The sequence below is a fragment of the Telmatherina bonti genome (genome assembly GCF_933228915.1).
Source record: "Telmatherina bonti genome assembly, chromosome: 14".
Lineage (NCBI taxonomy): Eukaryota > Metazoa > Chordata > Actinopteri > Atheriniformes > Telmatherinidae > Telmatherina > Telmatherina bonti.
In genome coordinates this window covers 24401295-24460970 of record NC_136612.1, presented here as the reverse complement: position 1 = coordinate 24460970, position 59676 = coordinate 24401295, and the positions used below count along the sequence as shown (strand labels likewise).

At 39.8% G+C, this 59676-nt stretch overlaps 4 protein-coding genes across 5 annotated transcripts; 2 read left to right on the top strand and 2 right to left on the bottom strand.

Moving 5' to 3' along the window:
- Nucleotides 1–9130: 9130 nt before the first annotated feature.
- Nucleotides 9131–12836, top strand: LOC306765602 (medium-chain acyl-CoA ligase ACSF2, mitochondrial-like; the record flags this gene model as incomplete). Its single annotated transcript, XM_079253083.1, has 16 exons — nt 9131–9249; nt 9466–9700; nt 9839–9967; nt 10254–10307; nt 10458–10576; nt 10668–10830; nt 10918–11013; nt 11084–11235; nt 11345–11433; nt 11509–11585; nt 11657–11764; nt 11841–11992; nt 12133–12274; nt 12416–12526; nt 12629–12697; nt 12786–12836. The coding sequence occupies 16 exons, from the start codon at nt 9131–9133 to the stop codon at nt 12834–12836; spliced, it is 1866 nt and encodes a 621-aa protein (XP_079109209.1).
- Nucleotides 12837–13123: 287 nt separating this feature from the next.
- Nucleotides 13124–21605, bottom strand: ndel1b (nudE neurodevelopment protein 1-like 1b). 2 transcript variants are annotated; one of them, XM_079252237.1, is made up of 8 exons: nt 21480–21605; nt 18325–18421; nt 16481–16634; nt 15686–15834; nt 15436–15572; nt 15078–15349; nt 14756–14894; nt 13124–14603 (listed from the first exon to the last, which is right to left on the bottom strand). In XM_079252237.1, exons 2-8 carry the CDS (start codon nt 18408–18410, stop codon nt 14572–14574), a joined length of 969 nt encoding a protein of 322 aa, XP_079108363.1. In that variant the 5' UTR covers nt 18411–18421; nt 21480–21605; the 3' UTR covers nt 13124–14571. The 2 variants fall into 2 exon arrangements, with proteins under 2 accessions (XP_079108363.1, XP_079108362.1); XM_079252236.1 differs by having other exon boundaries at nt 14756–14901; nt 15084–15349.
- A 641-nt stretch (nt 21606–22246) lies between these two features.
- LOC306765057 (RING finger protein 222) lies at nt 22247–22873 on the top strand (the record flags this gene model as incomplete). Its single annotated transcript, XM_079252400.1, has 1 exon — nt 22247–22873. One exon carries the CDS (start codon nt 22247–22249, stop codon nt 22871–22873), a length of 627 nt encoding a protein of 208 aa, XP_079108526.1.
- A 5620-nt stretch (nt 22874–28493) lies between these two features.
- On the bottom strand, nt 28494–55660 carry arhgap44a (Rho GTPase activating protein 44a). The gene is made up of 22 exons (XM_079253288.1): nt 55497–55660; nt 43715–43754; nt 43042–43161; nt 42871–42947; nt 42568–42679; nt 42379–42455; nt 42152–42266; nt 41912–41980; nt 41635–41716; nt 41184–41311; nt 40870–40981; nt 40296–40377; nt 40097–40177; nt 39485–39598; nt 39279–39370; nt 36887–37073; nt 35825–35842; nt 35527–35715; nt 33921–34433; nt 31619–31764; nt 31108–31509; nt 28494–29365 (listed from the first exon to the last, which is right to left on the bottom strand). The coding sequence occupies exons 1-22, from the start codon at nt 55547–55549 to the stop codon at nt 29211–29213; spliced, it is 2964 nt and encodes a 987-aa protein (XP_079109414.1). The 5' UTR covers nt 55550–55660; the 3' UTR covers nt 28494–29210.
- Nucleotides 55661–59676: the final 4016 nt, after the last annotated feature.

Genomic DNA, 59676 nt, shown 5'->3' with positions numbered 1-59676 from the left:
CAGATAAAATCTATTTGTATTATCTCTGTAGCCTAATTTATAGATGATTCTTAATAGTTATTTTTGTAACAAAAACAAAGTATTCAAAGACTCACAAATATGAACATTTTCAGGACAAATATTCCAAAATTTTACATCATGACAGAAACGAAATGATCTCTGAGATTTGTTTTCTCTTATTCTGAAAAGCTTTTGCATTTTTTACTTGCTTCTTCTGTGTTTTGTTTTATACATATTTATCTAAAATTCTACTAATTCATTAAAGCTGAGAAACCTATACATATATGAATCATGGTTTTGTTGCTTCACAATTTATTTGTTAATATTTTAATTACTTTCCCCTAAACTTCATCACAGTACTTTATATGGGGCATGACACACTGCAATATTAAAAACAGGCTCATCACACCTACAGACTGCTTTGACAAAAAATCCTTACATGAAATGCAGATTTTTCTACAAATCCTTACAAATTCTACAAATTTACTCCTGACGAGTAAATTTGGCTACATCTAAATTTAATCCACTATCAGACTGAAACTGTGTCACAGACTTTGTTTCAAAGTCTGACAAAACAATTAGCTTTTTGTTCAAGTGAACTCTGAGATCATTACTGGTGGCAAATAATGACCATTGCATCTTGAGCTTGTTAGGATGAAAAACTGTTTCTTTTACTCATTAGAGCATAACAGTTTGTTAAACAAAAATAATTTGGAAGCATCACTAAGAGTAAATTGTAGGTGAAAATACCTGTAAACTTATAAGCACCCACTTTGTTTTCTCTACGGCATGCACAACTAGCAGATAAGAAAAGTCAGTGTTGATGATATATCTGTAAAATTATTGCATTTTGAGGAGAAGCTATTTCAACTTTCTCTTCATTTATGATTACAGCTAAGTTTTTGTGGTGTATTTGTCTGCAATGTTGCAAGACTTTACTGCTTTATCCATGACCATCATCACAATAAGCATAATTATCTGGAAAGTGACAGAAGTAGAAGAAAAAAGACTGCCACAATGACAGAATGCGTTTAAACGTATATCATATTAAATTGAGCTTTTGGAATTTATTGCAAGTTGTGCAGTGGGTAAAATCTTTGTGCAAATAACACAATCAGCATTCTTCTGTGTCAATTAACAATCTCCAAATAGAATAGCTGAACTTTAAACTTTGCATTTAAATGGTTATTTAACAATCTTTAAAAAAAATCTGCACAACATGAATGACCTGAGTGTTGCTGCCCCTTGCAGGATTGGAAGCCTTCCTGCAATTTCTTTTTCCTGCAAATTGAATAATGTCTCCCTGTCAAGTCAGCAGCGATGAATTGAGTAACACATAGCATTAACCCACAGACCCGGCCATAATAACAGTGCAGTGACCGTGCAGAAAGCAGGCTTTTTGTTTTTAGTTTCTCTCACATCCCAGAGAGACTGCTCATAATTTCAGCTGTGGTGAAAAGTAGATTTATGCTGAAGTCAAAACAAAGCATGAACAAGACTGACACTGCACAATTAAAGGGCTGGATGATCATTCGTTCTGCAGACAAGTTGTCCAAGTACAGATAAATCACTTGAATCTGTCTAAATATCTGTGTGCAATATATCCTACTACAATAAGACGTTCACTTGAGTGCAACTAAGGTTTATCCTGGCTTTACATGAGAAATATACAAAGTAGAATGCTTCTGTCCTGCTGATGTAGGAAACTGAAAGACGCAGCCGCTGAGGGCTCCCAAAGTCAATACTGACTGAGCAAAGGAAAGAAACCATACCCTGCTTTCTGCTGAGACTGGTTCTTCTGAGTGTGTCCACAAGGGTTGGATGATTTTCATACCAAATTTAGAAAGAAAACATCTGAACAGATCAAATTAAGTTCATGATGTCTGAGAAAGACCAAGTAATAAAATAACAGCTGTTTGCCTCTGAGGGCTCTGTGAGGTAACTTATAATGTGCCTGGTTTAATGCATTTTCACAAAAAGCAAGACAGTGATCACCACCTGGTGGTGAGTTGGCTCAGGTGGTGGGGGAGGAGGCCGGTCAGATCTGGCAGACCCAAACGTGTTGTGAGGGTCTGCTGGGAACGTCTGGCTGAGTCCCCCGTCAGAGCGAGCTTCAACTCCCACCTTCAACAGAGCTTCAACCATGTCCCGAGTGAGGCGGGGGACATTGAGTCCGAATGGGCTGTGTTCCGTGCCTCTATTGCTGAGGCGGCCAGCTGGAGCTGTGGCCGTTGGTGCCTGTCGTGGCGGTAATCCCAGGACTCGTTGGTGGACACCAGCAGTGAGGGATGCCGTCAAGCTGAAGAAGGAGTCCTATCGGGCCTTCTTGGCCTGTGGGACTCTGGAGGCCGCTGATGGGTACCGGCAGGCTAAGCGGCGTGCGGCTTCGACTGTTGCCGAGGCAAAAACTCGGGCATGGGGGGAGTTCGGCGAGGCCATGGAGAAAGACTTCCGGACGGCTTCGAGGAGATTCTGGTCCACCATCCGGCGGCTCAGGAGGGGGAAGCAGTGCTCCATCGACACTGTGTACAGTGGAGGTGGGGAGCTGCTGACCTCAACTCGGGACGTAGTGGGTCGGTGGAAGGAATACTTCGAAGACCTCCTCAATCCTACCAACACGTCTTCCGATGAGGAGGCAGAGCTGGCCGACTCAGGGGTGGACTCTCCTATCTCTGGGGCTGAAGTCGCTGAGGTGGTCAAAAAGCTCCTTGGCGGCAAGGCCCCGGGGGTGGATGAGATCCGCCCGGAGTTCCTTAAGGCTCTGGATGCTGTGGGGCTGTCCTGGCTGACACGCCTCTGCAGCATCGCGTGGACATCAGGGGCAGTACCGCTGGATTGGCAGACTGGGGTGGTGGTCCCCCTTTTTAAGAAGGGGGACCGGAGGGTGTGTTCCAATTACAGGGGAATCACACTCCTCAGCCTCCCTGGTAAGGTCTATTCAGGGGTCCTGGAGAGGAGGGTCCGCCGGATAGTCGAATCTCGGATTGAGGAGCAGTGTGGTTTTCGTCCTGGTCGCGGAACAGTGGATCAGCTCTATACCCTCTTTGGGGTCCTGGAGGGGGGCATGGGGATTTGCCCAACCAGTCTACATGTGTTTTGTGGACCTGGAGAAGGCATTCGACCGTGTCCCCCGGGGGCTCCTGTGGGGGGTACTCCGGGAGTATGGGGTACCCATACCGATTCCTTTATCACCGATTCTGTTCATAACTTATATGGACAGAATTTCTAGGCGCAGTCGAGGTGTTGAGGGGATCCGACTTGGTGGCCTTAGGATTGGGTCCCTGCTTTTTGCGGACGACATGGTCCTGTTGGCTTCATCTGGTCGTGATCTCCAGCTCTCTCAATGTAGGAGCTCCGCAGGGCACTGTCCTGTCTCCTTTCCTGTTCACTCTGTACACCTCTGATTTCCAGTACAGCTCCGGGTCCTGCCACCTGCAGAAGTTCTCTGATGACTCTGCGGTGGTGGGGTGTATCGGGGATGGACAGGAGATGGAGTACAGGACACTGATTGCAGACTTTGTGAAGTGGTCCCAGGCTAACCATCTGCTCCTGAATGTGGACAAGACAAAGGAGCTGGTCATCGACTTCAGGAGAAAGAGGACACCAGTGGAGCCCATCACCATCCAGGGCTCAGAGGTGGAGATTGTGGACTGCTACAAATATCTCGGAGTCCATGTGAACAGCAGACTAGACTGGAGGGACAACTGTAATGCTGTTTACAAGAAGGGCATGAGCAGACTGTACTTCCTGAGGAAGCTCAGGTCTTTCAATGTGTGCAGTAAACTGCTGGAGATCTTTTACCAGTCTGTGGTCTCCAGTGCCCTGTACTTTGCTGTGGCCTGCTGGGGCAGCAGTACATCCAAAAGGGACATCTCTCGGATTGACAAACTGATCCGCAAAGCTGGACAGGTGGTTGGCTGTCAACTGGAGACATTTGTGACAGTGAGGGACAGGGGGACTCTGGACAAACTGCTCTCTATTATGGACAATCCTGCTCATCCACTCCACCGGACTGTAGAGGGGCAAAGGAGCTCCTTCTCCAATAGACTTTTACAGCTGCGCTGTCACAGTAAGCGCTACAAGAACACATTCTTACCTTTCTCTATACAGATGTACAATAACTCCCCACTTTGTGACAGATAACTAACATTCATTTCAAAGCCCCTGTGTAAACTGGCACTGCATTTAGTCACATGTTGTATATATTGTAAATTTCTAAATTTCCATATTCTATATTGCCAATTTTACTTTAGATAGTTTTATTTATCTTTTATCTTTGTAAAAGTGTACATATTCCAGATTGCTTTATGGATAGTACCTATTCTATTTTATTATTATTATTTACTTTTTTTTTTTCTTACCTACTATTGCTGGTCTATTTCTTCCTCTATTGCTGTTCTGAGCTACTGTGACAACAGAATTTCCCTTGTGGATGAATAAAGTCTGTCTAAGTCTAAGTCTAAGTCTAAGTTGCTTGAGCGATTCGCGGCCGAGTGTGAAGCGGCTGGGATGAGAATCAGCACCTCCAAAAACTGAGACCATGGTCCTCAGCCGGAATAGGGTGGATTGCCCTCTCCGGGTCGGGAGTGAGGTCCTGCCTCAAGTGGAGGAGTTTAAATATCTCGGGGTCTTGTTCACAAGTGAGGGAAGGATGGAGTGCGAGATCGACAGACGGATCGGTGCGGCGTCTGCAGTAATGCGGACTCTGAGCCGGTCTGTGGTGGTGAAGAAGGAGCTGAGCCAGAAGGCGAAGCTCTCGATTTACCAGTCGATCTACGTTCCTACCCTCACCTATGGTCATGAGCTGTGGGTCGTGACCGAAAGAACGAGATCTCGTATACAGGCGGCTGAAATGAGTTTCCTCCGCAGGGTGGCCGTGCTCTCCCTTAGAGATAGGGTGAGGAGCTCGGTCATCCGGGAGGGGCTCAGAGTAGAGCCGCTCCTCCTCCGCATCGAGAGGAACCAGTTGAGGTGGCTCGGGCATCTGGTCAGGATGCCTCCTGGACGCCTCCCTGGTGAAGTGTTCCAGGCACGTCCCTCTGGGAGGAGATCCCGGGGAAGACCCAGGACACGCTGGAGGGATTATATCCCTCGGCTGGCCTGGGAACGCCTCGGGATCCCCCTTGCAGAGTTGGCAAATGTGGCTGGGGAGAGGGAAGTCTGGGATTCCCTGCTTAGGCTGCTGCCCCCGCGACCCGACCCCGGATAAGCGGCAGAAGATGGATGGATGGATGGGCAAGACAGTGGCACCATGTTTTCAAAATTTACTTTAAGAAATAAAGAAGACTAAATTATATATTCTTAATAAACTTTTGAAAGGATGAAACAAGATTATTTACACATGATGATCAGGTTTTCCTCAGTGGAAGATGCATCACATACATGTGCATAGTTCAGAAATGGGTTTGTGTCGCCAGAAAGGATGCTTCCACTTGTCCAGTTTTGTTTCTGGTGAAAGTCACATTCAGATTTTTGATGGTTATCTGGTCTAAGGGAATCCAAGCTGAGAGATGAAGAACATGAGATCAAAATAAAAACAAATGGAGACATTTAAGTGTTAGGACCTCCAGGGATTCCAGTTACAGAGAGTTTGTATGTTTTTAATGTGGTGAGAAGCTGGAACTGAAAATCATGTCGTTCTCAGTCTGAATGCAGTTGATGTATAATGTGGGAAACAGAAGGCTAAATGCACCTTGTTTTACTTTATTATTAAAAGCAAACACAAAGTTATGTACTGGAGTTCACAAAAAAGCAAAAAATCTTCTAACAACATTATCAAACATAATACAAGCTCAAGTTCATGTTTGTTTCTTGTCAGATGGGGAATTCTGTGTTCTCATTTGCCAGTCAAGTATAATTTGCAGCATGACAGGCTAAGCATAGTGGAGATTTTAAGCCAACCTGTGAGAGATTATTTCTACTTCAGCATGAATCTATAGTTATTGCCATTAATATAAACTAATCATTTCTCCATAATTACAAGTAAAAAGCATTTTTTGTTTTTGTTTTGGAACATTTCTGTCAGTAGTATACTGAACATATACAAGGAAAATCTTTGTTTCCAAAAATGTGATATCTCACCTCTTTCTCGTACTGGGTGATTCGGGTTTCAGATGCTTCAGTGCAGACAGCAGCTCTTTTGTTCTGAAGAACACATACAAAGCGAATAAAAAAGGAAAAAAAATGCTACATGCAGTTTCTTCACATCACAAATATCAGCATCGCATATGTTTTTATTAAATAACATTTAGTTCTAAAACCAAATAGCCTTCTTTTTGCAATGAATTGCACCAAAGATTGTTTATTCAAATGGATCCACAGGCGTTATTAGTCTCATGTTTTAATGAACAAGTCTGGAAAAACAATGTTCATTTTTTGTATGATGAAAACCAAACAAAAAAAAAACCCTCATTGAAGTCTCCCATCTGTTAATTTACCAGTCAGGAATCAAGCTACTGATAAAATACATCAAGTGGTTTTTAGTAGTGCGCAAAAAACAAACAAATGGACTAAACAAGACATTTGAAAAAACAACTAGTGATGAGTGATTTATGATTCACTAGCTTCTTCTCAAACTTGTTCACGATGCCTGCTTTAGCCACGGCAGACATCTAATGGTGTTTCTAGCCAATTGCTGCAGGTTTCTCAGGCAAAAAAGCGAGTCTGTGAATGCACATTAATAACCGGAATTTCATGGGTTCATAATATGTGACTCAAATACATACATTTCAACCCCCACACTCAGATACACAGATGATGATCAAGTGCCTCGAGTGAAGCAATTAAGCATTATGCACCTCTTCCACATTTTTGCCCCCCCAAGTCCTTGTTCAGACATAGATTTTCCTTCCTCTAATAAAACGAGGACAGGCTCAGACAGAGACTTATGGACACACACGCCCAATTCCTAAAATCTGAACACCACCAAATTTGCACCAAAAAGATGTAAAAAAGGTAAAAGTTATAGGAGAAATTTTAAATGCATTCACAGCACAAGCATTGCAACAATGGATTCATTTTAAAGTGCAACCCAGTGTACCGTGCCTCTACTGTGAATTATACTACCAGTCAAAAGTTTCAACACGCTTTACCAATAAATCCAGTGGGGAAGTGTGTCCAAACTTTTGACTGGTACTGCACATATATTTTGAGAGCTTCTCTTGTACATGAATACACACTCAGATACATATTTATAAGTAAAACATTTCAAATATAGAGTATTTAAGACTAGAGATAAGTGCAACAAGGATTACAGACTTTTCAGAAATAGCATCACTTGTCATATTCAGATTGTTCAACATCATCCACCCTCTCTGCAAAAACCACCCAGTCAATGACCCTCAGTGTAACTCGTGCCCCAGCTATGATGTGTTAACTGAGAGGAACAGCAGTCTGACAGCTTATCAATAAACTCTTTATATGCAATACAGTCTGAACTTTCATTGATTAAACAAGTGGATAATGTAATTTACACAGTAGCAATATCACTTTGATTTACAATTGAAAGGCTGCAGTTGCTGAAAACAAAGACAAACTGGATATTTAACAGCAGTTCCAAGTTACACAAACTTCTCCTATTTTTTCCTTGAATAAAAAAGGTTTCGTTAAAAACAAACCAAACCTTTGATAAAGTTGAACACCTGAGGGTGATACTGTTGTAGTGACACGGGCTGACACCCGACGGGAAGCAGAGGTCAGAAAGATTGTTTGTCAATGTCTCCACCTAGTGGTGGAAGTCTGTATTGCTCTTTATCTTAGGCTGATACAATGTTTTTTTTCGACAAGGTTTTCTCGGATTTTCCAACAACAAACTACAACTGAAGACCGTTTTAGTAAAACTATGCCAGCACAAAATATTTTAGAAATAACATACATTTAATCGATCTTCAAAGAAAAAACATTAGTTTACAGACTTAAACTGTCCATATAAAGATGTAAATGAAGTTTTAGATTTGACAAAAAACGTTAAATAAAGTTAAATGTGAAATCATTTAGTGTTTGTAACTGTAAACACTAAAAGTGTATGGAGTGCTGAAACAAAACTAAGCTATTGCACTTAACGGAATTTCTGTACAATTGGACAATTAAATTAATAAGAAAATGTGTCCTTTCCTTCACCATTTTTCTACAATGTTAATAAAACCTTTGTTCTTTCCTTGAATTTGAAATGTTATGAAATACAGTGAAATAAAATTAAAATTACTTTATTTTTCAGAGAGTGAAATTGCAATGTTGTGGTTTAAAAAACAAACAAAACAAATGAAAAACAATTACTTAGAAGAAGATAGTACTTTGTTCCAGAGGGCAATGGCTGTTCACAGAATTATATCTTCTCTATGTTGTCTAGACAATGTGAAGAATCACCCATTATCTTCAGCAGCTTGTGCAACAGTCATTTTTGGACAATCAGCTCCAGCAGCCCTAGAGTTATTTCGAGCAAGGAACTAGCCTTCTTGATCACTTTTTTTTTTTTTTAAGTCCCTGGCTCTGATTTTGCTGCCCCAGCAAATGGCTTCATAACTGATTGCCTTTTCCAACACAGACTTATGCAACATCTTGGTGCAAACACTGAACAATCTTAGTTTCCTTAAAAAGTACCGCCTGCTTTGTGACATCTTGCTGGGGGCTTCAGTTAATTGGTCATGCATTACATTTTAATGAGTTATGAGTTGTTTCATTCACCTACCTTCGTGTCAGTTTCACAAACAAATCAAACATGTTTTAATAAATATCCTTTATTCTGTGTAATCCTACCAGATTTCTTTGGCTATTTATCTTAATCGTTCATATTCATTACGAACATTTCTTTACTTTTTTTTGAGACCAGACATACTCAAAAAATTATAATACAACTATATTGTTTCAAATGATATTGGAGTATGACTTTATTATATCTTATAACATATAATTTGTAAATATTCTTCTGTAAGATGCTAACATGTGATATGCCCAAACAGCAGATCTTATCTCTCAGACAGAGTGAGTGAAAGTTAAACATTAGACATGCTGTAATTAAATCCAACTAGAGTAAACCAGCTTTTTGTTGATAAGAACCACTATCTTTTACCTCTATATATTCTGACTGGACTGAGAACCAGTTCACAGAGTGGCTGTGTGAGACTCGGAAGCAATGTCAGCACTGGTTTCATCCTCACTGCTCCGGTCCTGCGGTCACAGTCTCAGATGTTTGGAGGGGATCAAACACTGCTGGACACAGAAGTCATGCAGCACAGTTCTGCTTCAGTGCCGGTAAGTTGATATCTTGAAACACCTTATGCATATATGTATATATTTTCATAAATATTCATGGTCTAAAAGTCAAGGCAAATTGATGACCATAACAGTGAAAGTGAATCATGTAAACTTTGATTTTATGGCTACCTGGAAAACAGAGTTTAAATGTTCTTTCAAACTTTAAGTTTGTGTAAAAAAAAAAAGAGAAAAGAACAGTTAATGAACATTCAGGTCAAGAGCTTTATTTGACTTACAAATTTTGTGTGTCAGGTCTATTCATGTGGAGAGTCCTCCTCTCATACCCACACTGACCACTAGCTATGTCCACGGCACCTCGTCTGTCTCACTGCTGTCCCTGACTGTCGGCCAGAGCCTGGACGCCACAGTCCAACGCTTTCCGGACCATGAAGCGGTGGTCTTTCTGCAGGATGGCATCCGGAAAACCTTTGCAGAGTTTCAGAAAGATGTGTGTGTGTCACATTTAATCCCTTCAGCTTTTGCTCCCATGAGACTTTGTGCATGTGTCAACCAACTGTAGCTTATTTCTGTACTTAAGTTTAATGAAACCAGAAAATGTTTTTCTTTTTTCACCCCCCTTTTTCAGGTTGACCAGGCAGCAGCAGGTTTGCTTGCTCTGGGCCTGAAGCAAGGGGATCGACTTGGAGTTTGGGGGCCAAATTTATATGAATGGATCCTCTTCCAGTTTGCTTCAGCCAAGGCTGGAATTGTACTGGTTAGCATTGAAGCTTTACTTTCCACATTACATTTCATAGAATGTAGCTCTGTGTTACCAAACACTATTATCAAGCGCGAGTGCGGACGTTGAACCTTTTCAGGTGCTCAAAAGAACTGTTGTGTAAATGCATTGTTATATTTTAACCACATAATCATTATCCTGTTGTTAATATTTTATATGGAGCGTGTTTTTGTTATGCTGCCACTGAATAATACAGAAATTGTCTAATGTTTCAAATACCACTAAAAATGAAGTGAAGTTTAAAATATTGCTATCATCACAGGTGCCACTGAACCCAGCCTATCAGACTGAGGAAGTGGAGTTTACTCTGCAGAAGGTCGTGGATCACATGATACTGTTTACTTTACCACACATGTTACACTTACAAAACACAGCAAGATGTAAAATGGATGTAAAGGCATGCCGTTCTGATACTAAGGTCAACCAAGCTTGACAGAATACAACTAAATAGATTTTGTGTGTCCAGGTCCAGTGTAAAGCAGTGGTGTGTCCATCCCACTTTAAAACCCAGAACTTTTGTGAGATGCTCAGGGAGCTCTGCCCAGGAATTGACACTATGCCAACAGGCATGCTCAAAAGCTCCAGGTTTATTTTACTTATATAACTTGAAAATGTAAAAATGTGTAACTATTTCAGTTCTGGCTTCAACGTAGTGAATTTGTCTTGGGCCTGTCAGGGTGCCAGACTTGCGTATGGTAATTGTGACGGACAGCAGACAGCCGGGGATGCTCCATGTGGAAGATGTGATGCAAGCAGGCGAGAGTCAGCACTTCAAACAGCTGATGGACCTGCAGAGAAAGCTGTCCTTCGATGATCCCATCAACATCCAGTTCACATCAGTAAACTGCAGTATATTGTAGCTTATCACATGTATTTATTCTTGATGTAACAAAACTTCACATGAATCCTTTGTTCATTTGTGTCAGGGGACCACTGGGAAACCGAAAGGAGCCACTCTTTCCCACCACAATATTGTAAATAATGCATACTTCCTGGGTTTGCGCATGGGTTATGCTTCGAGGGTAAGTTCATTTTTCTCGGTAGATTTAAAGAAAATGCAACCGTAAACGCTCATTTCTGTTTCCACTTCAGCCTCAGGTACGAGTGTGTGTGGCTGTGCCGTTGTATCACTGCTTTGGTTCGGTGGTTGGAGGAATGAACATGGCGGTTCATGGCATCACGCTTGTTTTCCCTTCTACAAGCTACAGCAGTTGTGCCAATTTGGAGGCCATTCAGAGTGAAAAGTAAAGCTCCAGACACCTGTATGCAGTCCACTTGTATAGTAGTGAAAACTTTTACTTTCACTAATTGTTATTCTTTTTTTTTTTTTTTTAAATATTTTATCTTATGAAGATGCAATTTTGTCTATGGCACCCCGACCATGTACGCTGACATGTTAGGTCAAGACTTGCACAAGTATGACTTGTCATCACTTGAAGCCGGTAAGAGATTTGAAGACAAGATTCATGAGTTTTGCAGAATTTGCTGTGATCTGTGCATTTGCTGCTGTGTTTAAGGCCTTATGGCAGGTTCTCCATGCCCCCCTGAGATAGTGAGGAGGCTAAAAACAGAGATGAAAATGCCAGAGATAACGGTGAGCAGATATGCTGCCTCTTCAAAAAGCTCTTTAGAAGATGTTGTTGGCAATCCTGTATGTTTCTACAGATTTGTTATGGAACCACTGAAAATAGTCCCGTTACATTTCTGGGGTTTCCACAAGACAACGAGGAGCTGAAGTTAAATTCTGTTGGGTGTATAATGGCTCACACTGAGGTAAGATTTTGTTTTTTCACAATGGTTTATCTCCGATAACACAGTAACATATTGTTTATATGACTCTTAACTACAGGCTAAGGTGGTGGACCCTGCCACTGGGGATATTGTTCCTTTGGGGGCTTCTGGTGAGCTCATGATCCGAGGCAGCTGTGTGATGCTCGGCTACTGGGAAGATCCTGAGAAAACCAGAGAGGTCATCTCCTTTGATCGCTGGTACAGAACTGGGTGAGATGGATTTTCTTTTCTTTTCATGCATCTACAAAGCTATGCTGTGTATCGAATTTAAAATAAAACAAATAGGTACAACAGATATCAGTGTTCTTTGTGGGAAAACACTTTTTATTCCATATTTATAATTAATGCAGAGACACCGCCAGTCTGAATGGTCTAGGATATTGCTTCATTGAAGGACGTATAAAGGACATGATCATCCGTGGAGGGGAAAACATTTACCCTGCTGAAATAGAACAGTTTCTTTACAAGCATCCCAAAGTACGGGAGGTGCAGGTGAGATCTGAAACCACTGGAGGGCGTCAAAGAATCAAACAGTCTTCATTTGCTGTTGCAACCAACACCACTCCACCATATTCCACCAATTCACTTTGGTGTAGAGTCTAACTCATAAGAGATCTGCTTTCCTGTTTTCAGGTGGTTGGAGTGAAAGATGAGAGGCTGGGTGAGCAGGTGTGTGCCTGCATCAAGCTCCGGGAGGACCAAACATCCACTGCAGAGGAGATAAAAGCCTTCTGCAAAGGGAAGGTCGGAGCACATGGATGAAATTACCAATGGCATAAAATATTTTAAGACGGCATGCAGGTGGGCAGTTTGTGCATTGATGTTCATTTTTTCTTTTTCCTCCAGATTTCTCATTTCAAGATCCCACACTATGTGATGTTTGTAGATAGCTACCCACTGACGGTCTCAGGGAAGGTAGGCAGCCGCTTTCATGTTTTTATGACAAAATCCTAAATGTTATGACTGTCTAAACTACAGTGGTTTTTTTCCTTTCACTCCCCAGATCAAGAAAAACATATTAAGGGAGGAAATGGAGAAGAAATTAAATCTTTAATTTTGTGCATTTTTCTGGACTTTGAAGGCACAAAAAACTGGAAAGGTGAAATTCTAAACTATGCAACTGTGACTTAGTTTTAATGTTCTTCCAAAAAGGCTGTTTCCTCAAAAAGTTGTGTTTTTACTCATGAAATAAAGTGCTAGAATACTCGATTGTAGATTGAAATACTTCACAAACAGTATCCTGTTTAATTACAATAACATGAACACTACATATTATTCTCAATCTTTATTTACTTTAACAATTCTGACAAACAATTCAATATCATAAATACAATGCAGAACCACTGTGTGATCATAAAACTCGCTATCTGAACACATGCCATACAGGAATTGAAATAAATAGGACTTTAATGCCAAATGTCAATATGTACATTGTGTTAAGCAAAAATCACCAACTATACAAATTATAATGTACAAACCGACTGTAGAACTGACTTCAGTAACAGGCTCTTGCGGTGCACAAAGTGAAGTCTCAAATACTAATAATGCATACTAACTTCTAGATTGCACTTTAAACTGCGAGGATGGTCAGACTGAAAATATGGAAAAAGAAATTGTGAATATAAGGTTAATGAATAACATCTTGATGGGAAAATGGATGAAGACAATTAAATTTAAGTAAAATGGATACAAAGCCGATATTAAACCTGTCTAAAATCAAATAGGATATTATGTGTTGCATTATACAAATACTTGCACCGTCCAACCCTGCCTGAAATTTTTAAAGCCAAATTCACATCCTCGAGTTAATAATCAACAGCTGATAATTCCCAACATATCACAGTGAGGTATCGTAGTGAGATAGCAACATTTATGCATCAACTATTAAAAAAAAAAAAAGGCGGCGGCAAAAGCGTTCTCTTGAAAATGCCAGTGGACAACCACAGGGCGATACACTCGACTGCAGCAAAAACCTGAGGAGCAGCTTGTTTAAGTGCAGAGGAGAAAACTAGCTGAGATTTCCAAGTTTACTTCAGCCAGTAACAAAAAAGAAAAAAACAAAAAATACTGAACTACAGCTACATGGCTTGGAACAATCAACATTCACTTCGGTCATTCTGACAAATATGGGGTCCACCCAAACTTCAACCACACATGCAAACAGGAAAAATTACATTTTAAAGCATACTGAGATAAATTATGTAAGATGAACATATCCCTTTTTAAATATCATACATTCTAAGTAGAAATTAGTTCAACTGTGCAATTTAAGAGGAAATACAAGAGGAAAGGAGGCTTAAAGGAAGCTTTGGCCTGTTGAGGCCCTTTTGTCAGGGGTAAATATTTCTGGATGAGTTGTAGAATTGCCACTGTAACTCAGTCAACTTTAAAGCTGAACGAAGAGATGCATTGTAAAGACAGTCATACAAGCAGAGTAAAAAAGCTTTAGGCACATGCAAGTATGTAGTAGGAACATATGCACACAAGGCTGTGCACGTACTCATATGCACCGAAAGCTGCAACCTGGAGGCAAGTCGATTGTTTTAGTCAAACCTTTCTTTCACGCATCAAACTCAGACATGCACACCTCCACACAGGCAAGAATACATCACTCTTCCTTCCTAGCACCCTTGCTCTCAAACACACACATACATATAAACACACACAAACAATAGCACAGGTGTCCTCTGCTGCTGCTTCAGCAGGGGGTTTGCATTGCTGTTGGATTCCTCAAACAATCAAAGGCAGCATGCCTGGTGGCGACACAGCTCTGGATGAGGCCATAGAAGTCAGAGTGCTGGGGTCCAATCCATTAACAGTGCTGCAGTCAACATACAAACATGCAAAATCAAATAAAATTATGATTTTTTTTCTCATATCTGAGCTAAAGAGTTACATTTTTCTGTTTCATATTAAACTTACACAAAGGAAGGTAAGCAAGAAGAGGAACATGTGGATTGCTGAAAGACTTACGTGTTGTCAAAGTAGGTGGTGTGTAGAGAGTGCGAGAACTTTGTGGCATTGCTGTTGATAAGTGGGCCCTTGTCTGTAGAATAATTTTTTCTTGCTGCCTGGTCTTTGGCGAAGTTCCTACAAGCGGCAAGTTTGGACTCTAAAGCCTAGAGACAAAAAAAAAGTCTAAATTTAGCTCCAACAGAAACATCTTCCTGTTGCTCTCACTGATGACACATCGGTTCTCTTACAACGATGCAGATTTAAAAAACACAAAAGCAAAACATCTTTTCCACAGCAAGAAAGGAAAAAAAAAAGAATAGTTTCTCAATTAAAAACAAACACTCACCCCAACTTTTCTCAGGAGGTCACCAACGATATTAAGAGCTGAGATTCTAGCAGAAGGGGTGAGGGTGGAGCCACCACAGCCATTGGTCAATGCTGGGGCTTTAGTGCTGACAAACGGGTGGTCTACAATCTTTCCTACAGGTGTTGCTGGGAGGGATAAAGAAGCCTGTACTGCAGAATCAATCTTATCTATATCTAAGGTGGGTGAACTGGGTGCCGACATCCTGTCTGTTGCCCGCTCCCGTACTGCCAACTCCTGTCTCAGATCTGAAGCAGAGTGAAACCCAATCATCCACCATCTCTCATGCAGATGAAAAACTGCTTCCAAAAGTGTCAATTAAATGTTTCTTTACCTCGCGCTTCATCTTTCAGCCTCTGCACAGACACGAGGAGAGACTCCTTCTCATCCAACTCGCTCTCCAAGAAGGCGTTTCTCTCTATCGCCTGGTTTAAACGGCCCTCAAAGTCTTCAAGAGACACTATTGTTGCCCTAAAAATAAACAAATATTTGTACAACTCATTTTAGAGGCAATGCAGCTGCTTAAAAATCAAAATACTGGACAAATGCATCGTTAATTAAGTTGTTAGTGAAGCCATTCTGACCTTTTTGCTCTCTCCAGGTCATCATTGGCTTGTTCAAGTTCTCGAACATATTTGTGTAGCTGCTCCTTGATACTGCGTGTCTGCCCTAGGTCATCTTCTAACATGGAAATCTGCTTGTAACTCTGGGCATACTGCTGTTCCAGCTTCTCCTAAGGTGGAAAGAGTGAAGGAGAGAGAGGGTGAAAATGGGGAACAATGACACAGCTCACGACGACATGCAGTTTGAAAAACACCATCATACACTATAACCACAAACAACAAGACAGGAAATGAGGGGAATCACAAGACAGTCAAGATAGTGTTCCACATTATTTCACTTTCAAAATGTCTCTTTGTTCCCTGTGGAGGACGAGCCGTTTTTTTCTATGAGACACTTTACAGAGTAATCATTGGCCCCTTTCTGTGGATCATTTACACAGTTCATGTTTAATAATTGGCGGGCCAAGCGTGCTCACATGCCATATGAGAGAAATCCCAACACCCACAGTAGATGGGAAATTCTTTCAATGTACACGCAACAAATGCAGTTTATGCTGGAAGTGATCAGGAACACAGGCCTCAAGCCTGTTGTGATTAAGAACCAGAATTATCCTTCCTATTTCCTTCCTCTTTATCCTGACATCCAATTAAGGTGTGCTGCTTGATTACCTAAGAGTATGCCTAGCCAAATCCTACCATAGAAAGAGACAGTGGACCTTGTGCCCAGGATCCAACAGAAATCAGATCATCTTTTGAGGACACACAAATGACTTTATTGTAGACCTAAACCATAAACTATAAAAGTCAACAGGTTACCTTTAGATTGGACACCTCGTTCTTCAGTCTCTCATTTTCAGTTTGAAAATCTCGGAGTCGGCTTTCAGCCTGGCTAAGCTGTGCTTCCAACTCAGCCTCTAGGTCCCGGCTCTCCTCCTGGAACTCCTGAAGCTCTTCCTGGGCTTCTTGGCAACTGGATGGTGCATATAGAGAAAGTAAAACATGAACAGTCACTGTTAAACATCAGACACCCTACATCCCATTCACCATGGAGCTTTGTGGAGCTGACCGTGGGATACGAGTTCTGGAAAAATACTAGGCTTTTGTTCAGGGATGTTAGCCAAGCTCCAGCATGTTCTCAAATGGCCAGAAAAAAACTCAGTCGGATATTTGCAGACTTTTAACCTTCGGTCCCGACTTTGCCAGACAGACAGTGAGTACGGCTCAGCCTTGTCGAGTTAAGCATTCTAAATATACAGCTGGGCGAAACAGCTGAACTGTGAAAGTACTTGGTTCAGAAGTAGCTGAGAAAAAAAGACGGCTGTCATGTGTCTTCAGCTGTGAAAGGTGTTAAAGGTCAGGAATAAAGAGTAAATGAGAGGGCAAAGAAACAGGATGAGGTTCAGGGGTTAAAACACAGGATGTGTGTACACATTGGTCAGGACTGACCATATGTACATAATGAAAAAACACAATCTGTGTATCAAGTATTCATTTTAGTAAGCATTTCTGGGTGGAAGTTGAAGGACAAATACCTTCAACAGATTTTTTTTCTCCATCCTGTGAAGATGACAGTGCTTAGTACTGGTGACCCTGGTCTAACATCAGCTGACTTGTACTGGGATAATGACCTCTCAGTAACTCTACAGGGCAGAGGAATCCGTGAATCAGTTGTTGTGCAGGGTTCCACACATACCAACGTCAGAGGCTGCCCGATCAGCATGCAGGGCTCTATAATTTCCCCATAACAATCAGCTTGTTTCAGCACCTTTTAAAAGTGACAATGACTCAGCATTTAAGAACAAAAAGTGTGGATTGACTTCAATAAGCAAATGCTTAAGTCCACTTCAAATATACTGCTTATAACCCTCCATCCGCTAAAAAATTAGATTCAAAATGCGATCAAATGAGAGGACAATGTTTTAAAAGATAATTAAAGTCTGTTTGCTACAAATGTAAAGGTTTTAAGTGTTAAAGTGTTCTTGAGAAAACACATGCTCCAAACATGTGTGCCAAGCTCCTTTGAACCATCAACTTCAAGTCAATTTTCCATGGAAAGATGTGTTTCCCATATGTACCCACAGGAGGAATTTCTCAGAAAACCACGAGCACTTTAACCCCTTATTTACAGCTTTATACTTTCTCTAAATGAACGATGGACTTCAGCTTCACAAATAGAAAAGGCAGACACAGCAAATTCAACAAAGACTTATGCAACACTGTTGCCAACCCCTAAATAGCCTGTGGCGTCTGTTAAAGAAGTAAAAAAAATTGGTCATTTCCTCATCAGTAAGTCAGCAGGTTTGTAAGTGCTGATTTCAGAGGCTGTGTTGTCGTTTGCCTTATATGGGCTAAACGCAGCCTGTCTGTGCTGAAACCTTTGACAGGGACAAAGCCATGATTTCTTTTCAAATGATGTTGACTTTTTATGTTAAGGGAAATTGTTGCTGTCTGACATCTAATCTTATTGCAAAACAAACAAAAAAACCCCCACAACACTGTTACATAACCCACTATACAATACCTATCATCTCTGGGTTGAAAACCCTAACAAAACATGGCAAAAGCCTCACTGACAAAACATATTAATTATCTTTACACAGGTTACACACAAGAACTGATCGCAAGCAGAAAATAAACTTCCACAGAGATATGATACTTACCTTTTCTTATATTTAAGGGCTTGTGACTTCCAGTAATCAACCTCCTCATCCTTGGACGAAAATTTAGGAATCATCTCTGTGTCCATGTCAGGGAAACCTGAAGATGAAACGGAAATTTTTTATCATTTTTACAGGCATTTCTTCATAGAGTCTCAGATAAGTAGGGGACTGCCATACAACAACACTTTCACTCATTGTATCCTGCTTCATGTAGATGCAGGCATAGTTCATTCTTGTCTTATCATGGACGAAGCAAACAATAAAATCACTTTTTATGCCAAAAATTATAAAAAGAAAAAAAAAAAGAAAAAAAAAGACAAAACAGCCAGCTTGGCCTGGTCATATTATGAACTCATGTCACCCTATGAATAGATTCATTAAATAAGCCCAGAGTTTATCTCAGTAATTATTTGTAAATTACCAAAAAATTCTAGTAATTCAGATTAGGCAGCAGAGTTTTTTTTATATGTTTGCAGAGACTGGCAAAATAGGGCTTTGTATTCTGACCTCCTTTCAGCTCAGCTTATGTGATGCCAATGTAACCAATTCAGATAACATAATTTATTCTAGGAGGTTACGGCTGTGGATAATGTCAAATACATCTAAGCTGTCAACTGTCAGGTTTTAATGAGCTGTTGCGAGTGCTTAATTCAGTGTCTTGTCAGAAGAAATCTCATTTAAAAAAAGTTCCTCTTTACTGAGATGCCATACTCGATAATATGTGTGAACTAACAAAGTTATATGCAGGAAATATTTTAAGACATCATAAAAGAGAAGTGGTGCTCTCTGTGTGTAGAGGATACAGCTGCTATTGCCAGGTCTTCTGCCGCAGACTGATGTTTTTAAAAACAAGCTCAAGCTCTTCCTTTTTAGCTTAGCTTATAGCTGAATTCTTATTTGATTTTGTTGTACTCTTATCTATTTTCTTCACACTAGTGGCTTTGCCTGCAGGTTTGTTGTCGTAGTGGCTGTGGGGGTCCTGCACTGTAGCCATGTGGCTGTGGTGTGGGCTCCAGCCAACACTGACTTTAGTGGTTGCTGTGGTGGTTCAACCACCTCTGCAACCACTGGTGAGCTAGCTTCTAGTTTGAAAGATACTGTTTTCTCTAAGCAAAGTAAAGCCATATTTTTTTTTTATTTTTATTTATTTATTTTTTAATTCTTCTGATACCTTTACACCTACATTCAATTAAGAGACAGCAACCAGGTATGGGAATTCATGTTTGTGCTGAATGGGGTATGGGTGGGTGAGGAGTTTACATGTGCTATGTTTGTGTGTGTGTGTGTGTGTGTGTGTGTGTGTGTGTATAAACCCTAACATTTCAATTTATAAGTAGCCTGGTCTACTGCATTTGAGACAAAATTCACTTTTGACATATATTCGCTTTTTGAGACAATATTGGCTTTTATTTTATTCTGACATAAGCATTTCCTAAAGAGATTGGTCTGACAAATTATTAATAAGCACTTTTAATCACTTATAATTCCAGAAGAATTTATTTTATTATGTTAAAATTCCTTTAGAACGTGGTTACAGGAATGAGAAAGCCTAGAGTAATTTACCCTTGAAGGGTTTGACATGACTGGCCTAGTTTAAGCTTAAACAAAGAAGAGGATGTGTTATTTTCCTCACCAGTCTACAGTCTAATCTTAGAGGGATGGCGACTTTTAGGCAAGACCGCCTGCCATTCCGTTTAAACATTCCTCTGAGGCGACGTCAACAATTTACTGACTGCAGGACCCTCACGTGTCCTTTTCCTGAAATCAAAGCGGTGGAGAGAAGACTTTCCCAAGCTGCAGCTGACACGTGTTGGCTGTATCATATGACAAAGACAGACTTTCACTTAATTTCAGGAAAGTTTCAAAATATCCACACAAGCAAAGCCTGTTGATAAACTTAAATAAAATGTAGTAATTTCTATTCATTTCTTTAAAACTTAAAAAAAAAAAAACCCCACGAAAATAGAAAATAGTTTTTATGGAGGTGGATCTCCAAGAGGTATACCATAAAAACAGACATTCCTCCAATAAGATCAAATTGATGTTAAATCAAATTTACTAAGATCAAAAGGAAGAAAAGTCCATGTTTCTCAGAGAGATAAAGACAGTAGTACTGTACAGGTAACATAATACACCAATTAGAGAGGTTAAGCTATATCACGTAACAGGTTCAGTGCTGACAATCCCCAAAACACACAACAGTTCCTGTTATCTTTCATTTCAGCATCCTTTGGAGGGCTGTCAGCATGACCCCAGGATCTATTTGTCTTTATAACAATACCCTGGCAGGCAGGGCCAGCAAAGAAGAGTCATCTGGAAATTACAGACAAGGGAAATGAAAAGAAAACTTCCTACCACACATTTTCAGGATGACATGACCTTTTGAACAGTTTAAGTAGTGATGGTCCCAGAGTATTCAGTAGGTACCAACAACAACTACAAAAATAGTTTCTTAACAACTTACAGTCTTGTTGGTTTGCTACAAAGTGGAAAAAACAAGACATTCTGGTTTACAGGGTGTGGTAGTAGTTTGCCCCCAGACCTGACTCAATTTACAGACATTACTCACATACAGATGGACAAATTTTCTAGATGGTGGCATTATGTCCAATAGGATCATTCTGCTTAAATATGATAATGAGACATTTACAGGAATAACACATAGTGTTGATTTCTAATTACATCCAAAATAATCTTTTATATCCCCGGATGTGTTTATACACACACACTAATACACACACACACACATATATATATATATATATATATATATATATATATATATATATATATATATATATATATATATATGTGTATGTGTGTGTGTGTGTGTGTGTATTTGTCAAGATTTAGCTGAAATAAGACCGGTTATTTGGCAAGATAGCTAATTTAACGTGCCAATTTCTGATACCTTTCATTAACATACACTCATATCAATGCCCAACGGCACGCTGCCTATTACTAAAAAAATAAAAAACATTCAAGAACGCTAAAGAAAATAAATACCACAATGAACAAAAATCAAAGCTTGCAGTTCACGACGTTTCAGCCGACGCTGACCTATCTCCAGTGTCCACCGAAGAACTGCGGCATTACACGAACAAGTCAAACATTTAACACGTAACAGCGTAAAATCCTCATAATTATATCAGTACCTGTTCATATCAAAGCGGTGTCTCGTCGTCAGCCTCGGAAATCCACCTTCGAGCCGGTGTAACATACAACGAACTACACTCCTTCCACCGACAGGGCCTCGGACGGTACTAACTGAGGTAACCAGGCTGTGTTTAGGAAATTGCCAACGCGTCTCCCGGAAGCAACGCAAAGCCTGATAGAGACGTACGTGCTGACGCAATTTCGCATTACGTAAGAACCGGGCAGAGTTTATGAAAATCAGCCACACCTCTCCCTCGTCTGAAGGTTTGCAGCACTGCAACTTTAATAGTAACCACAAGGTGGTATTCGATTACTAAACAAATTTTTGTGGACTTAATACCTCGATCTGATGATATTCATGGAATTTATAAATGTTTTTATTACAGTTCAATCAAGTTATAGTCTGTCTTTAAAGATGGGCTAATTGATAGACATAAAAAAAAGGTAAAAATTTAGCTATTTGGTAAATTTGATTGACCTAATAGACCACATTAGTTGATTTGATATTACGTACCGTTGAGCCAGATAGGCCTGGATTTAATAGGCTATAATAAAAACACGAAGATTGTGAAATGTAAACCATAACCCCTTGAACTGTGTCTAATTAGCCAAGTGACTGCTGTCACAGGTGGCCGGTCCTGTTTTACAAGACTCCATCAGGCCTCCACCCACTAAAGCTTCTGAGAAAAGCTGACGCTGACACCTCAGGACTTCAGTTGCTAAGAGTTTGTTGTAAATTAAACACTTTTTAAAGTTGTGAAATTAAATGGCATTTCACAAGGACAATAACCAGGAAGACGCCCAAGAATGCCCCGTGTGCTATGAGAGTCTTTCTGGTATCGAACGGACTTTGAGCTGCGGGCATGTTTTCTGTCACGACTGCCTGGTCAAGACGCTGGTTAGCATCAACAATGAGGGAAACATCAGAGACACAATTGCGTGCCCTATATGCCGACATCTGACATTCATCAAGAAACAAAAGGAATCTCTGTTGTCTATCGCTACAAACAAGGATCCAAATGAAGGACAGACCCTGGAAGTGCCTCTTACTCTGCCAGAAGGACAGCTCCAGCGCGCACGGCGCGTCTCCACTGACAGTATTCCAAGTGGAGTTAATTGGATCTCCCGCTGCTGTCGGCGCATCTCTCAGCACGTCCGTCGCCAGAGGTTAATAAGTCCTAGCCATAATGCCTGTCTGATCTTCATCATAAGCACCCAAGGGCGACCTATGGCTGAGGAAGATTCGCTCAGTGTTGTAATGACTGTAGTTCATCCTCGGCGCAGGCGAAGACGCAGGATTTGCACAACGGCACGATGCTTGCTCTTCTTGCTTTCGGCATTTACTATACTTGCTTTGGTGGCTGCAACTCTACCCTGGATTTTATTGGCATGATATCCATTTATGATGATGTAGGAGTGATAAAAAATAACTTGAGGAAATAAATATACGCACAAAATCGTGTCCCTGTTTTGTAGTGCGTGAGCCTGTCTGATCAAAATGAAATGTATTAGCCCAGTACTCGATAGGAACGAGTTCTGCATTGTATTTTATTGTTGGTATGATGCACCTTATTGTTTTAAAAATGCTATTTAGACTTGCCTCCTTGACTGACTTCCCTATGAAGTAAAGACGTTAATAGGAAAGTATAATTTGTCATTTTATGTGAGCAACAGACTTAAGTAAAGGTTGCAGAAACCTTGACAATAGTTTATTTTTCATGTGACATGTTGAGTGTGTTTTATTGGAGGCAAAAACAGTCGAACAAGCCCAGCTGTATTCAAATGGTGAAAAAAAATCCCATAGCAAGTTTCAGATTGATAGATTAACTGTTTATGGGGGTAAATAAAAAATAAATAAAAATAAAACAGAAACAAACAAACAACAACAACAACAACAAAAACCCTTAAACAAACAAATAAACAAAAAACACCTACATAATTTACAGCAGCTGAGTTCATTGTTGTGAAGGGTTGATTGTCCTATTTCCAAGCAGCGGACACAACAACTGTGGGCAGAACTGCAGAGTCACTGTTTCCCACTTTCAGGATAATGCAGTAAATATGCCTTGCATTTCATGCCTTCCAAATCTAACATAGTCAGATAACAAAGCAGATTTGATGTAGAAACTTCCACACCAGTTTGTTTTAACTCTATGTTACCCAAAAACATGCTTGAGATTTTATGGTTGTATTATATTCACATATTATACTACCGGTAACTCTCTTTCTATCGCTAGAAAACAAAGTTTAAGAACAATGTCTTTAAAAGTTTCAGTAATAAATAATTAATGCACCATGGCAGTCTAAAGAAGATGAGCAGTGCAGAGCTGAAAGGAGAGATGTTGATGTCCTGTGGTATTAGATTACCAGGCATTCAAAATTCCCAGTAAAGTCAAAAGTTTGGACTTACTTAGAAAACGAGTGGGGTTGTTATTTTTGTGAGTAATTGCTTATGCTATAATAAAGATTATAGCATATGGGTGATTATAGAGGGAGCAGGGATGTGTGTGTGAGGGTGTGTGTGTGTATAAAGAACGGGGGTAGGAGAGAGTGAGTTTGAGCGTGTGTAAGAGAATGGGTGTATAGGGTGTGTTTAAGGAGGAAGTGTGGATGCGTGTGGGTGTGGGTGGGGGTAGGTGGGTGGGTGCATGTGTGCGTGTGTGTGTGTGTGTGTGTGTGTGTGTGTGTGCACATGTGTGTGCGTGTGTGCGTATGCGTGTGTGTGTGTGTTTGTGTGCGTGGGTGCGTGGAGGGTCTTGGTGCTCGGGGAGCGCTGCTGGTGCGCTGGGGTGCGGCCTGGCTGCCGCTCGGTGGCGGTCTGGGGATCCCGGCCCTCCGTCGGTGTGGGCTGGGCCCTCTGCCTGCGGGGGTGGGGGGTTGCTTCTGGGCTCTTGGGGCCGTGGGGCCCGCGCTCTGTCTGCCCTGGGTGGCCGGTGCCCGGCGGGGCCGGTCCTCGCTGGTCCGGGCCTGCTGGGGCCTGTTCCTCCTGACTGCGGGGGACTCTGGCTGGGACCCCCCTCTGCCTCCTCCTGGGTCGGTGCATGGCTGGCTCCGGGGTGGGGCGGTTGGGGTCTGCGCCTGGGGGTGGCTGCCGATGGCCCTGGTCTCGGGGGTACTCCTGGCGTGCCTCTTGCCTTTGTGTGGGAAGGGTCACACTGGCATGATCACCTTTTCCGGAACAAGTTCCACTCTGCATGTTCTGCATGTGACACAGTCACTGAGTCGTCACGCAGTTTTATTCACTAACAGCAGCTAGTTTTCTCATTTCTGTTTGTTTCTCATTTATATTTAACTTTTTTGATTCATAGTTTAGTTACTATGATCTAAAGTTGGCTTGTATGTGTATGTATATGTGTTAATACTGGCAAGTGCGTATATGTTTGTACGTATGTATGTGTGTGTATGTGTGTGCATAAAGGTGTGTGTGTGTATGTATGTATGTGTATATGTATATGTGTACATATGTATATATACGTATATATATATATATTATGTGTGTATACGTGTGTGTATATGTATGTGTATGTATGCGTGTGTATGTGTGTGTGTATATGTATGTGTGTGCCTGTATGTGTATATGTATACATCTGTAGGTTGTTTTCTTTCTTTTTGTTTTTGGGTTATTTTTTAGTTGTTGTTTTTTTCTCTCCCTTTTCTCTCCCTTTATCTCTTTCCCTTTTCTTATGAGGTGTTTCTTCTCCTTTCTCTTTCTGTCTTTTGTCTGTCCTCTCTGGTCCAGCAGTACAAACTCTACAATTCAAACAACAATACAAAATAAACATAGAAATAAAATAAAAATTCAGAAAGTCAAGGGGATCATTATATCTATAAAGCTTCCCTTGGCAGAGAAAATTTGCTCAGCAGAACACAGCATCCAGACCATCATTCTGCTTGCCTAAATGCTGGACAAGACAAAAAAAAAAAAAAAAAAAAAAGATAAAAATCAAGTTAACATTACACATGATTCAAAACCAAACCTTTTGCATAAGAGCTGAAATGTTTCAATATGCCATCCATAATGCATCCTATTGTGGAAAGGAGATTTGGCTGAAAAACAAGAGCTTTGTTAGTATCACCATAGTTCTGGTACACATGTACACTCATAGTTTCCTCTTGTGGCAATCCTTTGACTATCGTGTGGGACCAGTCCTACAGGTTACACACCTAAAGAGTAACACCTGATTTCCAACATAACCTGTGCTTGAACATGGAAAAAATGTACCTCATCTCATAAATCAGTTTCCATTTCCGGACTTGGTGTTAACAATCCAGTCTATATAATTTCAGTAAGACTCCTTTGTCATGATGAAGAGGTCAAAGTGTCAAAATGTCAAGGTTGAGAAAATGTTCAGAGACCAAAGTCTTGCAGCTTTTAGGAAAGGTTGTGCTAGAGACGATACACAAATCTCTTTTTATTTTCTTTTGTATTTTCTGTGAGAGGAAATGTAGAACTGCAAACAAAACAAAACATCTGCAACATAGGCAACCAATTTCTAGGGAGTAACTTTGTAGTTAAGTTAAAATCTAGTCGGTCTGTTTTTAAATCCGAGGCATTTTATTACTGTGTGAATTATATAAATCAGCAGAATAAACATGTTCAACTTATAGAAAGAAAATTAAGACAAAAATAATGGAAATAAGTCACATTAACCAGATGAGATTATTAAAAATGTAGAGTTTAATATATATTTATTTCTGACATTCTGATAAGGATTGCAGGTAGGCTTCACAGTACACACTGTGTTCCACTTGATATGCAAAGCAGAAGAGGAAGGGGTGGGCATGGTGGGCTTGACAAGCAGCAGGTTTTGTTTGTACATTAGTTGTGAAAGCAGAAGGAGGCAGTACATCCACAGGCAACTTCCACTCCTCCACCATATTGCTCAAAATGACCAGCTATTGTGACCCACATTCTCTACACTCCATCTATCTGTCTCTTAAACACCCTTCTTACAATCCCTAAAAAGACAGTGATTGACACAAAAACATGGATTATCAAAAGGCTATCTAAGTGCATGCATGACACTTTATTTTCTGATTCAAACATCCCCTCCCCCCTTCACAAACACACTCTCTTTCTCTCTCTCACACACACACACACACATACAATGTAAACAAACTGGGCTTAATTTTTGAGCAATATACTTGGTAATAAGGTGAGTCAGGAAATAGGCCTATAGTTGCTAAAAAGCTGGATAAAACTATGTAACAGTGTACCGTTTGGTGCAAAAAGTTGCTCTTCGGAAAATGTGCTTGAAAATTGCTGTAAAGTTGTAAAGTTTGCTGGCTGAAATTAGACATGTGATGAGATTATGATTCATGGTTTTTGGGAGGGTACTCATGTTTACTTTTATTTTTTGTATTTTTGTTTTCCTTTTAGCAGCATAATAACCACAGCTATAATGAATATGAATACATGCTTTTAGGTGACTGTAAGTTCCAGTTATGATGCACAAAAGCGTTGGCGTAATACTGCCATGTTTTGGTAAAAATACATGCCAACATCTAAATCTTCATTTAGATGCTAACGCTTGTTTGCCCTGTTAAGTTATGACAGGGGAGCCTCCTATTTCAAATCTACGTCTGTCACATTCAGAGATACCCCTGCCTCCTAGAATAAATGTATGGATCCAACAACAAAAATCAACCCTTTAGCACACATTAATTATGCCTATAGTTCCAAAATAACAACCAGAGTGAGGGCACTTGCAATTGTTGCCATATAATTACCACAACTATCAATATAGTCAACATCACCAAAATCTTCATAAACATAGTCCATTGAAAACACACAATGTGGCATACCATAGATCACTTTTGGAGAGATTTTTCTAAAATGCATTTTGTCACTGTCACTGAATTCACACAAAAACAAATAAAAGAAGTAAAGTCTGCTTCGCAATGAAATTAATGGCTTTTTTTCTGTAGGTTTGGAAAGGGTGACTTTGACCACTTTTTTGGACTGAGGTGGATCAGTAAACACTGTAATTGCACTTTAATCGATAAAATTACTGTCCTTGGATGTTAAATAAAAACAAAAAAATGACGCTGCAGCATCTGTCATCAGGTGAATTTGAAATATCTCAGGTTAATCATCTGTGGAGAGAATATTATCAAAGAGAGCAAAGGTTTTTCTACATTTGGCCAAAACTGACATTGCTCTCAAACCAAGGATACAGTCAGTCTAACAGTATAAGCTCAGAACAGTTGAATCTGGGGTAAAGAAAGGTAATTACTTCCTTAAAAACTTTTTTTGTTTCCTTTTCAAGGAAGAAAAGATGGGGCAGCAGTGAGGGAGTCAATACAGTGCCGGAGACAGAATCAGAGGGGTCTCAGCTGACTTCAAGCAGAAGAAACATTCTGCATTTCCGCTGCAGCATTATTGTTACCTGGTGTCAAAGTGTAAAATTATGAATCTACAGTACACCTTGTTCATTGTGTGTGGGGACAAAAATAACATCAACTTTTTTAAAATCATTACATTTTCTACACGATAGATATCAGCACATATATTATAACTATTATTATTATTATATGTTCAAGATATGCATTTTACATATACTTTTTCTCTCGGCATTATATACATCAATTTATATACAGGATTTTTATTTACACTTGGGGTTAAAGGTCAATGAACCTGAAGCACTTGAAACAAATTTAAAAGCGAGAGAATCACACAAACCTAGAGGCAGTGTAGTCATCCAAGCTGTATCAGCTTAACAGGCGTGGGGTATAAATTTATGCTCAGAGGTGAAAATGAAGTAAAACACTCACACAAAGCAAAGCACTGCCATTCTGAGCCCCTTGAATTGAAGCAGGTTGACCACTTATCATGCAAAAACATCAGGGTGCTTTTCTCTGAACTGAAGAACAGATGCAAGGTAAAAAAGCTTAAATTACAATCACATTCTTCTTATTCTGTGCTGGTAAGTGAGTTAAAGTGAGCTTACCTATGCAAAGGTAAATATCTGACAAAGAACTTTGTTATACTTTGTGATAGAAGAAGAGAAGTAAAGATGAGGGTGGGAGTGACATTAGGAATAAAACTGTTTCATCCTGTAAGCAAAGCTTGTCTCAAAGGGCACAGCACGTTTCTAATGTGCACAAAGCTTGAATACCCTGTGAGCAATGAAACCGGACTACGTTCTCCATTTGTGTCTCCGTTTCAACCTGAGGATGGGTTTTTCTCCTAACCGTGTCGGCCTCTGAGTTTCCCTAAGCAAAACTTGTGGAACTTGTGAATATCGTATTGCAATTTGATTGCATGTTTAAATAAGGCAAAAAGAAATAATTTAAAGAAAAAACACAGACCAATATGCACCAAAGCATAAACATCAGTAACAGACAAAGCAAAGCAAAAAAATAATCATAAAAAACCCTCAATGAAAAAAATCTTTTAATGTAATACTTATCTAGATTCCAGTCTTTCCACTTAAAGGCAGCTGTTCCTCCACTATGGCATTTTGGTGTTTTTTTTGTTTTGTTTGTACTTTTTTGTTTTGTTTGTTTTGTTTTGTTTGTTCTTTTTTGTAGTCACATTACTGTAATAGCGAGCAGTTGTAAAGGACGAGTTTCTTTGCAGCCTGCAGCAGATGTGAGGGAGGGTTCATGTTCTGGTTTCAGGTGGGCATTGGTGAAGCCAGTTAGTGTTTCCTTCAGGCCTTGCTGGCGACAGTTAAGAGCATGTTTAGCCATTGGGGTGCTGGTAAATGATGCCTCAAGGTCAAAGGTCATAGAATGGTGCTCTGGGGCTCCTCCTCAGACACAGCGTCCCCCTCTGGAGAATCTGTCACTGCCAGGGACCTCCTGCAGGGGGCACCGCTGAACTCATCGATGAGGCTGTCCAGATTGACATTGATGGAGGGGATTTCATAATTGAAGATATCTAATGGTGAGCATGATGGGAAAAGTGAGTATAATGAGCAGAATAGTGGGAAATGTTGTTGATGAGTGACAGGAAGAGGAGAGGGGGGAATAAAAATGATGAGAATGAGGTGTAAAAATGGAAGAGAGCAGAAATAATATTAATCGTTTTGAGTCTGAACTCATGGTTCGTGGCATTTGATGTTTGCCCTGATTGAAGGAATCAGTAGATTACATGTGCTTCACATTCTACACAGGGATGTTTTCAGTGTGCTATTAGTCATACCAACAAACTTGGCAGCAACAAGTGTTGCATGTCACAGCTTTTTGTGTCTTTTGAGACAACAGCAAGGTATATTCAGTAAGATAAATACAATAACAGGTCAAAATGACTGCACATTGACACATTACACATCTACAACAATGGCCAGTTATACCAACACAGAGGCAACAAGATGTGTGTGGAACTCTGTGGAAAAAAAATGGCACCAAGACACCAAGTGGCTTAAAGTAAGAATGGAAATCTCATGAGAACTGCACATAGTATTTGCTGAAAATACAGTAATGTAATTTGCTGCTCCATTTACTGGAAGGTCCAAATAGACTGATGACTACTTCCTGTGTAGGAATGAGATGGAGCGTGGCAGTGTAGTAAGAGAAAGCAGAGGTTATAAGAAGCGATGAACCTGCCAAAAGAAGAGAGGGGGTTACCTGTCGACCCCAGATAAAAATGGCAGGATTGTTAGAGGGGGATGTCTGCCAGCATGGGGAACAAAAGGAAAGGGCGGAGGGGGGCTTCAAGATGAACCTTTGGAAGCGATGGTGTCTGCAATGTGAACGCAGTGTGGTGCACTCTGGGAAGTCCTTAAGCCATGCATTATTGTTTGAACTACAACAAAGCGCAAAGAGACAATAATGCCAAGCTGCCAAGAGGAGAAATGGTCTGATTGAGAAGTACAGGTGGGTGTGTTTGAGGCAGGCTGCAGGAGACCCCAGAGGCATCCACAGTACGAGGCCAGGCAGTGAGATGGAGTGCATGGGGCGGGGGCGGTCTGGCTTACCCTAAATGTCCCCCTCACACTTAGCCCACACTGAATCCCTGGCCTCACACAGCTGCAAAGTACACAATAGTAGCAAGGGGGGAACAAGAGAATGATAAATATAACAAAGTAGAAGAATGACTGGTATATTATTGACAGAAAACCTCATCATCAGAACATCATACTGTGAATATAATGTGGGGGGGGGGGGGGGTTATATGGCTATGTTTCCACGCCTGTTCACAGTAAAAGACACCTGTCTGGTGCGAACTGTGCAAGCCTCTGACCTACCTCTGCCGCTTGGGGGTCTGGGTAACACAGATAAACAGAGAGCACATGATGAATCTAATGGCAACTTCCATACAAGCAGGACGGGCTATGCTTCTCTGATGTTTCCACACATTACCCAGAAACATCATCACATAACACAAGCAATGAATACAAAGGTATCTGCTCACTACAGTACCACAAAAATGCTACTATTTACATTGCATCATTCTCAGGCATCTGTGTCTAAAAGGCAACTTTTTTCATTCAAGCATTTTTTTGGGGGGGGACAGTCATTTGGGAAGGGGGGCAGGAATTGTCTATATCTACGGTCCTATAGGGTCCTATACTCTTCCACCATCTCCATTAGACAGAGCCACAGCGAGTCTGAGAGAGGGCCGCTGCAGCCCCACCTGTGGTGTCGGTGGGGGTGTTGTTGCAAAGGGCTGATGTTTACCTGTAGACATGCTCTCTCCAGGAGACAGTCCATCCAGGAGGCCCTGCTCCAGAGGCTGGGGTACCGGGGCCATGGCTGGGCTAGAGAGTCCCGGGGGAGCTGTGGGTGGCTGAGGAGGTGGCAGATTGGGTCTCTGCCTGGGTTTAGGGCCAGGTCGTGACTTGGTGAGTGTTCCTGTCAAAGAGGGTGCTGATGAAAGGGAGTGGGGTGCCCCAAGTGGAGTCTGTCCCGGGGAGGATGGCGGTACTTGCCCTGGAGGACAGGTCAATCCATAAGGGGAAGGGGTGCTAGGAGGTGTTGGGGAAAGGCTGACTGGTGATGGTTGACCTGTAGACTGGTCAGACATCCCTCCAGACTGGACGTAAGGGACCTTGGGAGGAATAGGGGCCAACTTCTTGGAGCCTGTGGAAAGACAAGACCAAGAAGATGGTGATGAGGTCATTTTGATATCAGTTTGATGTACATAAAGTTTTAAAATCAAGAAAGTCACTGTAGCTCAAGAGGTACTGACCTTTGCGCAGGGTGTGCGGACTCTGTTCTGTGGAATGGGGTGACTGGCTGCTGCTCTGAGGGCTGCTGCTGGGGGGCACTGTTGGACCTGCCACCTGAATGCCTTTGTGTCCAATTACAGGGGAAAGCTCTTTACTCTTCAGTGTACTAAAAAACAGAAAACATGCAAACAAACATGCGTTAGTATGTGTCACACATTTGAAGCAGCCTTTCAGTAAAAACTAGACTTTTTTTTCTTAAACCACAAGTTGTACATTACCTCAGTGTCATCACAGTCACTACCACCATCATCACCATCATGCGAGTGTTACACTGTTGTAAAATTACACTCAGCATAACATTTTTTGAATAAAAAGTTATAAACTAAAAGACAGAGCAAACAAATGTAAAAACAAGTTAAATGTCACTTAGAGCTTGACTTGACCAAAAACCCCAAATTCTTTGGTTCCTTTTCTTTACATAATTCCCTGAATCTTTCCACACATGGGCTTTTCATCAGAGACAAAATCATTATTACACATTTCCCTCTCAGTAAGCTGAGAAAGTTGTTTACGCATGTTTGTCTGAAGTGTAGTAAGGTCGCAATGAAGGTGCAGAAATTCTGAGAAAGGGACATTTTTCATTGCCAGACGTCTTATAAGGGGAATCATTAAGGCCACATGATGCAAACATTTAACCACGTATTTATTTATATTTAAGCCTAGTTAAGTGTTTTATTATATATCTAATCCGCTTTATATTTTTATTATCAAAATCTAAAAAACTAATCATGTTTGTCACTAATAAAATGTGACCAAAAAGTAAAAAAATGAGAGGATCTTGGAGAAAGTAGGGACTCTGTTCTATAACATGACAATTTGGGGTGCAATGCCACCATTATTCCCTCTGACCCCATTATGGTTTTTGTATTGGACATTTCAGATTTGGGTACCATTTGGGACATTTTTATGAAATGTAAAGTGAAAAAATGGAAAAACTTAGTCATGTAGGAGCCTTGAACGCAACCTTTTGTGCCTGAAGAGTCTTACAATAATATAGAACACTGTTATTATTATTTTTTTTTCATTAAACTAATTTGATAGAGAAAATTCCAACTTTTATCCTCATCATGTCAAAGTGACACAAATGGACAATGTTTATTATGTTTTTAAAACCAAGTTTAAAGGATATCTTGCAAAACTATTTAGATAAGGTCATGTCAGAGTAAAATCCATGTAAATGTAGAGATGCAGTTTTTTTTGTATCACATGGGAATAAAATGAGCAGTGTTGCTTACTTTGCCTGTCAGTGACTTTATTTGGTGTGGCTGATCAGTGCATGTCTCAAATTGAAGCATGAATTCCAATAAGATAATTTAGCCCTAAAGTAAATAAAAAGAACACATGGATATGCAGCCTCAGTTGTGCCAACAAAATTTCAGGGAGCATCTTTTAATCCCCTATCATTACTCAAACATTTTAAATATGGTGTTTTTAAATTAGTTTTATCCTATTTTATTGTGACTAATTATTTTAAACTAGACATGCTCTGGGTTTTTTCACAAGATGCTAGTTTTTTGAGTTGCATTTTCTGAACTATATCAGCCTTCAAATGAACTTGTGCTGTACACAAAATCCCTCAATCTTTCAGGCCAGTAGTGACATCTCATGTCCTTAAATGTAAAACTGATGTTGTCTGAGTGATGTGTCTTTAACAAATAAACCATCCAAGAGGCACGTTCTGGAGGCTCTAAACGTAAGGAATGTTGTCAAGCAAGCTGACAGATATGTCATAATGATTCACGCTGTCCCATGTGATTGTAACACCAAAGACTTGTGAGTCAGGAAGATGCCAGAGAAACTCAGAACACTGGTCTTGAAAGATGCACATGCTGTAGGAGAATAATACTGCACTGCACTGATCACTGGGCCATATAAAAACTTGTATTAAACTGTTTGACAAATAAGAAAAATCCTTTTCATCTGTCAGTTATAAAAAACAAACAAACAAAAAAAAACCAACTGCTGCAAATGTTTAAATAAACATGTTTTAAAGCCATTTGCTGCATTTTCCATGTGTTACCACCTTTTCAAAACAAGCATTCGCCTGTACTGCGCAAGCCTGTAACATCCTTGGTTGCTAGGCTACCTGCATGACAGGCATCCCCAGCCAACCTGAATGCTACAGAATCATAAGATGTGTCACTTGAAAAGGGAGGGGGAAAACACGAAAGCAAGAAGCAAACATGAGCCAGCGAGCTAGAGGAAAAATACAGCTGCCACTCACTGAAGCATCCATCATGGCCATGGGTGTGTTGTATTTACCTAGTCAGCCTGGGGGGTCCTCTCTCTCGGGCACATGGACAGGCAGCCCACGGTGGGGGCGGGGGCGCGGACGAAGGGAGGCTAGGGGGGTTGCCAAGGGTCTGGTCATGGCGGGTTAGTACCAAAGGGGTTTTGACGTAGAGTGGTGAAGCATTTGTGTCGGGAGGGGGGACATGCGACATGTCACCAGGTGGACTGTGCTTGGGGAAGTGCAGACAGCTAGGTTTGGGGTTTGAATTGATGTCAAGTGACGAAGAGGAAGAAGAGGAAGAGGACGAAGGAGGAGGGGCTGGAGGAGTGAAGCCTGACCAACGCAGTGGGGCTGGGGGGGAGCCGGGGGGCTGGGACTCGGGACCTGGTGCCACAGGGCGAGCACAGGGTGGGGGTTTGGGATAGAAGTGGTGGGGGGCAGCGTTACATGAGGAGGTGGGGTAAGGGGGAGGTGGCCGGTCCTCCCCAGGGGGTGGGTGGGCATGAGAAGTGTCCGGCCGATTGGGCGACACGTTGTCTGAGCTGTAGATATTGAAAGAATAGACAGCACAAATAAAACAGCTCTAGTGACTGAACAGGGAAACGTATTGGAGCGATAAAGGATAAGCTGTTTTGATGATTAAGGTGTGTTAGTGTGATACTGGTCCAAAAACAGGGTTAAAAAAAAAAAAGGGAAATAAACTGTGTTTTAGCGTAGCGGTGGGCACCAAGCTTAGCACACAGTCAGCTCAGTGCAAATACAAAGACAAGCACAAAGAAACAGCAAAGAAAAGAACGTTTTATTGCCAAAGGAAAAGAATAGTGTGTAGGACTTCCTCTGTGATCACCTTGTGTCTGCACACTGCATAGAGCTCTGAGGATCTTTCTCTAAAGCCAAAGTGTTGGTCTGCAGCTTACAATATTGTCGAGCTGAGCTGAATATCTCCTCACTGGATATGGAAACCCTATCTGGTCTAATCCTATATGACTCGTTTGCATCCCAGGTCCTGCAGTCAGCCCAGGGCAGTGTGAAACAGACACAAAACCCTTTCAATGGCTGAAAGAGCCACAGGAAATGAGTGGAAAGCTAGCCAAGCCATAAGCCATATTATCTGTTGCCTGCCACACAGGCAGAGCCAGTGTCATGAGGTGATTATTCATGTGTTTATATGTGATAAATATGATGAAATTGTGAAAGTGTCAAGAGAAAAAAAAAAAAAACATTCATGACTAACGGGGATGAAGCCAAGCTGCAACAGTGACATACTGGATATATGAGCATGCTTGCAAAGACTTGCAGATTGAAGCTTAGTGACATGTACAGATATACAACTTCTACACAGAACTTGAACTAAACTTGTTCAGTCAAATAAAAGAATTAAAGTCACCCACAACAATGTCGACCTGATAAAGAGGCCAACGGGACACTAAAAATATGCAAGTGGGAAATAATAATAATAAAACAGAATGAGGTATAGATATGTTGATAAAGATAATTGTACTCAAAAGAGTACAAATGTAGATTACAGATCACACTCAATCGGGTTTGTTGATGGTAATGATGATGGTGATGACAAGAAGGATGAGAAGTAGATGCATGAGGAAGAAGGGGTACAGCATCTCCATGGGAACTTACCAAACCCTTTCTCCAGGTGGTGGTGTGGCCGACGGAGAGATGACAAGCTCCCCAGGCTGTTCGGGGATGAGAGTGTCTGCAGGAGAACCGGGCCCCTGTATGCCTGGAGGTGTGGAGGAGGTCTTGCGTGCCAATGTAGATGAACCCTTGCGAGAAACCCAGGAGGTATCCATAACCCGGACGCCCATACTGCAGACAAACAAATGGCCAGAGTTATGCATGAAGATAACCACACTGTTAGAAAGTGAACAGGGGTTGTTAGGAAAACACAGTGGGGAAAAAAGGAACGATACAATACCTTTGTATCTTCCTAATGCTGCGTTAGTAGGGGAGAAGAGAGGGAAAGAGGGACATCAGATCACAAGACATCTTTTACTAAACCACAATGTGGTTTTTTGTGGGGTGGTTCCCTATGTGGGTGTGTTTGGATATGTATTGTATGTATAGGTGTATTGTAATGTATGTCTAAGGGAAGCAGTGTCTTTGTTCATTATCCAACATTACTCTTATATAAACTTTTAATACTTCTTTGACATTGTCTTAATAATTTAAACTGTCACTGTTTTTATTTTTTTAAACTACTGCATTACTATCCCGTTTCTTCTTTCAACATATTTTGGGGACAATGGATGGAAATTTGCCTTATCTTTGTGTTGACATTCACATTTCATGCAATGTTTATTACCTGCGTTGTCCCATGCAAATAAATTAAATAAAATTCAAATTGGCAATAACACTACTCGGTTACTCACAGTATCTGACGTGGATAAAAGAGGTGAACATTACCAGAATGCACTGCTACTGAGAGCCATTTATTCATTTGCTAATTATTTTGAATATATAGAATATATTTTCTGTCAGCATATATTGCATTGCTGCAGTTTTAAAACCTTTTTTTTTCATTTTAGAAATAAATGTGATGGGGACATTTTTTTTTCTTCTGTGGTTATTTTCCACCAGCTGGATGAATGACTCAGGCCAGGTGACGTGCTAGCCAGACTGTAGAGGAGCTGGGTGTGGGAGGATTGGAAGATAGCACCAGAGTAATTTTTCTTTAGAAAAAAAGATGTAACCAGTAGTTCTCCATCACGGACCTGTTACCATAGAGACAATGCCAGTCAAGCTATTCAGCCTCCTCTTGATGAATACTGATAAAGGGGGTTGTTGTTTTGTGCTGGAATGATTGGTGAAGGCTTCTGATGTATTGGACTGAAGATCACAGTTTGTATAAGATTGTTTTATTTGTGAGTGCTAAAAAATCCAATATCAGCTGCTTGCAAAGAGGCGTGGGCAGGAGAGAGTGAAAGAGGGATGTAAGGAGAGTGAAAGGTTGGCAGCAAATGAGTGCTTGGCATCATACCCATCTTTCTTGTAAAACTCCAGCATCATGTTGTCAGTGGCGACGCTAAGTGGGCGGCGGCTCTGGTCGTGCTGCTGCTGCTTGCGATCAGATTGGTCCATGTCTGGTGAGGGCATGGAGCTGTAGTTGGAGTTGTGGTTGGTGTGGATTGGGCTGCCATAGCTGCCTGTCAAGTTGAATTCAATCTCTGTAGCAGAAGCAGACAAACTATCAGCATATACATGTGAATATTATAGAAGTGCAACTACTCTAGAAATGAATCTACGAAGTTGAAAGGCGATAATATTTTTATCCAGGTATGAAGGAAAATATGAATTTCTATAGAAAATGCTTTATTGCATTAGTCATGTTTGACTTTTTTGGGCTGATCAATCAGTCCTAACTAAAGCTGACAAATAGAAGTTGGGGTTAAATTAGCATTAATGTGGCAGAAGATGGAAAGCCAGGAGAGTATCCATAGTGCAGGAATGAGCTAGAGGCATAGGTAAAATAGTAGTGTAACAAGTTTCGCATAAACAGCATAAAGTGATCTGTCCATTGAGAGGTTGCCCATTTAGGAGGACTACAAAGTTTTGGAAAAATCACTGCATGTGTCATTATTTTCTTGAAGTGTTTTGTTTAACAAGTCTTCCTGATGTATCTGGATTTTAATCATTTGTTTGCTTCCACAGGTTTATGTACACATATTAACATTTGAAATATTGGTTTGGAAAATTATATTTCTAATTCATTTACTCTCTTTTAATTTATATACTTTATTTCAACGTGTATCTGTATGTCACTAATATCAGTGATATTGAAGTAACAACATTTCTTATACTATGGTCTGGGTGAATACTTGATTCTGATTGGTTGCATGGTGTCCAATAAAAAGTGATATAGGACACCGGTTAAAAAAAAAAGTTCCGTGAAATAGCCGAATAATTCTTAATCATTGCTCTGGCTCAAACGCCAGTTGGTAACTGTGGCAACAGAAATGTTAGTGACAAACGAACAAAACAGAAAGCAGAAAGAATATCTGAAAAGCCTATGTCAAACAGCAACCCATGGTTACTGAATGTATCTAATCTGCCAGTTTTTAAGTTATTTTATTTTTTCAGGTTAATTTAGACCATCGGTTGAACAATAACCAGAGTAGAAAAGGGCTAAAGAAAAAAAAGTCTCCCGATCCCTCCCCATCTCAGTACTGTAATATGTTCATGTTCTACTGAGATTGTTAGTTAAAATCAGTCACTGCAGATAAAATATTTATCATATAGTTTCAACCATATTAAATAATATTTAATCAGTTAGTTTGTGATGAAACTCCAGATCTCTCAGGGGCTCTGACATCACCTTGCAGCGGTGCAGCGGACCCTGTGTGTCTTCAGGAATTTAAAAGATCTGTGCTGTTCTCAGTTTTCCACGGCCAAATATTTTTTTTTTAACCTGTCCTGACCAGCATCACAGCATACAGTACAGCAATATGTGGGTCATATTTTGCTAGACAGATTTGCTCTATCAAGGGAGACATGTCATGTATATTGCTGTCCTTGATATTCTGAATATGTTTATTATTTTTATCGAAATCATCATAAGACTTGATATGGCAGAGCTGGACCTGACAGGGGAAAAGAAAAAGAGAAAAGAGAAAAAATGAGAGGAAAGAAAAAAAGGGAAGAGGAAAAGAAAAGAAAAAAAAAGAAGAGAAAAGTGTTTCTAGCTGCTAAAAACACAGTATTTGCAAAAAGAGTAAAAAATACTACAGTGTTACAGTACAACAAGATATATAAAGCGGAGTAATAATACGATATGCGAAAAAAAAAAAAGAGTAAACGCACACACACCGTGTGTGTCGGGGAGGGAACCCAAGGTGCCCGGGCCCAACAGGCCCACCATACACAGAGCCCAGGCAGCCAAAGCAGAAAGTACTGCCCGAGCCCAGAGCAAAGGAAGCACCCAGGCAGGAGCACCTGCCACCCCCCAGTAAAGAAGGAACATTTTGGAAAAACAATGAATAATTGTGGGCAAACTTCAGTCATCAGGGAATAATGTATAAGGTATGCAAAGTGCAAGGCCTATTGAATCTTTATGTATGTTTTTGTCATATTATCATTTCATATTATTATATTGTTGCAAACATATATAGTGTATTTTAATTGCATTGTTTGTAAAAAGTAAGCAGTAAAACTCAATAAAAACACAAAATATCATAGTGATATAAATCTAAGCAAAAGGGAATAGGACTGAACTAAGTAAGTTTATTTGAACAAATTATAAGCTGTCACTGACAAGATTTATTTATTTTTTTTAAATCCACTTATATTCCGTAGGCACAGTTGTGAAAGATGGATAAAGTAATTAAATCCCCAGCCTAATTACGATATTACATACATAGTAATGTTATTCCCACCTCCAGGGAAGAACCAGTCAGCATGCTGAATGATGGGTTCAATGATGCCAACAATCTGTAGGGACACAGTGGTCATCATCTCTGTCATGTTCCTGGAAAGATTGAAAAAAAAAAAACATGCGACAGTTTAATTGTTCTGTTTTTAGTTCATGCACAGTTCAATTCACGAAATTTAAGGGAATCAGGGATTTACGAGAAATACATACGACTCTGTATGTGTCCACAGCAGGTTAGGTCCAAGGACAATAGCCATGTTACCAGGAGTCATCTTATTTGAGTCTTGATACTCACTCAGCTTGGCTAGAAATTTAATGAGATATCTATGGGTTTGAATAAGAGAGTCTACATTAAAACACTCACTTGCATTTATCATATACCTGCATGTCACTGTCAAATTACAAAAAAAGCACTCAGTTTATGTTCTAGCAGCTGGCAAAGTGGAGAAAGTGGAGCTGCTTTATTTTAGTTGTATGCTTCTTATCTTTTCTAATCTGTACTGGCTATCACATGCAAAGTAAAGTTAGAGCAGCAACCAGAAGCTGGTGCAACAATAAAAGTCCTTGACAGATATGTCGATACTGTAGAAGTAATACACTTTCTGTACTGTTGGTGGTGACACTAGCATTTCTGCAGCAAAAACTGCTGCTGCTGTACTTCTCTTTAAAGCAAACTGAAAATTTTCTTGACTGAAAGCAAGTAATTTCACCTGGATGATATTGTTCAGGTTTGAGTTTGACGAGTTAATATGTAAAATTTGACGACTATGCATGATATACATCCATAAAATTAATGGATAGAAAATCATAAAAACAAATCACCTGAAGTTATTCAAGTTGTCTGTGGGGAGTTTCTCACACACTGCCATTAAAGCTTGTAGTCTCTTGTCCATATCTTGAATACTGAAAAAAAAAAAGTTGTTTGCCTGTGTATGAAAACTTTGCAATATTTTCCACTTTTTATCACTGGCAATGGCATGACTCAAAAAATAAATTTATAAACAAAATAATACCAACTCACTTGGAGGCCTGAATCCATTCATCATAAAGTTCAGTAGTCATTAACGGCTCGGGGAGCTCACGGAGGTATGATTTCAGTGCCCCTGTGGGCGACAAAAGCAAGGCGAGGATAAAATAATAAGTAAATTGGTCAGCTTTTTGGGAGAAGTGGAAGGGTTGTTTTTCTCTCTTCAGAGCCCTGGTGAGGCCATGCCCTATATTTTCAGTCCCCTCTAGCAGGCCCTTGCAGTTAGTGCAGCTGCCAGATTCACATTACTCAACACAGATTTCATACTAATGTGTGTAATAGACTGAAATATCTGAGCAGGCAGACTGGGAAAAGAACAGTGAAGGGAAGAGCTGATGAAGACTCCTTAGCTGTCTAAGGGATCTAGATTTTCTAACTGACATGACAACAAAGCCTATTCTGATATGTATAAAATCTATTTAAAATACTCAATCAAATAAAGAACAGAAAATCCTCTAATCAGCATAGAAGTATTAACGCTTTTCTTGCTCACTAACAATGACTGAGTGTAGGGATTGTTGTCATGGCAATACTGTAGGTTTTGAACATATGTGTGGGTGTAGTTCACCTGCAATGGCGTGTGGGTCGGAGGAGTACTCCTGCACATCAAGAACTCCACAGTCCAGGGAGGCTTTAAGCTTCTTCAGTTTAGAGGCTGATGGAGCCACTCTAAAGAGGCCCTGTAGATGCCACAAAGGAATTACATAACCTATCAGTTTTAAGATGCCCTGAACATCTGACAGTGTCAGGTAAGAAATAATGTGAGAAAATTATGTTTTATTTGTCCAGCACACATTTGAACTCATTTTGCAGTAAACAATACAGAAAAAAAAGAAATAACTCAAAATGTGCAGGTTTTGTGTTTGTGCTTGCTTCCTGTACCTCCTCTTGCATGCCACACTCTAACAGCATGGTGACGCAGGCTTCTATGGGAAAGGCAATCTCTCTCCCACTAATATTCAGGTGTTCCTCCAGAGACTTGCCAAATGATGGCTTCTCCACCCACGCCTCTGCAACACAATATCACAGCAAGAATCACACACAGACACAATAACACCTCCGCATCACAGCTGTCATCTTGCTTTGGAGGGTATTTGCACAAAGTTTTAATGCTATTTGGTATTTATCATGAAAATATATGAAGCTGAAGCTTAAGCTCGCCTTGCTGTACTTAGAATAACTTACATGATGATTGCATAATGTGGTTGTTGTGTGACACATCTGGCTTTTAACATCTCTGTTACATGTCATTATGATATTGCTCAGGGTGCAGAAACAGGAAATATCACATCTCTCCTCACACACCTCCACATATAAACAGTGCATGACTCACCTTGATGAGCCTTAATCTGGGGCAGGACACTGTGCAGAATTTCCAGTGACTTCCTGTGATATTCTGCCTGTGTTTCTATCAGCTTCAGAGTAAAGAAGGATAAGAACTCATTAACACAATCAAACTATGACAAGAGTGTGTCAATAGAAGGATATAATATTATCAGATAATCTACAATAGGAACAGTTAAACTAGCTAAAATGTGATGTTTTTGCATGAAATTGAAAAGTGATATACTTTTACACTGAGATTAAAGTGGTAATGATACAGTACTTACTGTCTGAAAGTAATTTGCATAGTCTATTTCTTTGGCCACAAAATTGTACATATCTGCTGACAACTGATCCTGAAAATTGAGGGGAAAAAGCATCTTTTAGGAGTAATGTCGTAGGAGTAATATCTTGGCAGCATGGTCCAATTATGTCTGATGCATGCAGGAGGGTTATAACTCAACAGGATAGCAAAAAGAAGTACCAACCAGAGCATAATAAATGATTTGCTCTGGTTGGTGACTCACTCTGCAAATCTCCATCCGATTTGCTGCCTCCTCCATCTCTTCTCTCAGGGATTCCGACTTGGTGCCAGGTTGCAGAGTGCTGGGATGACTGGATGACTTGGATGACTGCTGATATCTATGTGCAATCAAAAAAAAATGCATTGGATATATTATGTTTCTTGCATAAACATCAAAAACATTCACGTTTTTTTTCCCCCTTAGATTAAGAGAACAGAAATGGTCTTCACCTTGTTCGCGCTGAATCCATGTCCAGGACAAGTTTAGCTAAGTGCTTTCTCTGCTTCTGGATGTTGGGAATGTCCACCTACCAAAGAATATTTGGAAGTCAGTCCAGAACAGATCAATTGTGGTCTTTTCTATCATTTTAGGGGGACGTTGTGACTTAATTAGGGCTAAAAATAATGGTGCCAGCTCACCTCGGCGAGGACATAGAGAGGCTCCACCACATCTCTCTCTATCTGGAACTCAAACTGAAGAAGCTCCTGGGCCAGTTTTTCTTCTGTGTCCCCACACAGCTTCAGCATCTTTCTGTTGGATGGCAGCCCCACACAAAGTCGTTGGTAATCAAATGCAATTAAAATGTAGACAAGGGTAATCGGGGCAGAGAAGAATTCAATCGCAAAATCAATAATTAAAGATGACCTTATGTCAGTGTGTGTTTGTTAATGTGCATATTGGAAGTTTGTGAGTGCAGGTCTATGAGTGAAGTAGTTATTTACCCCAGGAGAGAGTCGTCTCCCAACACTGCAGCACCTTCCTCCATGCATTGTGCCAAGATTGTGAGCGGTAGTTTTTTCTGACAGCAGAGAGAAATAATGTTACTAAGACATTATCACCTTGCATCAAGCTGGTTTCCATCGGTTTCCAGTGTCTGACAGACATTTACTCACAGAAGGTGACTTGACAGATCGCTTCTCTGTGTCAGTCCCCTGCTGACCCTGCAGGCAAGCAGCTAGCTTCTTGTGTGTGCTGTGTGTCACCTGCTTGACAAGATCCAGACGTTTCTCCACCTTAATAAAAACATACACAGACACACACACAAAAAGTCTTGGAATACTCCCAGACACACGGATGCACATTCACAGACCGATCCCTGAACTTACAACTCATCTATAATTTCTCAGGCAGTCATAAATCAGTACCTACTACCTACTACTGTCTTCTTCATTCATAATCAGGATAAATACATTATCTCCTTACATACAAATAATATTTGTTTTCCTTTCTTTTGTATATATAATTCTAAAAGCCAGTAGATAGAAATATGGACCTTTTTATTTGATTATATTTAGCAAAGATTAGTATTTAGTTTTATAGTATTTTTTGCTTTTTGGCAGCAAAAAACCTTTCTTGTGAACTGGTATGATATGGCAGACATTTGCTATTATGTTTGGTGTTTGATAAGGTTCAAAGCTTCACAACAATCCCACAGTCATCATAACCCTGTTCAAAATCCTTCACATGCATTATTTTAAAACAGCTTGAGAAAAAAAACTAAATTGTAATTTGTTAGGCACAGATGACTGATGCTGTTGTCCACTATAACCCCAAATTCACACATACCTGTAACAGATCTTCACTCAGCACCTCTGTTTTTTCTGCCCTGCAAAGACAAAAGCATAAAACAAGATATTCATGAACAGCATCGATAAGCATGGGCTAATGCTAGCTCAAGTTAGCATTTTTCATATAAACCTGATCCTGTTAACTCATGAACTACATGCAGAATATTAAAAGTCACCTTCAAACTTGCACACCAGAATATAATGGATTCCTTTTTTTCCCCACACATGTAGACATAAGATATATCTGGATTTAGATAACAACATCGTCTCATGGAGAAAACTTGAAGAAATTACATTTAATGCAGTACTTTGGATGTTAATGAGGATATATGAGATCATTTTTAATGGTCATTTTATGTATGTAACAAACACCACATGAATCTTTGCTAAACTGCTCATTTTAATCAGAAATAGCAGGTTCATTCACATTATTGGTATGGCACTGCTCCAAAATAAGAGGGCCATAAACCTCTCCCTTAGTATACGACAGTTTGAAGACTGTCTCTTTCAGTTATGATCACAAAAAAATACAGAACGGCATATTAATATCATTGATTCAAATATGTCAGCACCCACTGAGATGCATTCCATTCCCTCTGCATGACTAGTACTGAGCTGAAATCTGTAAGAGGACAGAGCTGCAGTGCCGATGAAGCAGATAAAACTACCCAGCCAGACAAGTGAATGTGCCATTAGTTCAGAAAAGAGCAAACCACTGGAAGACTGGAAGTCACAAATACATGGCATCAGCTCAGTTCAGACAGGTTATACGTAAAGACTTCAGTCCTTTTTTGTGCAAGAATACTTTCATTTCAACTAAACACACCGTTGGATCCATCAAGAAAATTTTGTTCTGGCAAAGAAATTCCTAAGAAAAGCATATTCTTTTTTGGGTTATATTTTTAATATTCTCTGCAAAAGAGAAAGTGTACAATACACAGAAAAGGAACATTCATAGGATTGAAGAGGTTGATGACATTCTCTTCCTCCTCATAAAATGACTCGAGGCTGACAAGGGAGACTGGGAAGAATGACGTCTCAAAATGGGACAAAACCACACCTGCAGCACTCTCTCTGAACTACTACTTCCTGTCTGCACGGGCTCTTCCTGTGATTGTGCCTGAAACATGTCAATCACACAATAGCACATAATGAATGTGAACTTATCTTTATGAAAAGAATGGAAGAGACCTTGGTTTATTTTCTATTATTTGCAGTTTATCAGTCATCGAGTTTGACCAAAACAGGCCTACTAAATTACAGTCTAACAATGTCATAAACTAAATTCATATTAATACAAAGATACAGCTGCTCATTTATATTCCATACATTGTCACAAACAACTAAGAGCTGCGCTTTTAATGATGTCAGTTATTAGCATCAGTGCCAAAATGTGAACATGGAGCCATGGGAACTGGGTCAAACCATGTACAAATGGATCTAATCACGCCAGTCTCTTGGAAAACTGCTCTACCCACTGAGCTATGAGGAAAAATACAGGAAATGTCTGCGTGCATGCCTAAGAGAGAACAGGAGAATGATAGCAAAGCTTGAGATTTTTGGCACGATTAGTGGGGACAAGTGTGATCGCAGATTGCTGATTACATGACAAAGGAGGACAAAAATAACCAAAGCAGAGCTAGAAAGTTTGGCGCGGTTTTGTCGAAACACTCCACCACCCTAACAATCTCTGAAGCTCCGCTTTGCAGCAAATGACAACAATGAACCTACAGTAAAAGGGAGATGGAGCACCTTACCTGTGAGGCTGTCTGCGCTCTGCTTGTGTCAGGAACTCTACTGACTGAGCAAAATGCAATGAAAACTAAAAGAGTGGGGGAGAATGCTTATAAACTGCAAAGAGAATTTGATTTTTTAAAACAAGGGAACAGAAATTTTAATCTCTGTCAGACATTTTGCTATTATGACTCAGACATCAAACAGATTGGACCCCTAGCTTCAAAAAGAGCTCTGTCCTGTTCAATGACAATGTTTGCTTTCAGTCTGAGGCATTTCCTCTTGGGAGCGCAGAATAAAACATAATTGGCTCGTGAAGACACAGAGAAATAAACAGAATTGCGCACTCTTGGAATATTGGAGTTACTTGCTCCTAAAGACCCTGATCTAAAGCTAAAACCTGTGGGAGAAATTTGAGGTGAGGAGTGTTAGTCCTCTCAGCAAACAGTGTGCAGATTGAGCCCTTGGAGGAAAGTAAACACGTGGGAGAGTTGGCAGCCATGTGGGCGGTGTGCTCATGGAGAGGGAGGAAGACACTGCCAGGTTTATGCCAGCCATCTGCCACAATGTAGACATTCCTTTACCTCGAGCTGCCGATGACTAAATACTAGCAGGCATAGATAAACAAACACATGCACAGACGTATATAGATATACAAGCTGATTCATTTATTTCATAATGCTGAAATTTAGCATCAGACAAAATAAATCCTCTCAAACTCTTGCTTGATTAATCAGAATATTCATCAATAAATTTTAACATTGTTGGATCAGTACCAGGTGGATGTTGTATAAAGAACAGCTGGGAGGATTAACATCAGCGTGTTTGGAGTTCCTCAGATGACAGTACTTGGCCCAATACAGTATTTGGGGTGGGGGTATCAAATCTATTCAAACTTTTCAAATATCGAATATACATACATATATATATATATATATATATATATATATATATATATATATATATATATATATATATATATATATATATATATATATATATATATATACACATACATATATATGTATGTATGCATGAATGTAAATTTGTTGGAGCAATAATAAATGGCAAAATGCACTGAAAATGACATGTTAAACATGGTTATAGCAAAACTTCAAGAAACATTTCAGCAGCGCTGAATAAAACGAGATACATTCTTGACCACAATTCATTCTACATCTTTTCTTCTTCTTTTTTAGTTTCACCTTATTTAATTTGCTGTGTAAAAGTCTGGGGTAATACATATAAATGTTAGTTTTCATCATTATTTATACTTCAATAAAGAGCCATAAGAAATATCCATAACACTGGCTACAGACATCCCACAAATCCACTTTTCTTAACATTGAAAATTTCACAATTTAGATCTGGTTCCATTTCATACTCCACACATTATGTGTAAGACAATAAACAAATCACTCCCCAATTTCCCCCTTCTTCCAAAAGAGAAGGGAGCTGTCATTTGAGATGGGTTTGAAACTTTAAACAACTTTGTGTCTGTACAACTTTAAAACGATTCTGTGTCTCAGTTTGTGGAGTCAGGAATGATTCATGAATGTTTTTTTTTTTGTTTTTAAGATACAGGAAACAGGAAAGACTTTGATTGGAGCTTCACGTACTACTTCTTTAGGTAGACATGTGTATGTATATTGATATATATATGTGATTGTATTTGTAAATAAGTATATATTTTGGTTATTTTACTGGGTTTATATAGATAGAAATATATATTAAAAAAACTGCAATCATGATATGGTCCATATCTAAACAGGAAGTAATACTAACAATTGTTTATTAATAGTGAGAATGGATCAGAATAAATAAGTTTGTGCATCTTCCTGCTTCTTTCTGAGCATGAATATTGTTATGATCACCTTTGTCTTACTTTTGGTTTATGCTTGCCTTACTTTACTGGTTTTGTTCTTTTTTTATTTCTGTCCTAATGTGTTTAAATAAAAATAAATACATGATATGACACAGTGATAATAATAACCAGCTATGCAACATGAACATAAATGAGCATTGTGACTAAATTAGATAAGACAATATTTACACAGACAACATGGAACACTTTACATGCATATCTCCTTCTCCACCTCTGGTGACAGCATTAACAAAGGGCAAAGAAGATTCGAGTCTGTAGATCACATCTGGGCTTGAGCGTGAAGGAAGAAATGCAGTTTTACTGTGCATTTGGGACATCCCGAGTCACTGAAATTCCATTAAGCTGGAGTCAAGATGTGCACCAAATACCCACCTGACCATTTCAGCTGCACATTCCATATAAAACATATCTTTTATTATAAATATTTCTGTCTAGAGATATGTTAATGTTGGACAGCTGCATCTACAGCCTCCTAGCACTGTGCATGGTTTATGAAAGCTTGAATAATCCATGTTGACATAGGTGATATGTGCACAAAATAACATTCATACTATTGAGCACATTGTATTTGCAGCAAACCAACTGTCAGCTGCAGAGGATCTGAGATTGCTCTTGACAAAAAGAAAGCTTTTGTGCTCTGGATTGTTCACACTCCTAATGTAGAAAGGTGCTCCTGCTGAGGCCTGGGAGAGCAATGCTAGATTCATGATTCTGTGAGGGCGGAGAGGAGAGGGTAGCGGAGCAGAATGGTGGCCCTGGGCCTCAATGGACTCAACATGGCCTGAAGCGCTGGCATGAGATCCGCCATCAGCCACACTTACATGCAGGCAAATACGCAGCATGTTCATGTTTGAGATTCTGTCTAAATATTTCCCATATGAACACCTCTTGTGTTCTCCAAACTGCTGTCACAGATCAAGAAGCTCACTCCAATTTCTCCCACTACTGGAAGGCAGAGGGGGCTGATGGGAGACGAGGCCACTAAAACAGAAAAACCCACTTACTGTAGTTGTCCAGCAAACTAGGTCACAGTTCTGTCAAGTATGCAAGAATAAATGTGAGGGGAGTGAACACACACATGCACACAAGCATGTATACGCACACACACAAAAAGCACATATGGCCAGAGAGCCTGCAGCATTCTGTAACGTTTCACTGGAAACACAAGCAGTGAGTTATCTCTAATAACTTTACTCATGGTGATCAATTTCCACAAAAGGCACTCTGCACTGAGACTTAACTGTATTTGTACACCTGCTTTCTGCCTAAGTCACATACACTGCACACAAATGATGACAATGTAAATTAACAAAAAAGAAAAAAAGGAAAAAAATTAAAGAAACCCAAAAGCAACATAAATAGTCATTTAATAAAAACCGGCCAATATCATCACCACTTTGAAAATTTAACATGGCATCTGGCAAATGAAACGTGATGAAACAGCTAATACCAAATGAGTGTTTCTAGGCAACGAAAGCAAATGAAGCATTATGCCTTTACTTTATATAAAATCATCTTCTATAGCAAGAATAAAATAATGAGTATATGACATGTGAGAAAGTTATCGCAATAAAAGGTAAACAAAACAGGAAACTGTTAGTTGTGGATTAGTGCTTCCTGTTTTTTTTCTTCTTTTTTTTTAACCTGCTGGCATTCCTGAATGGAAGGAAGTGGGCATGTTGACAGGGAGTCACCCGTCTCCTTATGAGTTATTTAAAAAAACAATGCCAGTCCAGTCTAGTTATAACCTATAATTATTTATTATTGTGTTACAGTAGTCAATCCTTGTAAGCTGTAATCCATTTAACATTTGGAAAAGGAACTTAACACTTTGATTTTCTTTATATAAAGATTAAAGATTAACTCCAATTCAATCAGTTTTACCATTTTTGACAAGTTATGCTAAATCAATCATTGTAAATATACTCTAACAAAAACCAACAATCTGCATGCTTTGAGATAAAAAAAAAAAGAACAGATCTTTTGGTAGCCTGTTTTAGTTCTTGGATGAAAAAAACAGCTACATCAAGCTTTACAGTTTAGTCCTGCTAGGGCCAAAGTCCTGCTTGTTTTCAATGCATCCCTGCTCCAGCACACCTGGCTCAAATGAATTACTCACTGTGGAGAACATCCCTCGCTGTTGAACCCATTTCATTTGGGCAGCCCTGCTCTATACTAACTTGAATCATCTCAGTTTGGCCATGCGTTCTCTTCCTGTTTTGGATGACATGATGTGCAATAGACCGAGTCAACCTTGACACTCGGGACAAACGGCAAGCATGTTGACATAAATCATACACGGATAAATCATACCTACTTCACTAAGCAGTAAGTTAACAGAGACTAAATGAGACTTAAATTTGGATGGAACAAAGATTGCCCCCTTAGATATCTGAATGTCATGTTATTTTGCATGGGGTTTTGATATACAGTAATAGTGTGGATGTGATTCAACAGCAGTACAGGGTTGCTTTAATTGGCTTTTGAGGGGATCAACAACATTAAATGGAAGAAACAGTGCTTCTGTTAGATATGACATCATCTGTCTTTTGATGGCCAAAATGGCCCCTTGACAAAGGCTCTTTTTCACAACCCTACCCTGTAGTATGCTGTCTCTGAAAGGCACTGATGGGGTTATGGGAGGGTTATCAACATGAACATCGTATTCTAGCAACAGGAAGGAATAAAGTTCCACAATTCAGTCCAAAAATAATGGATCAACTATTTTTTGTCACCATGACACTTAAAATACGGTGATCTCAGTCAAAATTTAACCATGAAAACACCCAGAAAGGGTAAAAAGGTGGACCCAAAAGTGAGCTGCAGAGAGAAACCGGAATGCTCTAAGATCTCTACTGTTTTCTTCTCTGTTAAATCATGAATTGTAGACAGCATTTAAGTAAATCTTAGTTATGTTTCATGTAAAAAAAATGTGCACTGTACTATATTCTGCAAATATTCAGGAATATGGTACAAAATCATGGAAAGTCAGCATTAAAGAAGTAATGAATGAATATAATGTAACAGTGAAACAAAGAACATAGGTAAATATTTTGTGTGGTCTTTGTCTTCCTACAATCCACTTTACAGCATTTTCTGTATATCACTTAAAATCTGATAGAGAGAGCATGCAAGCTGATCTGTAATACATTCACATAGTGCAGCAGAAGAGAAACAGGAACCTCGAGTGAGAAAATGCAGAGAGAAAAAAAAGCATCTACAGCCCACAAATGGCTGCCATTTTCTGATAATTGGATTGTGGAGTGCTGAGCGATTGAGCTTATCCTAAAGGCACAAACAGGAAGAATGCATTTGTCACAGAGCTACTGGTGAACATCAAACTTGTGCAGGGTGTGAAAATGGCAGGGGTTAGGGATATATGAGTGCTTTAAAGTTTGTGATTTGCCCAGATTTTTCTATGTTTTTGCATAATTTAATAGATAATTATATGTTATACATTGATTAGTTCTTAAAGTAAAATTCAGAATCAAGGTAAATGAAAAAATCTAAATTGGTCATTTATCCGCGGAGGATATTATATACAATATACATGTGAGACAGATGACAAAGTTTGGTCAGTTTGCATAGAGAAGCGTATCATACTGCAGAATAAAGAGAATATGCTGAGGATCTCATAAGAAACTGTGTTGACACTCATGAGGCTGGTAAAGACTTCAACCAAAGGCAGACAAATATTCAAATGGATGATATTTAACACTATTACCCTCAGAATTTAAGCAAGATTTTTCCAGGTGCAAAATATCTAATAGTTAAAAAAAAGAAAAAAAAAGAATAACCTCTCTATCAAAGATGGGGCATGCAGGTGATGAGACAATGATCTTTGTCTGAAGGATGCAGGCCTGCAAAAAACATTATTAAAGCCTGCCAAACTGATGAAATCAATTGTGTCACAATGAATTAAGTATAAATGAGAATGAAAACTCAATGATTTACACCTCCACCACCCAAACAAATAAGTTAATAAGTACTTCTTTGTTATCTGAAGATTTGTGCTCAAACAAAGCAGAAACATCAACCCATCTCTCTTCTGAACAATTTACTCTGATTCAGGGTTGCAGGAGAGCTGGAGCCTATTCCAGCAGTTACTTGGCGAAAGGCATGGTCAAGACAGCAACATATCTGCGCTAAATTCATCTGAATAAAAAGTGAGTCCTTCAGCAAGATAATGTTGTTTTAGGTGCAGATAATCAAAACCACACTGGCAAATGCAAACAACTATTCACAGTCTTACCATTTAAACTACTCTTGTAAATCAAAGACTAAAAGATTTTTGAGCAAATCTGATGATGTTTTAGTCACATTTTTTGCTGAAATATAAAAAAACCCCCAACATTTTCCAAGTCGGTGACAAACTCTCTAGCACTTGCATGACTAGTCACGATATAGGGTGAAGACAGCAGAATTGATGATAAAATTACTTTAATGAAAAAAATTCTGATTTTAGACTGCAACATTTTTCAACTAATAGCATCATGGAAACTTTTAACATGCTGTCCTAGACCTAGATAAGAACGTGAGATGGGAATAGAAAAATAGGTCAAGAGAAATGGAGGGAGAAAGCTGTCTGAACCATCTTTTTCTTGCTTCTTCAGTATGTTTCAGTATATAGTACAAAAAAAACTTTAAGCACTCATGCTTCTCTTAAAGTCTGAGTTTAAAACAACAAAATGAAACCAAGCAGTTTCCACCACTTTGCAGAGCTAAGCCCACTGTTGTGTCTCCCACAGTTCCATAACTCACTGCATTCAGTTATACAGTATGCATGGCTGCACACCCTTCACCATATGGTCTTGTTCTGCAGAGACAATTGGTCAAACTGGTGATCACATGACATGGATCTCACTCAGGCAGGCGTTAGTAGGAGCAGACTTGAAGAGCAAGAGGGCTGCTGACACAGCACACCTGACTGCCAGCCCACCCCCACCCGTCACTGTCTACCACAAGATGAAAGATTCAATGCACACATAAAAGACGTGTCACTACAGAGATACCAGTACATTCCATGAATCAATAACTAGATCACACTGAAATTGTCCAACGGTGCTCTCCACAGAGGCTGCTGAGGTTCACACAGGTCAAAGGGTCAAACCAGCAGTGCAGCTCTGTTCCAGTTTGAAGATAGTTGAAGCTTGAGTCAGCAGAATAGTAAACCAGAAGCATCTGTTACTGGTGCAGTTATTAACCATTTCTCCTGATTTGTCACGTTGATCCTTCCAGCAAGAGGACTGTTTTTAATCGTGTGGTAGGACAAAAGGTAGAAAACCACAGAAGAACTTCAATAGTAACAGACAAAATCTTGATTTCTTTCAACACATGGTTGTGTGACTTTGGGGAGAATGAGCTCAAGTGCAAAGCAAAGTAAAAACAGGATGATAGTAGAATGAAATGTGATTTGAATGTTCTTTTTTGTTTGTCTGTGAACACATGCATCAGAATGCCTTATTAATTTGCATTAATAAGGCATAATTTGCATATATATATATATATATATATATATATATATATATATATATATATATATATATATATATAGTCATAGTTAAATATGTATATATATATATATATATATAGTCATATATATAGTCATAGTTAAATATGTGCATGAGCTGTTCCAACGTAGCGTTACAGTTGTGTTTCAGCATAACTCCACTTTGAGTCCATTAGGATCAGTGAGGAAGAAGATTATAGCGCTCAAAACATACCAATTGAGAATACAATGAAACATGACGAGAATTTCACTTGATCTTTCTTTTTGCTTTTTTTTTGTTTGTTTGTTTGTTAGAGTACCACAAAATATTAATGTAGAAATATTAACTTTTATGCATGACAATGAAACCTTCAGTTATAAATTATGGTTCACAGCATGTTGTGAGGTCTAATTTATATGCTTTAATATTCAAAGCAGCACATTTTCTCTTCTTAGATTGTACATGGTTGACTCACTTCTGTCAGAAACTACTTGTTTTTATCACACATCTCTTTATTGGTCTTTTTCCTGAAAGGACCAGGCTGTGGACACAAATAAGTGTTTTTGGGGCTGAGTAACTTTTCAGGCTCTTTACATCCAAAAACACCAACGACACAAGTCAGGAACAAAAAATCCCTCCAAACAGTGAATGTTCGCTTTAGTATATTCCAGGTTGATAAAGATGTTAGAGCTTTGGTTCTTGACCTTTGAGTCTCAGACTGGTAACTTCTTATCTTATTCCAAAACTCAAATAAAATTTGGTGTTAAAAGATGCACATCCATATGATATAATAGACAGTTGTGATTTTGTTTTTAATTCTCTGTCTATTTGAGGGTTTGAGAGTTCTGCCCGTGAACTGTAGTCAAGAACAGCTGAGGCGTAGGTTTGATAATGCCCAATTCATGGTTTCTGCTTCAGCATATGTAAGCCTTTTGGGACTTCTGCTGATGCGGTTCCATTTGGATTACACATTGGGTTAGCTGTGCCGAAGCTTCCTATGCATGGGTAACTGGTCTTGTAGAGATCCTGCAAAGTTTCTCCTCAGAATAAGTGCTTGCGTTGCTCTTCTGTTTATCATCTTAGTTTTCTGGAGTGTTTTTTTTTTCTGAATGGGAGATTAATCCAGGACATTGCATAGCTGGGAACCTTAGTCTGCAATTTTTCTGGGCTGCATACATATAGACAGAGTGGGACCCTCTTATGACAAAATTTATGTAACACAAACCTTGCAGACAAATGCACGAGGAACCAATAATTTGCTTTAAAACACAATGTTACTATTCGTTTGTATCTTTGTAATACAAGCAAGAACTTCTCACTATGTTGCCACTCTCATAATTATAAACAAGCAGAGCATAAGACCCATAACCTCACTTACATCCACAACCTCAAATGAATGCATTCAAAAAGGCTGTGTGAGAGGATGCAACCACACAAACACAACAGTAAAGTTCCCTGTCTTACTGCACAAATGAAAGCCTGAAACGTGACTGCCCCCTCACATACATATATGAATGCAAACACACACTGAGTCACACTGTGACAGAAAAAAAAGAAAAGACTGCAGCAAGAGAAAGCAGTCTGCACCTCCAGATGATAATGATGGCTAAAACACAGCCTGCAAGGTGCATCCCTCCTTCTGAGAGCATGCCACTCACACAGCCTTGTAGTAATAATGACCCAGTCTCCTGGTCCTAATCCCCCTGTGCTGAGCAGAAAACACCTTCTGGCCTATGCTGCTTGACAAGCTGCTCTCCCTGAAGGCAGAAGGAGGGGGGAGTTGATAAGCCCATGGACCTGTATAAAAGGTCAAAAAACACCCACTCCTTGAGGTGAGAAGGGGCTTCAGAGATACCCAGATGAGGCTTAAGTACAGAAAGATGAACACTTGAATACCACATTAACTTCTCATTTTCCCGTTATAGTGAAAGTGGAATGAGAAAACCGGCTTTTCAAGAAGGAAGAATGTTTTACTATTTTCCAAAAAAACCATCATTAAACAAATGCCAGATCAGACTAGACTTCCAAGCACACACCTATAGACGCTTTCCTCCTCACAGCTGATATTACTGCGTACTAAAAACATTGCGCCTTTTCCTATTTTTCCCTCAAGTCGCAGCCCACACCGCATCCGTCTGGATCACGTTCACCTATTGACAGGTTGGGTGGCAAGAGGTAATTTTGACCACCGCATAATTTCGCAACATATATATATATATATATATATATATATATATATATATATATATATATATATATATATATATATATATATATATATATATATGTTACACTCCAGATCTGACATTTTGTCATTAAATATGGGCACTTAACGGCGTGAAGGTGTGCTACACTGCATTTTTCTATTTTTAATGTATTTCCGTGGGCAGGCTGTACTGTAGCTACTGGGGCAATGCGCCTACACGCTGCCTATGCGGTAGCATATTCCAGTGGATATTACGCATTGGTACACTGAGGGCGTTTTGAACATGGGGCTAATTTTCTGCTCCCCTGAAATACCACCGATCACGTATAGGCTATATATCTATAAGAAATAGCAAATTAGGAAGATGAAATCCTCGTGGTTTTCATTCACACCCTAATGGGGCGATAAAAGGGGTTTATTTTCCCTTTGACTTGGCGAGAATAGCGCATTAAGAGGCTTCGCTTACCTTCCCACCGTTTGGTTGGCGAGCTGTCGCATCCGATTGAATTGCTTCTTCATCTTGTATTTTATGCTTTAACACCTAATAGGTGGGGAAATATTCCGCATTATTTCTCTCAATGCAACGGTCCGTCCTCCACAGAGGCGCAGCACAAAATCCAGTCTGCCATGTTTTTTGTCCTTCATTGCAAGCAGCCAACCCCGAAAACTTATTCCACGATTACATTTTTTCTGAAGATATTTTTTCACATCTATATTTGCTCCACCGCCAGCGCAGAGATGCTGGACCAATTCGCCACGGGCACACACACACATACACACGCACACACACACACACAGGCGGAGAGCGACAGCAATGACAAGTAGCGGCTGCGCAGCAATGCAAAGTGGGAAATGTAGTAAACCGGGACTTCAATAATGACTCTAAACTTCCTTCATAAAACTGTGTCAGAACGTGGTAAATTTGTGTTTATATGCTAAATTGATCTATAGCGAGCAAATGGAATATTAATGCAATGAGAGAAGTCGAAAGAAGAGAAGAGGAAGAAATACAGCTTAATATGTCAAAAGTGAATATTGTCTCAAATGCAGTAGACCAGGCTACTTATAAATTGAAATGTTAGGGTTTATACACACACACACACACACACACACACACACACACACACACACACACACACACACACACACACACACACACATATATATATATATATATATATATAAAGTAATTTGTAAATTCCCTTTTACCATACTTGTCTTTCAGTTTTTGAGATAGGTCCTGGTTAACACCATCATCTAGTGGTATATTCGTGCCAGTACAGCCAAAGCACACAATGAAACGATTCTTACTTTCAGTTAGAAAAAAAAGGAAGAAAAAAGATCCCCCGAGGAAACAAAAAGAAATAAAACAAAAACTATCAGCTTCAATTCCCAAGACGGTTGTTTATGATCAAATAGTTTATAATGTCATTCATTCTTTTCCTATACTAACAGCCACCCAGAGTGTTAATTTCAAACTTGAAGGAGAGGTCTGAGGTATGTTGCAGCCACCTGAAATTGCCATTGTTGGGATCGGCTACACTGAAAACTGTCTTATCTTAGCTGTTTATCTATGATTGCCATATCCAGTTAGTTGATTTTTTTCTCCACCATTTTGTTCCTACAAAATATATATATATATATATATATATATATATATATATATATATATATATATATATATATATATATATATATATATATATATATATATATATATATATATTACTGACCCACTGCCAAACTGGTCATGCTGGAGGATGTTGCAGGCAGCAGAGCGTTCTCCACGGCGTCTCCAGACTCTGTCACGTCTGTCACATGTGCTCAGTGAGAACCTGCTTTCATCTGTGAAGAGCACAGGGCGCCAGTGGCGAATTTGCCAATCTTGGTGTTTTCTGGCAAATGCCAAACATCCTGCACGGTATTGAGCTGTAGGCACAACCCCAGACTGTGGACATCAGACCCTCATACCACCCTCATGGAGTCTGTTTATGACTGTTTGAGCAGACACATGCACATTTGTGGCCTGCTGGAGCTCATTTTGCAGGGCTCTGGCAGTTCTCCTCCTGTTCCTCCTTGCACAAAGAAAGAGGTCCTGCTGCTGGGTTGTTGCCCTCCCACGACCTCCTCCACGTCTCCTGATGTACTGGCCTGTCTCCTGGTAGCGCCTCCATGCTCTGGACACTACAGTGACAGACACAGCAAACCTTCTTGCCACAGCTGGCATTGACGTGCCATTATGGATGAGCTGCACTACCTGAGCCACTTGTGTAGGTTGTAGACTCTGTCTCATGCTACCAGGGGCACCGCCAGGAATTTTTGGGCCCTATGAAAGACAATGGCATAGACCCCACCACTGGATCGCAAATTTTTTATTTTTGTTTGTGCTTCAAGCTGAAAAAAAAAAGCTTTTCACGGGAATAATAAAGATCTAGGGCTGTGTTTAACCCTTTGTGGGGCAAGTGACTATTTTTGCTCACTTTGTTTCCTTTAATATTCAGCATGAAACTATTTTTTTTGTTAATGTAACAACAAAATGGAGGTCTTGGTTCATACCAGAAGGACAATTTTAGAAAATTTCTAATTTGAAGGTATTTCATTATAAAGGGTTAAATCACATTGCATACATGTAACTGGGTTATTTGAATATAAAAGGTTTTATCAGTTTATATGACAGCTATATTTTATTACAACCTTTGAAAAAAGTATTTATTATTTTTAGTGAAGGTTTAATGATTTTCTTATGTAGTTCATACATCTTTTTGGGCCCCTATCAAGTCATGGGGACCCATAGAATCTGCCTAACTTCCTAACATCAGTCAGAAAGCATCGGAACTGAGAAGTGGTCTGTGGTCACCACCTGCAGAACCACTCCTTTACTGGGTGTGTCTTGCCAATTGCCTATAATTTCAACCTGTTGTCTGTTCCATTTGCATGTGGAATTGATTGTCATTTAATGTAGCTTCCTAAGTGGACAGTTCCATTTCACAGAAGTGTGGTTGACTTGGAGTTACATTGTGTTGTTTAGGTGTTCCCTTTATTATTATTATTTTTTTTAGCACTGTATATCATTGGTACAGCTGTCAGTGAAAACATGAAATGTATTTTGACATTTTTAAAAATGTTGAAATATTCTACTTTTTTCTTTCTTTCCTTTTTTAATTGTAAAGTGTGCCTAACTTGCAGGAATGTTGTGACCTACTTTAGGACCACTGTTGCTTTTAGTTAAAGTGTCCAGAAGGGAGCAGTCTTGTCTTCCAAAGCACACATTTTCCTCAGTGCCACATTGTGAAGCAGCAGCGCTGCCAGTACAACGGCAATGTATTCAGGCTATTTGTTCCCATGTTTAAGGTAGAAACACATATTCCATGTAATTCAAGATCTGGTAACACTTAATGTACAACAACTGTAAGACTGATGTTTTATTGACTGAGGGAATTCTGAATGTCTTGCTCAAGTCACTAAGTCAGTTGATTTTTTTAACTTATTTTATGACTGATGAATTAATATTCAGTTAAATCATCTTGGTAATATGTGTATACTGTGCAAACATTTGCATAAAGCCTGACTTTACATGTTTTTATGCTTTAGTAGCATAAGTGCTCACGTTTGTCATGACTTTGATCTAATAAATTCATCTGCGGTTTATTTTTTTTCATAACTGGAATTAAAACACTTGTTCATAAGTCACGTGGAAAAAACAGTATTTTCCAATTTAGCTTGAGAGAAGCATTATTGCAGTTGTAGGTATTGATTGTCTTTATGGCTTCATTCAATTAAAAAAAAAAAAGATAGATCTACTTTAACTAAATTACCTTAAATGTTCTTTTAAGAAATGAAATAAAGACCTAAATTGCCACAAGTATTATTTTTTGGTTTGAGCCTAATTAACACAATATGCTGCCATTTTTGCTGCGAATGGGGCAGAATGGTTAAAACCCCATTCAGTGACAATACCCTCTGGCTCCATCTCATAAGACTTTAATGGGCCAACAGGTGGGCTGCTCATTGCTGCCATAAGGTTCAGCAGCCTCGGGGGGTAAATGATATAGAGAGATGGCTGTTTTCTGCCCTCATTAATCTCCTAAGATGGATATTGTGAGGGGCAGAGGATCCTTCAGCCTTGATCTCAACCTTTTGACCTTGTCAGATCATTTGTTTTCATTAGTCCCCACTTAGACGAACTGACCAGTTGCAGTCCAGGCATCCTCCCTGCCCCCTTAAAACAGAGAGAATTTCTGCAAACATCTCCAGGGGCTTGATTTTTCCTGAACTAGCCTCTAAAATGTAGATCCCCGAATTGTCTCTGGACACTTCTAAATCAGTGCTGGTGACTCTTTACATCCGCTGGCCTGTGTCAGGTACTCTCTCATTGCTAATCCCTGCATGGTTAACTGTATCCCGTTGTGTGCAGAAACAGGAAACCACAAGGTGCATTCAACTAACCAATCAAAGAGCCCCCAGGTTTGTAATCTGTTTGTAGCTGACATCTTATCAGAGCACAACAGGAAAAAAAGATTGTACAACAATTCCTCATTCGGTGTCCCACAGTTTCTGTCAGTGGGTGGGATGACCGAGTGTTCTTCCTCTCACTTTAATGCTTCTCTGCGAGGCAGCTGGGGACTAATTCGCCTAATGAAGCCTTC

What these genes read in the sequence shown, in the direction of transcription:
- arhgap44a (XM_079253288.1), bottom strand. Translation starts at nt 55,549, where the DNA reads ATGAAGAAGCAATTCAATCGGATGCGACAGCTCGCCAACCAAACGGTG. An exon ending in GGAGACGACTCTCTCCTGGG is followed by an intron (nt 42,680 to 42,870) that starts GTAAATAACTAC and finishes GCCATCCAACAG; the next exon opens with AAAGATGCTGAAGCTGTGTG. An exon ending in CGACCCACACGCCATTGCAG is followed by an intron (nt 40,378 to 40,869) that starts GTGAACTACACC and finishes TGTCGCCCACAG; the next exon opens with GGGCACTGAAATCATACCTC.
- ndel1b (XM_079252236.1), bottom strand. Translation starts at nt 18,410, where the DNA reads ATGGACACAGAGATGATTCCTAAATTTTCGTCCAAGGATGAGGAGGTT. An exon ending in GCCCTTAAATATAAGAAAAG is followed by an intron (nt 16,635 to 18,324) that starts GTAAGTATCATA and finishes TGCACCATCCAG; the next exon opens with TTGCCAAGAAGCCCAGGAAG. An exon ending in GACCTGGAGAGAGCAAAAAG is followed by an intron (nt 15,573 to 15,685) that starts GTCAGAATGGCT and finishes GTTTATTTTTAG; the next exon opens with GGCAACAATAGTGTCTCTTG.